We start from the raw sequence: 72,089 nt of genomic DNA on the forward strand, positions 1-72,089 counted from the left end.
CATGTCACTCTGAAGACTGCATAAATATAACATAGAATAGCAAATAAAAAAATTAACTAGTATCTTATAAAGTGTAATATTTGTAGTTAAGAGTAACAGTTCAAATGTATAGTTAGAAATAACATTAGTGGTTTTTGTCTCACATAAACACTCCATCAAGCCGAGTCGCTCATGATGCTGTTGTCATGTCAGTTCCATAGATTCTCACTGCTTTTCTTCACCTTCCCACTAATGAAAGACTAAGCAGCTGCTTTTCCATCACTGAAACAACACACTGTCTATTGCATGTGTGTGTGTGTCGCAGTGAGCGGTAAATTAGCATCTGCGAGTGCTGTCAAAGGCACTGTACAGTTCCGCTCGACCACACTAATTACTTTAATGGAATGTTTCCGTGGAGCTTTTGCCCTGATCCACACCTGACACTTGCAGTTCGGAAGAGCCGGAGCACCTTACACAACCAGACAAAACACTCACACAGTAGAAGCAGACAAATCTGAGAACAGAAGAGAATAGAAAAGAACAAAATAAAATAAAATATAATAAAATAAAATGGAACCAAATGGAATACAATAGAACAGAACAGAATACAATAGAACAGAACAGAATACAATAGAACAGAACTGAATAAAATAAAATAAAATAAAAATAGAACAGAATGGAATAAAATAGAACGGAAGAGAAAAGAATACCAAACAATACAATAGAACAGAACATCATAGAACGGAATAGAACAGAACAGAACAGAACAACAGAATAGAATAGAATAGAATAGAATAGAATAGAATAGAATAGAACAGAACAGAACAGAACAGAACAGAACAACAGAATAGAATAGAATAGAATAGAATAGAATAGAATAGAATAGAATAGAATAGAACAGAACAGAACAGAACAGCACAGAATAGAACAGAATAGAACAGAATAGAACAGAACAAAATGGAATAGAATAGAACAGAATAAAACAGAACAGAATAAAATAAAATAGAACAGAATGAAATAAAATATAATGGAACAGAACAGAATAGAATAGAACAGATGATAATAGAATAGAATAGAACAGAATACAACAGAAGAAAAAATTAAATAGAATAGAACCAAACAGAATATAACAGAATAAAACAAAAACAGAACAGAATAGAATTGAATAAAATAAAATAAATTAAAACAAAACAAAACTAAACTAAAATAGAACAGAATAGAATAAAATAAAATAGAACAGAACAGAATGGAACAGAACGGAACAGAACAGAAAAGAAGAAAACAAAATGAAAAAAAGAACAGAACGGAACAGAAGAGAACAGAATAGAATAGAACAGAAGAAAGCAGAACAGATCAGAATAGAACCAAACATAATATAATAGAACAGAATGGAATAGAACAGAATAGAATAGAATAGAATAGAATAGAATAGAATAGAATAGAATAGAACAGAAGAAAACAGAACAGAACCAAACATAATATAATAGAACAGAATGGAATAGAACAGAATATAGTAGAATAGAATAGGATAGGATAGAATAGAATAGAATAGAATAGAATAGAACAGAACAGAACAGAACAGAATAGAATAGAATAGAATAGAACAAAACAGAATAGAAGAGAAGAGAACAAAGCCAAACAGAACAAAACATAAGAGAATAGAAAATTAAAATAGAATAGAACAGAACAGCATAGAACGGAACAGAACAGGATAGAAAGAAATTAAATAGAATAAAATAGAAAAGAACAGAATAGAGAATAGAATGAAATAGCAATACAATATATATGCACAGAAGTAAATTTACCGTAATCATTTCAGTTGATTATTTAAAAAAAAAAAAGTTATTTATATTATATTTTGTTTGTTTGATTCTATTTTTCCACAGCGTGACAGTAAAACTACATATAAAAATGATCTTTTTGAAATAACAAAACAATTAGAAAATAAATGCTGGGAATGTTGGGAAATCTGACGTCACCTGTGAACTATTGACACATCCACTAATGTGTGTTTGGTGATTACTGGAACAATAATAAATCATCTCTTGCTGTGTTCAGAAACTTTTTTTATGATGCAACAAATTCTTACAAAACACTCACATTATGTAAAATTCAATCAGTGTTGCAGTAAAGCTGTAGAAACCTAATAGATGTTGATTTGAATGAGGATCAGCAGGTCCACCTGTTCTCAACTGAGGGAGAAATGAGAGTCCGGACTGAGGATGAGCACAACAGCAAATGCATCAAATCATGTCTGAATGTAGTGACATGTTATCCCTCACCTGCCCTTTAACACCGCCTCACTCAGAGTCTCCATGGAGATGAACTATTGTTAGGTGACTGGTGGATTTTAATGGCAAAGCAATCATTGACTATGGTGGAGCTTCTATACATTATCAGAGAAAGCAGAGGAGACCACTGCAGAGATGAAAAACATCCATCTGTCTGTCTATCTATCCATCCATTCCTCTCTATCTATCTATCTGTCAGTCCGTCCGTCCGTCCATCCATCTAAGTGACTGTCTGTCTGTCTATCTATCCATCCATCCATCCATCCATCCATCTATCCATCTATCCATCTATCTATCTATCTATCTATCTATCTATCTATCTATCTATCTATCACTCTATCCATCCATGTATCCATCCATCCATCTATCTATCTATCTATCTATCTATCTATCTATCTATCTATCTATCTATCTATCTATCTATCTATCTATCTATCTATCTATCCCTCTCTCCATCCATCCATCTATCATCTATCTATCTATCACTCTATCCATCCATCCATCCATCCATCTCTCACTCTATCCATCCATCCATTCATCCATCCATCTCACTCACTCAATCAATACATCCATCTACAGTATCACTATCAATCCATCCATCCATCTCACTCTATCCATCCATCCATCCATCTCACTCACTAACTCACTCCATCCATCCATCCATCCATCCATCCATCTCTTACTCACTCACTCACTCCATCCATCCATCCATCTCTCACTCTATCCATCCATCCATCCATCCATATATCTCTCACTCTATCCATCCGTCCATCCATCCATCCACCCACCCACCCACCCATCCATCTATCCATCCATGTATCCATCTATCTATCTATCTATCTATCTATCTATCTATCTATCTATCTATCTATCTATCTATCTATCTAGACATCAGTTTGTAAAATGCTGATTTTTCAGGTTTGAAGCAGGACTTTTGACTAACACAGCGCATCTCCTCCTTTGATTGTGAAACTAATTTCGCAAGAGTCTATTTTTTGTGTTGGTTTCTTGGAGTTACAGGTTTCATCCGTAATGTACTGTTTGCAGTGCAAGGTGGGCGTTCGCTTACGTGGACTCCTGACTGGGTGACCCGTTTAAAAGTGGGACAACAACTTATCAACATCCCTAAACCAAAACACATAATGTCCTCAGCATGTAAAACAGCACGTTTCTCAATAGATTTCCCATATGCAAAAGCGTGGGGGTTAGAATCTACATGTACAATATTTTTTCACTGATCTGAGTAAAATAGAATAGAATAAAATAGAATAGAGTAAAATAGAATAGAGTAGAATAGAGTAAAATAAAATAGAGTAGAATAGAGTAAAATAGAATAGAGTAGAATAAAGTAAAATAGAGTAAAATAGAATTGAGTAAAATAGAATAGAGTAGAATAAAGTAAAATAGAGTAAAATAGAATAGAGTAAAATAGAATAGAGAACATTAAAGTAAAATAGAGTAGAATAGAGTACAGTGGAATGGAATAGAGCAGAATAGAATAAAATAGAATAGAGTAGAATAGAATAGAGAAGAATATAATAGAATAGAGAAGAAAAGAAAAGAATAGAGTAAAATAGAGTGGAGTAAAACAGAATAGAGTAGAGTAGAATAGAGTAGAGTAGAATAGAGTAAAATAGAATAGAGTAAAATAGAATAAAGTAAAATAGAACAGAGTAAAATAGAACAGAGTAAAATAGAATAAAGTAGAATAGAGTAAAATAGAGTAAAATAGAACAGAGTAGAATAGAGTAAAATAGAATAGAATAAAGTAGAATAGAGTAAAATAGAGTAAAATAGAACAGAGTAGAATAGAGTAAAATAGAATAGAATAAAGTAGAATAGAGTAAAATAGAGTAAAATAGAACAGAGTAGAATAGAGTAAAATAGAATAGAATAAAATAGAACAGAGTAAAATAGAATAAAGTAGAATAGAGTAAAATAGAGTAAAATAGAACAGAGTAGAATAGAGTAAAATAGAATAGAATAAAATAGAACAGAGTAAAATAGAATAAAGTAGAATAGAGTAAAATAGAGTAAAATAGAACAGAGTAGAATAGAGTAAAATAGAATAGAATAAAATAGAACAGAGTAAAATAGAATAAAGTAGAATAGAGTAAAATAGAGTAAAATAGAACAGAGTAGAATAGAGTAAAATAGAATAGAATAAAATAGAACAGAATAGAGTAAAATAGAATAGAGTAAAATAGATTAAAATAGAATAAAGTAGAATAGAGTAAAATAGAGTAAAATAGAACAGAGTAGAATAGAGTAAAATAGAATAGAATAAAATAGAACAGAATAGAGTAAAATAGAATAGAGTAAAATAGAGTAAAATAGAATAAAGTAGAATAGAGTAAAATAGAGTAAAATAGAACAGAGTAGAATAGAGTAAAATAGAATAGAATAAAATAGAACAGAATAGAGTAAAATAGAATAGAGTAAAATAGAGTAGAATAGAGTAGAATAGAGTAAAATAGAGTAGAATAGAATAGAATAGAATAGAACAGAAAAAACACACAAATAATGTCCTTAGCATGTAAATCAGCATGTTTTTCCATATGGCTGTATCTATGCAAAAAAAGTATTATTTCAGAAATATGATGTGTGACACTTATATTGTAAAAACATTACCATGAAAAATATGCCTGAGAAATGTGCTTATATTTTTTATCTCTTTAACCCCTTAACCATCACCCCCACGTTGTGAACAACTTAAACGAATGCCAATTATCAACTCTGTGATGCAATTATTTAATATTGGCCTCAGTTTAAAGAAGACAGATGTCAGATTGTAGCTGAAGTGACAAAAAGATGTTCAAAAAGTTAAATAAAGCTAAAGTTATGTGCCTTTATGTTGATGAAAACAATAAATGTATACTTTAATATATTTCATAGATCAGTATTTTTACACAACCGGTTTACAAAACAGAAAAATCAAAGCTAAATATCTGAACAAATCATATTCCAAATTTGAAGTTGACATCTCAAAAAATTAGCTTGAAAATTAAAATTAATTTGGCTGCAGTACCAGACATGACCACCAGATGACCTCTAGTTTTCATTGGTGACCACACAAGAGCGCCCTGTATGTTTTGAGGAATTTAAACTATATTTTTTTATACTTCTGACAATATTTTTAGAGTATACATCAAATTCTAAAGTATGGACAGATTGGTGATATTTGATTTGAATTTAGCCTCTAAAAAACCTGTAAACACATCTATACATCTTTTACATGTGCATTGCTGTAGCAAAGTAATGTTTTATAACTCTGATGACAGTTAAAGGGTTACAGTACCTTACAGTGAGTATGAATATACCAATTAATCTGTCAAATTTACGGTTTGCAACATTATAATTAGCATTTCTTCTCTAAATTATTTTCCTCATTTAGGGAAATGTGACATTACTATTGTCAAGATTCCAGCGGCGTCAGGAATCTAATTACAGTTCGAATAATCATAAAGCAAATCTATATGTAAGTTTTAATATGTGTGTGGGCATATCACACAATCCACATCTCCAATCAAGAGCAAGTTATAAAACCAAAGGAAAACAAGGTTTTTGGACTAACAAGCTTGCGTTTGTTAATCAGTATCCATCATCATCTTTCAGTTCATTAAGCAAGAATGTGCTGGACTTCAGAGTGGTCTCACACAGTGATGGGAATGCATGGTTATGCCAAGGAACACCACGTCTAGTTTGCCAATGCGGGCTGAATACCAGCCAACATGAAGGACCACTGGGAACTTTTTTACAACCGATAACCCTACATATTAAATCAGGGACATGTTCTTCTGATTAATGAAATAACCCTTGAGTATTGCTCAAATTTATACCCTTTTGTTATGATTATTTGGTGTCATTATAATGGAAATCAATGAGGCAAAAACAGTCCCGAACATAATGACAGGGTTATTGTTGAGTTTTTAAAAAATCCTCAAAGCATTTTCACAAAATATGAGTCAAAATAAGATTTGTCACCAAATATCATTCCATTTGCTGAAACACTGAGAAAACTGTGGCCAAATTAATGAAAACATCCCCCAAAAAATCTCAAAGATTGTTGCTTCAGCTCTTTGAAATAGTCTGAACAAGCAGCAAAATATTTTTGAGTGAAGGCTATCTTTATCTAAATGATATTTTTCTCCAATGCATCCATTGCTATGAAGCCTGCATTTATCACTAGCCAAATTTTGCAGTGTGTGGTATGTGCTCCTATTGGCAGCATTAAAAAAACTACAAATGATCAGAAAGGGGTCTGGCTGCAGACTCGGTGCAGTGCAATCTGAGCTGCATCCAATGCTTTTTAATGGACTCACCCAACCCCACCCCTAACCCTACCCATCACAGTGATGTCACTCGGTCCATTTAAGTGCATTGTGTTTGACATTGCATCGCTAAGTGATGCAATCCCAGCTTGCATCATAAGATACTGTTCAATTATGAATGGAATTTATAGTTTAAGACAAAATTCGCGCTCCTGTGCTCCAGTGAAGCAGGTCAATTTTCAGAGTATTTCCTATTATATTTTTTTCTACTGGATAAAGATGTACTTCTTTTAGTTTGGCTGAAATTAAAAGCAGTTTTACATTTTATTTTATATATTTTAATCTTAATGTTATTAGCCTGCTGCGATTCCATTCCTTTTTCTATTGGGTTAGAAATTCCACCACTGTCTAATAACTTGCCTAATTAATCAAACTTGACCTAATTAACCAAGTTAGGCCTTAAAAATTAACTTTAAAGGATCATGAAACCCCCCTCTTTCAGTTCAAGTCTAACTCAGATTTTTTTTAAAAGATGCTCTGAGATGAGCGTGGAGCTGCGAGCAGAGGGAGGAGTGGGCGTGGCCGGCAGAGCAGGGGAAAAAGGGGAGCGAACAACTGTTGTCAGTCGGTTCACAAAATGAAACACAAACTGTGAGGAGACCAATGATTTTATAGTTTACAATGTTAAAATGCACAGAAATAAACAGTAAGTAATTTAATGCCCTGCTACATTTGTTAATCGTAATTTCATATACACACAACCACAATTTATATCATTATAAAGATAATCGTGTTTATATAAACACTATAAATGAGGACTTCTCTCCTCCTCAATCCCCGGGTCTGAATGCAGACCCAGTGGACAGCAGTGCAGCAGGTCTCTTGCCCTGTCTATTCCAACCATTAACCCTGCTGGTAATCTGGAAGATTTCAAACATGTGCGAACGCAGCAGCACAGATATAGATGATGTGTCTGAATTCTCCAATTCTCGTACCGCTCTCCTGACAAAAATGCTTGGTGCAAATCAACAGCATTGCAGGGAAAAACATGCAACAAACCCCGTGGATCATGGAAACAAAGAATAGGACCTGTGGTGTACACGGACGTGGTCTCACCCAGTCATTGGGTCTCACAGTTTGGCAGGTCTCGCTTGCCTTCGGAAAGCATGTGCTCTCATGAATAATTAAGAAGCAGGGTCTTCTCATAGGATAAGAAAACTCCGCTATGAATAATGAGTAACTGATGTGTCACCACTCCACTTGCAGATTTGCGCTATGTCACTGATTTTGATCCACCTTAAAAATTATTTTAAACCCGGAAGATGAAATAAGCGGGCAAAAGCTTAAATCATCCAGTTTTCCAAACAATTAAGGCTGACAGGTGCTAACGTTGTCTTAACTGACGCTCAACACACACAGATCTGTTTAAATCTAAAAAAAAAATAATAATAATAAAAAATTACAGGTGTCTTGAACCTTTAAGGCTGATAGAATCTCACTAAATACTGTCATTATGGCAAAGACATTTTCTTTATTTATAATTCTTGCTTCAATTTAGCAACTCTGCAGAACTGGTTCTGCACTGAAAAATGAATCTAAATCATACACTGTAAAACCCAGCAGCCAACTTTATCAAATGAAATGAGTGTAGTTAACTCAAAATGTACTGAAAGTTAATATTACTCCTTTGAAAAGATTTTACACTCAGTGTTAAAGATAATGAGTTAATTAAATACCTCATTACTTCAACCTAAATTGATTAAGTTCACAGTACTCATATAGATTAGTTTTTTAACTCAAACGGTTTGTAGCAATCGGTTTCCTCAAATGGTTTGAGATGCCTTAACTTATTGGGTTTTACAGTGTACAAGAAACTATAGTGTGGGATTTATGAATGAAACTAAACAATCACCCCAGGTTAAAAAAAAACTGCCCAGAACAACCAGATATCATGCCTACAGGCTTTTCTAACAAGCTAGTGAGATTTGCATGATCAAAAAAAAAAAAAAACACCAATGATACAACTGATCTAGATCACTATCTAACACTAACTATACTAACATCTAGATCCCGAAAAACATGTAAGTGAATGATCAGTTTCCCAGAAGCACCCAGACTGATGTGTTATTCTCAAGTGTATAATGATGAAGGAAACACAGCAAGTCTTCAGATAATGAAGCACTCCTACTGTGGTTTGAACCTGCTATACTTTTATGTTGTCAGATCTGATCATTATTAATAATTAAAACACAGCAGAAGGACATCTAATAGTTCATTTGTGTGTGGAAAGAAAACTAAAGAACTTTTGTTTTTGCCTTAACATAGAAATTAAATACTTATTAAACAATGCTGCTGAAACTTTAACGCAGGTTTGCTTTCACAAAATAACAATGTTAATGCTAATTTGACATTAAAAAACATTAAAATATTACAGAAAATTAAGATGCATGTTTCTTCATAAGCTGATGTTGAGTAGTTAATAGTTGCTGCTAAGTTTTGATGCATAAGAATATTTACAGACAAAATAACTGCCAGCTATATATATTTTTAGTTGTTAATATTTGAATAAATGAAATGCACAGATAAAAAGACCAGCGAACTGCCAGTGATCATGACTTTACAATAGGTCAAACAGAAAGCACTGGAAAAGGAAGCGATATGATTCGTGGAACTACTAGGTCAGTTCAGAAAGTTTGAGTAAATACACCTTCATGACTGCGGCAAAAAAAAGGTAGAAGACCTTTCAATTCCCCAACATTTCCTAAAAAGTCTGATCAGTCTTAAAGACCAACTCAATTTAGATCTGGAGCAAACTGCTCATCCTTCCTGTGGATATGAATCAGGTCAATCTTTGTTTAATGAGTGACGTTTCAGAGAAAATAAAAACAAGCATAGTGGAATAAGCAGAACTGAACAGAACCGGTATTAGATTCACGCACGGAAAACAAGCTCATGTACACAGACCTTGGTTTGTGAGTCCACAGATCAATGATCTTTATAGAGACTCACTTCAAAGCGTACAGACTGGAAAACAAACCCAGAGAGATAAACGTGACTTCCCAAAATACACCACACGTGGGAAACTTCTGGAATGATGATTGTGCTTAATTCAATGCGTTTTATTATGACAAAATGAACAAGAGACAGAACAACAGATATACTTTTAAAATCCTGGCTTGTTTCAATTATGTTTTTCTTAACCCAATGGTTTGTTTTGTTCGATTTTACCCAAATTTAGGTTGAAACAACCCAGCACTTTTTAAAGGGAAGACAGAGAGACTGACAGACAGATAGATGAACAGACAGACAGACTGGCAGACAGACAGATCTATCGATCAACAGACAGACAGACAGACAGACAGACAGACAGACAGACAGACAGACAGACAGACAGACAGACAGACAGACAGACAGACAGATAGATAGATAGATAGATAGATAGATAGATAGATAGATAGATAGATAAAACGACAGACAGATAGAACGACAGACAGATAGATAGATAGATAGATAGATAGATAGATAGACAGACAGACAGACAGACAGACAGACAGACAGACAGATAGATAGATAGATAGATAGATAGATAGATAGATAGATAGATAAAACGGCAGACAGACAGACAGAGAGACAGACAGACAGATAGACAGAGAGATAGATAGATAGATAGATAGATAGATAGATAGATAGATAGATAGATAGATAGATAGATAGATAGATAGATAGATAGATAGATAGATAGATAGATAGATAGATAGATAGATAGATAGATAGATAGATAGATTGATAGATAGATCGACAGACAGATCGACAGACAGATAGATAGATCGACAGACAGATAGACCGACAGACAGACAGACAGACACAGACAGATATAGATAGATAGATCGACAGAGACAGACAGACAGACAGACAGACAGACAGACAGACAGACAGACAGACAGACAGACAGACAGACAGACAGACAGACAGACAGATAGATAGATAGATAGATAGATAGATAGATAGATAGATAGATAGATAAAACGACAGACAGATAGATAGATAGATAGATAGATAGATAGATAGATAGATAGATAGATAGATAGATAGATAGATAGATAGATAGATAGATAGATAGATAGATAGATAGATAGATAGATAGATAGATAGATAGATAGATTGATAGACAGACAGACAGACAGACAGACAGACAGACAGACAGACAGACAGATAGATAGATAGATAGATAGATAGATAGATAGATAGATAGATAGATAGATAGATAGATAGATAGATAGATAGACAGACAGACAGACACAGACAGACAGACAGACCGATAGATAGATAGATAGATAGATAGATAAAACGGCAGACAGACAGACAGAGAGACAGACAGACAGACAGAGAGATAGATAGATAGATAGATAGATAGATAGATAGATAGATAGATAGATAGATAGATAGATAGATAGATAGATAGATAGATAGATAGATAGATAGATAGATAGATAGATAGATAGATAGATAGATAGATAGATAGATCGACAGACAGATAGATAGATCGACAGACAGATAGACCGACAGACAGACAGACAGACACAGACAGATATAGATAGATAGATCGACAGAGACAGACAGACAGACAGATCGACAGACAGATAGACCGACAGACAGACACAGACAGATATAGATAGATAGATCGACAGAGACAGACAGACAGACAGACATATCGACAGACAGATGGATAGACAGATGGCAGACAGACAGATGGATAAATGAACAGACAGATAGATACAGATGTTACAGGTTTTAAGTGTTTGTGTCCTGAAAGCTCTAAATAATAAACCTAAACACTGGTGTATGAGTGTCTGTATGAGTGAATTTTAAATAAATAACAAGTCAAGACAAGTGATTTGTTCCAGACCCCAAGAGACAGATTTATTACTCAAGAGAGATGGAGTTTCCTAATCTATAGATGAGAACATCTGGGGCAAAAAATGCAAGATTATTGTGCATGTCTAGGGAAATTTACCAGCCTTCATGGTTGCCAGACATCAGTGGCCAGACATTCAATGTTTTTAAAAATGCATGTTTAAACATGTCATGACGTTTTCATAGATAATATATAATTATTACACTTTAATTAGCAATTTACTGTTCTAAACATATTTCAGAATCAACGCCTTTACTTTTTAATATCAAGAAATATAAAACCCAGAGGCACAAATTAGAGAAATATTGAGCTAATGTGATTCTAGACTGACTCATGAAAGCAAACGCACACACACACACAAACTAACACACACACACACACACACACACACACACACACACACACATAAACTAACACACACAGTCTGACTCAGCTCTGAATCACTCAGACAGAAAGTGAGCGCTTTGATTCAGCGAGGGTCATGAGAGATGAGAGACAGAAACACTGAAAGTGACTCAGGCTAAAGACTGATCTGTGCCGCTGCCACGACCCTCTCATGAGCACATCTGAAGGGCAAACACACACACACAGACACTCACTTCGCATCCTTCACTGAAACACACCAGGAGACCACAGACAGGCCAAAGTCCAGCACTGATGCTTGTAACTGCATGAGAACAGCCATTTAAAGTCTGCATGAACTGGAAATTGCGACTAAATATTAAAATAGAAAACAGTGGGCGTGGCTTGTTTTTTCTGCTGCGAGCTGATTGGATGTAAAGTAGACATTTCATTCAGAGAGATGGGAAAATGGGTTTTAAAAGAGTTTTAAAAAGCATCCTAACAGACGGGGTGTCTGTTAGGATGCTCCGCTGCACATCATTTCTGTTTGTTGTCAAAACTGACAGCAGTAGGGGCGTGGTTAAGTATATTAGCCACACCCATTACCTCAGACAGACGTAATCTGAGAATTTAACTAAAAACAAACAGGAAGTGCATTTTTAGATTTCAATTCAAGATTATAAGGGCAAACATTTAGTTTTACTTAATGACATGCACAGATAAATTGTTCACCACAAAACTACCAAAGTGAGCTAACAAAATCAATATGGCTACTTTGGATTTTTATGTGTACTTTAAATCAGAAACACTCACTGTGCACTTTGTGAGACGGAGTAACCTTGTCTTAAAATTCACGCTAGTGAATGTCATGAAATTTGGTTTAGTGGAAAATATTTTAAATTGATGTAATTGATGTAAGATGATGTTGTCTTATCAAAAGTATCATTTACACAAGAGGATAGATAATGATTTATTTTAAATTTACAATACGTTATTGTACATTTCTGACATGATTTTTTGGAAATCATAACATTATTTTCCTAAAATAAAGCACAAGTAATGTGTTAAGAGAATACAGCAAATGTACAGCAATGAAAATGTGTGTTTAACTGAACACAACTGTATGCAAAATATTAAAAAATAGGGTAAATATAGTGTATATAATATAATATAATATTTTGTGAGGTTCAAATGTGCACAATATATATATATAATTTTCACCTGAATCTTTATTACTTAGCAGGGGATAATATTTCTAAGAGGACACTGCTGACCCCTGGTGATCGACATGCTCATTGCTTCATTATAACTGGAATGCATTTTATATTTACTGCTTGTCAAAACTCTGTGACACAAAAATCAGGCTGAAGCCTGAAACAAAATAGCTTTCACACCCGGTGCAAATGTTTTTCAAAATATATTACATGCAATTAACAAATGATCTGTAAAACCAGTTCTTTTTTTCAAGAGTTCACATTTAGCTTTCATTCTAACGTTAGATCTGTGCATTTTTAAAGTGACACCTGTTATTTAATTTAATCAAATGAAAAAATCTAAATAAGAGTTTAATTTATTGCTCTTTAATCAGAATGTGTAAGTTCTACAGTGAAAAAACGGCTGATGAGATTTGATAGCTTGATTCTATTTCATTATAATAGCTATCTTATAATAAGCTGAACTGTTTGCTAATGTATTTGCTGCTAACCCTACTGAAAAAAACAGCTTAAACCAGCCTAGGGTGGTTGCCTTGTTTTAGCTGGTCGACCAGCCTGGGTTTAGAGGGGTTTTGACCATTTCCAGGCTGGTTTAGCTGGAAAATGACCAGCTAAAACCAGCTTGACCAACCAAAACCAGCTATATCCATCTTAAATCGGGCTGGTCAACCTGGTTTTAGTTGTATTTAGCTAGTCCTTTTCCAGCCTGACCAGCTAAAACCAGGCTGGAAATGGCTGGAAACCAGCCTGGAAATGGCCAAAACCCCTCTAAAACCAGGCTGGTCAACCAGCTAAAACCAGCCAACCACCCTAGGCTGGTTTAAGCTGGATTTTTTAGCAGGGAATGTATACTATTTATTTTTTCTTTTGTAAATAATAATAATTAAGCATATTACGAACCATTTAACTGTTTATTTACAATGAAACAGCTCCAAATGAACATATTTAGTAATTTGGGGATTTTTTAAAAGAGGGGTGGGGTGGGGTCGGGGGAATCCCTTATTATGGTGGGCACATCCCAATGTTGACAGGTATGATCTTGCATTGTGACTATAGTGGACACACACATTGCGATATCTATGCTGAAATGATTTATTGTGCAGCCCTACTGCGAAGAACATTTTTCATACAATTTTTCCACCATAATGTAGCTAAAATTAGATTCAGACTGACCGAAAACTCCTTCAAACGAGTGTGAGAGATTGGGACTGCTGCTCCTCCATCAGATCTCTCCATCTCTCCAAACAACGGACGGATCCAGTGACGCCACAAGCTCTGAGTTTGTTCCTCCAGACACTTTCACACACCACCAAACATCTCTCTTCACAGCCTTCCTCCTCAGTTTCTCACGATCCGCCATCCACTCCCTCAACAACTGCAGCTTCCACAGCAAAAACTGACAGAAGGGTAAACAAACCAGACAAACTCCCAGAATGCTGAGTGTTGCCACTAGGGGGCGACCACCGAAATCAAGAATGCTGTATATGTAGGGTTGACCGGATCGGTTAGTGCCACCCATCAGCCAATACACAACAGCAAATATGATATAAAGGATTGCAGCCAGAACTGGGTAGATGAAGTGTGTGAGGTGTACGGGTGTAAAGGACAGAAGCAGATCTACAGCCGTCTGCACGCTGTTGATGAAGTGGATGTTGATGTTGAAGGCTGTGAGCGAGTGCTGACTCGAGGGGTGAATTATTGTCCAGTATAGAAAAGAGACGGATAATGAAAAGCAGCCCATCACTGAATGAAGGAGCCACTGGAGATTGAGAACAGTGTAGAGAGGGTAGGAGAGAGAAAGCAGAGCCTCACGCTCAGTACCGACACCTGCTGGAGAAAAAAAAAACACATCATCAAACACACGCATGGCTCCGATGTGAATGTTTTTATTCCCTGCTTATAAATTAGATGCTTTTATTCTGCAATTCAGTTGAATGCATGCTTGTGGAAATAAATTTATCAATTTCTAACATTTCAACTAGTTAATATCAGAATAAATGTGAATTAAATTCTTTTAAAATTTCTATTCATCAAAATAATCAATGTTTTCACAAAAATGTTTACTAAAACACATTTAAAAATGGTACAATAATAATAAAACACATCATTAAACACATGCATGGCCCAGAGGTGAATATATTTTCAGTCCTTCTATTAGTGATATTATAAACTGTGAAACTAAATTATAAATGTTATTAATGGATTCTATGGCATCATCGTGGCTCAGTGGGTAGCACGATCGCCTCACAGCAAGAAGGTCGCTGGTTCGAGCCCTTGCTGGGTCAGTTGGCATTTCTGTATGTAGTTTGCATGTTCTCCCCATGTTGGCGTGGGTTTCCTCCGGGTGCTCCGGTTTCCCCCACAGTCCAATGACATGCGCTATAGGTGAATGGGGTATATGCCAAGCTAGTGTTGTTCCCATGCTGATAAACTTCCGGTTATTGTGAGTTTTTTATTTTTATTTTATACGATTCCTTTTACAGTATTGATGTTGTATTGTAATTAAAATACAATCAGTTAAACAGACTTTGGCATTCATTCAGTTTCTCAAGCGTAAAATGAGACAAAAAGCTGTTTACTCGCACGCGGCTGTCAGAATCAGCAGGCTAGCGCAGAAGCTCCATTGAATATACTGGGGTGAAATAAATGCTCATATTATAAGGACATGGCAGGAAAATTTTAAATTTATGCAGTGCTTCTTGTACAATCTGAGACCCACTTTATATCAGATATCATTCAGCCTGTGGACGTAGCTGATTTTTAAAGAAAACAGACTTCAAACGGGCCGATTTTGCAATTGCAAACAGTTCACTGGAAGCGCTTAACCCAGGTTACTGACAAATTAAAAGTCCTATTAGCTGCTTCGGCATACACCCTATTGAATAAACTAAATTGGCCATAGTGTATGTGTGTGAAAGAGTGTGTATGGGTGTTTCCCAGTACTGGGTTTTGGCTGGAAGGGCATAAAACATATGCTGGATAAATTGGCGGTTTATTCCGCTATGGCGACCCCAGATTATTAAAAGGACTAAGCCTAAAGGAAAATGAATGAATAAATGGATTCTTCTATTCAAGCATTAAATTGATAAATTTATTACATTCTTGCAGAACAAAAGTATGCTTTTATAACATTTCAAACCATTTTAATTTTAGAACTCCGTTTCAAATAGATTCTCAGGAATTTTCTATTAATTAAAGAGCCCCTATTTTGCATTTTAAAAGGTCGTATTTTGGCAACATGCAGATATGCGTTCAAGGTCAAAAAACACTTTCATTGTCTTATAATATGCGTCTATTTTTACCTAATTATCCCAGCGACTCCCATATGAACCGTTCACAGTGTAGCCATGTTGAATTTAACTAAGCGGGATAAAAAATAGGTAACAATTTTAATTATACCTACATGTAATGATCTGGAGGAAGAAACTGGTCCATATGAACTGTAACAGTTACTGACACAGTCCGATACATAATGGTCTCTGCTGCTCCTTCCTCTAATACCAAACAGCCGATGAGTCCCATGCTGCAGAGTAGGTTATTGTATAAATCATCAGAAAAATGACAGGGACAAACACAGCACTAGGTTGGCTATACTTTGTTGTTGTTGTGAAAATGAACTTTAACCCTTTATACCCCACAGCCGAATCTCCATCTGTCAGTGATCGTCATCTTCGCGTCACGATCAGACCCGTGATCCTCGCGCCTCCGCTAGTGTGTGGAGAGAAAGCGCATTCACATTTTACTAGAACCAGCACTACATATTTGGTGATGTACCGTATTGATGTCGACGCGTTCAAGCAAAAGATCCGAACCCAACATGATTCATTCATTCGATTATGAGTCGACTTTTTCGCTAAAGAATCAATAGTTTTAAACACGGTGCACTTTCAGATTTAAACTTCAGCTGGATGTTTTCATTCACTTAGTGCTGTGTTACAAACTCCATAGAAGGTCATTTTCAAAAACCCATAATAGGGGCTCTTTAAATAAATGAGTTTTCATAAAATATGAAGCGGTAAAACTGCTTCACAAAGGAGTTCTAAATGGACCCTCTGTTAGAGTGCATCTCAGCTTCAATGATTTTCATGTTTGTTACCTCTTTACTAACATGCTTTATCATTAAAGCATTTGTTAATGGAATTAGGAACCTTATTGTAAAGTGGACACCAGGTGTATTCAATTGGCGGCCCGCGGGTCGAACCCGGCCCCTGACGCAATTTGTTTCATCCCTCCAAATAGTGTGACCAAGACAAAAAATAAATAAATTTAGTTGCGTTTAATTTAATTTAATTGCGTCTTTTCTGCATGCAAGTTTAAATTTTCCAATGGAGACGTGCGCGCACGGCTCACCAGCGGACGTCCAGGTGCTCACAGTAGAAATGATTTCACGCTGTAGTGGTGAGAGTTGTGCGTGGCTTTCAATGCAATGTAAACAAAAGATAGGTTAGACGAATTATTACAAATTATTAAAATGCTTATGTATGTATGAACGCAGATGATAACAACAGTTCATTTAAATTCATAGCTAATATAAAGCTTAAACTAACATTAGACAAATACTATTTTTATTTATTCGTATTTTTATTTTTTTATTCATTGTTATTTTATTTATTTTCATTGTAGAATGATCACTCATGTTTAAATCAAAAACTTTTTCATTTATTTTTAAGTCCAAAGAGAGAAATAGATTATTGATTGTTTTTTATTAATATTTTGTGCTGTATTTGGTTACTGAGCAGCAATAAACAACACTTTAAAATATTAAGTGAAGTTTCTCAAACTAATTTCGAGAGGAGCACGTGATATGATTGACTGCAGCTGGCCACTCATCTACATTCACTAGTTAGCCAATCAGATTAACCCTAACTCACTATAAGTAGCCTAGCTAGAACTACTCTCTTATCTTCATTTTCCGAAGAAACCCCCCATCCACCCCTTCTCCTCCTTTCCTCCTTTACCACGGGGAGCTCTCGAGAACCACCTGATCTCGTACTCTCCTTACATGCTGTATTGACCAGGCGGGAGCCCTGGGCTCACCTATTTCCGAGCTCAGGGTTCTCTCCCGGGACAACATGCCAAACCTGCTAACTTTTGTCAAACAATATCTAAGTGTGAACTCTTGAAATATATATTTCTTGTGATTTTCTAAACTAGCAGTGTTTTGAATTTAATAAAAGTATTATAATCATGATAATAGTGAAACCTTCTTTAGACTATAATCGTACAACCAAAATCTCTAATCGTTGCATCCCTATTTGTCACGCAGATTAAAACATAACACATGAATGTGTCTGAATGTAGAAGACGCCTACTTGAGCAATCCACTGATTTTGTTGTGCTTCGAAATACAACATTTGAATATGTTTGTAAAAAAAGCCACATTGTACAATGCAGTGATGTTATGTCGTTTCAAAATACAACAGATTAACGTTTTAATGTAGAAAAATAAAACACGGGTGTCTTAAGGAGCAAAAATACAGCATATGGGCTCTTATTTTGCTGTTGTGTCATCACTCATATTGCAAGTCATATCTCTCCGGCCCCTCATTTGGGATGCTTTTAATGAACTGGCCCCCATGACAAACTAATTGAATATCCCTGATGTACACTATTCTAACATTACCTAATGTTGTACTAACATTCATTAACTCTTTACTAACATGCCTTACCACTAACCCAACAATAACTAATGTTACTAACATCTGTGGGTTCATTAAAACAGTGATTATTGATATTCTTATTGTTAAATAGATGCGTTTTTCATTGTTAATTCCTGTTAACACATTACGTCACAGCGGAATGAACCGCCAACTATTCCGGCAAATGTTTTACACAGCGGATGCCCTTCCAGCAGCAACCCAGAACTGAAAATCTTTTTAATCATCAAAAAACTCAAAATCAAATATTAAGCTATGCTAATGCCATGACATTTAAATATTTTTAAAGGGATAGTTCACGCCAAAAAATGAAGTGAAAATTCTGTCATTTACCAACTGTAGACTTGTTCCAGTTTGAGTGTTTTGTTCTGTTGAACACAAAAGATATTGAGCAATGATTGAGAAACCCTTAACTAGGGATGTCCAGATCCGATCGCGTGATCGAAAATCGGGGTCGATCACGTGGTTTCAGACTCGATCGGAATCGGACGTTACCTCAAGATCAGGACTCAAATATATATGTATATTATATATATATTCTCATTATTTTATAACACATCTATAGTTATGCGCTGGCACAGAGTTAGACCGCTTTCTTGACTTTACACAGAAACAGCAACGTGTGCAGCATGACATCACTTTGTTGCAGAGACGCTATTGGTTAAATGCCAGCAAAGTAGAACATGGAAGCAGCTTGAAGCAGAAAGCGAGAGTATGTCTGCAGTCTGGAGGTTTTATAAAGTTGATGACGACAACATTGGCATAGCAAACTGTGAGATATGTAAACTTGAGATTGCCTGCGGGGTATTTTAAGTTGAGGTGCTGTTTGTTTTTATATTAGATTTTTATATATATTTACTCTTCAAAGTCCAAAAGTGAAGAATTTGTGGTAATAATTACTTGATTGTTGAATGTTAAAATAAGGTGAATTAAATAAAAAAAATAAGGAACATGCTGGTTCTATTTCTTTGTTCTTCTTTATTTATTTTTTTATGTGTTATTGAAGTATTTGATCGGGTTTCGGTCTCGATAGATACTCAAAATCAAATGACACGAACTCGGACTCGAGGGCAAAAAAACTGATCGGGACATCCCTACCCTTTACCACTGACTGCCACAGTATTTTATTTTATATTACAGATGTACATGGTTACCCATTTCCAACAGTCATCTAAATACCTTCCTTTGTAAGTAATTTGGGTGAACTATCCCTTTAAGTGTGACTGCCTGTTTTCCCTGTGTTTCTAAGATGCCACCAGTAATAGATATCTGTGATCAGCAATGCATTGTGCAGCAGTTTTACCTCTTTTCTTTCTGTGAGAGCAGCATCTGATCTCCAAGAAAGCCCAGGCCAGATTACAGAAAGCAAGCAGATAGTAGATCACCATCAGAGAGTAGGCGATATGGCTGAGAAAAATGAAGAATTTAGGAGTGTTGAAGAGAAGAGCCGTGTAGATAAACCAGCTGAGGGTGTAGACCAGCATAAAACATCTGTATACAAGCCACAACACTGGAGGAATATCCCACTAGAAACAAAAGCACAAATATCTTACTTTAATTTCACAAACATGCATGAGTTAGCATGATTGGATGCTTTAATGCTGCGCTAGCATGATAAATAATGTTTTTAGCATGTTTCTAGAATGTTTAGCATGTTACTAGGCTAACAAATTGTTATCACGGTCACAACAGGCAGCACATTATCCTGCTTATTACACAAATACTTGCTACAAATCTAAACAATTACATTACATTTACAATTATTCATTTAGCAGACCCTTTTAGCCAAAGCAACTTACAATTGAGGATAAATTCAGCGATTCAACAAGAGGTGGCAAAACAAAGTGCAAATTATACAAAGCTACTGTTTGTGCTCAGAGAATTTAATGCTAGAGTAAGGTTTATCTGTTTTTATGCTAAAATAATGTATTATTTTAGCATTTGGCTAACATGTTTTAGCATAGCTAATATCATGTTTCTGCCTTGTTCAACATACTGCTAGCTTAGCATATTGCAACAATGTTTCATGTAATAATGTGTTTTAGCTTCATGCCAGCATGAATTACCATGCTGTTAGCATATTTCTGGTATATTATTTTATCATTAGGATGACCTGCTATAGTGTAGCTTCTCATGTTTCTATAATGTTTACCATGCAACTAGCTTAGCACATTGTGACAATTTGTAATCATGTAATAATTTGTTTTACCATCATGACAGCATTAATTACCATACTTTTAGCATAATATTTTAGCATTTGGCTAACATGCTTTAACATAGCCGCTGTCATGTTTCTATCATGTTTAACATTGCCTATAGCTTAGGACATTGTGAGAATGTTTTATGTAATGTGCTCTAGCATCATGCCAGCTTGAATTACCATACTGTTACCATATTTCAACTATATTAATTTTGCATTTGGCTAACATGCTTTAGCGTAGCCGCTATGAAGTTTCTATAATGTTTGACATACTACTAGCTTTCAACATTGACACATTTTCATGTAATAATGTTTTACCATCATCATGAATTGCTGTACTGTTAGCATATTATTTTAGCATTTGGCTAACATGCTTTAACACAGATGCTATCATGTTTCTATAATGTTTAACATACTACTAGCTAGGCACATTGTGACAAAGTTTTATGTAATGTGTTTTAACATCATGTCAGCATGAATTGCTAGCATTTTTCTAGTTTATTAATTTAGCATTTGGCTGACATGGTTTAGCATAGCTGCTACCATGTTTCATTCAGTTAATATACTACTAGCTTAGCACATTGTGACAATGCTTCATGTAATAATGTGTTTTAGCATCATGATAGCAAAAATTACTATGCTGTGAACATATTTCTGGTAGCTATTATTTTAGCATTTGACTGACATGCTTTAGCGTAGCCACTATCGTGTTTCTATCATGTTTAATATTCTATTAGCTTAGCACATTGCTACAATGTTTCTTCTTACAAGTTTAACCCACAGTTAATGTGTTTTAGCATCCTGCTAACATAAACTAGGCATACATTTTCAAACATCTGTATTCATGCAAACCGTTTAATGCGGCATAGCGTCTTTACATTGAATTCTGTGCCTTAAAAAAATGTTTTAATATATTGCTAGGTTAACATGTTCCTATCACCCTGTTTCTATAACGTTTAACATATGGTTAACGCTTTAGCATCATGCTAGCATGTTTTTAACATTGCTAGTTGTAAATAATATGTTACTACTGTTTCCAACATTTGTTGACATTTATTTATAGGCTACTACCAAAAATTAGCATGCATGTTTCCAGATTTATAACATTTTACAGTGTGGTTTCCAATCATGTTGATCATTTGTTCCCAGCAAGTTTAACGTTATATATAAATGAATTAGTTTTTCAACACTGACTCACTCGTGGCTGAAGCAGAAGCTCTGGTTTTAAGGTGAAAAAGTGGAGTTTGTGAACAGTGAACTCCTCTTTCCATCTCTGTGAACAACCAGCAGCCATAACCATCAGCAACACCTACTCTCCTACTGTGAAAAACACACCAAACAATCAGTTAAAATCTTGTGATGATTTCATCTGCTTACTTGGAAGTCAGTTCACATTGTTGAGATCCACAAAAGCATTCTGTTCACACATTCTGTCTGTGCTAATTTGTATTTACAAGCCTTTCACTGCATTATAAGCCAGTCTTTCTGGTTTGAAGTAGCTCTCAAATTTTCAAACAATTCAGACTTGCCCTGTTGACTCATAAAAAAAAAAATTGCCCCCAATGTTTTAAGGCTTACGCATTCAACTACACATGCAAAGGAATAAATAGTCACATTTCTAACCAACCCTTGCAGTAACGTATCCAATGTCATCTGCTACAGGAACTCTGCATCTACCAGGAGCATTCATAAATGAAAAGCAGTGTTTTCCTACACCTTGACTTTTAATGCATCAGATGTGACCAGATGTGACGTGTCCAGAAGAGCGGGACAGACAGTGCGCTGCTTGTCTGGGAAACATCTAATGAAATAACCGAGCTGCAGACCATAATAATGAACACGTGAATCTCTCAAACGTACCTAAAAAGATTAATGCAGAACCTCGGAGATGTGACTTAATATCAAACCTGCCTTTTAAAAAAAGTCTAGTTGCAGTACTACGATACATTATGGTAACAGAAGATTTTTTTAAGCATTAACACCACACACATCATGCAAAGTTGGTAATTTCCCTAAGTATCACATTTCTTTCTTAATATCTTTTCTAACAGTCTATATCTATTACGAAATAATTGTTAATTCATTTTCCTTCAGCTTAGCTTCTTAATTCATCACGGGTTGCCACAGCGGAAGGAACCACCAACTATTCCAGCATATGTTTTACGCAGCGGATGCCCTTCCAGCTGCAACCCTGTACTGGGAAACATCCATACACACTCATTCACACACACATACACACTACGGCCTATGTAGTTTATTCAGTTCACCTATAGTGCATGTTTTTGGACTGTGGGGGAAACTGGAGCACCCAGATGAAACCCACACCAACATGGGGAGAACCCAGCTGGGACTCGAACCAGTGACCTTCTTGATGTGAGGCGACAGTGCTAACCACTGAGCCACCATGTCGACCGAAATGATTGTAAACTATTATAGCCTTATTATTATAAGTATTATTACTGGCTGAATAATTTGTTAATTGCTGATATACAGTGCATCCAGAAAGTATTCATTGCGCTTCACTTTTTCCACATTTTTTGTTACAGCCTTATTCCAAAATGCATTAAATTCATTTGTTTCCTCCAAATTCTTCACACAATACCCCATAATGACAATGTTAAAAAAGATTTTTTGAAATGGTTGCAAATGTATTCAAAATAAAAAAGATCAAAAATCACATGTACAGAAGTATTGACAGCCTTTGGCGTGAACCTCTAAATTGAGCTCAGGTACATTCTGTTTCCACTGATCATTCTTGAGATGTTTCAGCAGCTTAATTGGAGTTCACCTGTGGCAAATTCAGTTCATTTGGTATGATTTGAAAAGGCATACACCTGTCTATATAAGTTCCCAGGGTTGACAGCGCATGTTAAAGCACAAACCAATTATAAGGACAATGGAAATGACTGTAGACCTCCGAGACAGGATTGTCTCGAGGCACAAAGCTGGGGAAGGTTACAGAAAAATTTCTGCTGCTCTGAAAGTTCCAATGAGCACAGTGGCCTCCATCATCCGTAAGTGGAAAATGTTTGGAACCACCAGGACTCTTCCTAGAGCTGGCCGGCCATCTAAGCTGAGTGATTGGGGGAGAAGGGCCTTAGTCAGGGAGAAGATCAATAACCCGATGGTCACTCCGTCTGAGAACCAGCATTCTTCTGTGGAGAGAGAAGAACCTTACAGAAAGACAACCATCTGTGCAACAATCCACCAATCAGGCCTGTATGTTAGAGTGGCCAGACGGAAGTCACTCCCCGCCTGGAATTTGCCAAAAGGCATCTGAAAGACTCTTAGACCATAATGAACAAAAATGCTTGAAGAAAACCAAGCACTGCTCATCACCAGGCTAACACCATCCCTAGAGTGAAGCGTGGTGGTGGCAGCATCATGCTGTGGGGATGTTTTTCAGCAGCAGGAACTGGAAGACTAGTCAGGATAGAGGGAAAGATGATTGCAGCAATGTACAGAGACATCCTGAATGAAAACCTGCTTCAGAGTGCTCTTGACCTCAGACTGGGGCGACGGTTCATCTTCCAGCAGGACCATGACCCAAAGCACACTGCCAAAATATCAATGGAGTGGCTTCACAACAACTTGGTGAATGTCCTTGAGTGGCCCAGCCAGAGCCCAGACCTGAATCTTATTGAACATCTCTGGAGAGATCTGAAAATGGCTGTACACCGTCGCTTCCCACTCGACCCGATAGAGCTTGAGAGGTACTGCAAAGAGGAATAGGCAAAAACTCCCAAAGACAGGTGTGCCAAGCTTGTGGCATCATATTCAAAAAGACGAGGTTGTAATTGCTGCCAAAGGTGCATCAACAAAGTATTGAGCAAAGGCTGTGAATACTGATGTACAATTAATTTTTCAGCTTTTTTTAATAAATTTGCAACAATTTCAACATTTTAGTCATTATGGGGTATTGTGTGTAGAATTTTGAGGAAATCAATTAATTACTCCATTTTAGAATAAGGCTGTAACATAAAAAAATTGTGGAAAAAGAGAAGCGCTCTGAATACTTTCCGTATGACCTCTACTGATTTCTCTGCTTTACACAGAATGACAGAAACGTAAATACAGTGTTGCCATAGATTAGAGTCAACATTAGTAAATAAAGTACAGACAAAAGATGTGCAACAAAGGTCAGGCTCGGGAAATAACTAAAATATAAATAAACAATAATAATAACTAATATAATAACCAGCTTTAAGCTCAAACTGAAAGAAATAAAGAAAGAAAATTAATGATCAATCATACACTCACCGTTCACTTTATTAGGTCCACCTTACTAGTACCGGGTTGGATCCCCTTCTGCCTTCAGAACTGCCTTAATCCTCTGTGGCATAGATTTAACAAGCTACTGGAAATATTCCTCAGAGATTTTGGTCTATATTGACATGATAGCATCACGCAGTTGCTGCAGATTTGTCGGCTGCATTCATGATGTGAATCTCCCGTTCCACCACATCCCAAAGGTGCTCTGTTGGATTGAGCTCTGGTGACAGTGGAGGCCATTTGAGTACAGTGAACTCATTGTCATGTTCAAGAAACCAGTCTGAGATGATTCACGCTTTATGACATCGTGCGTTCTCCTGCTGGAAGTAGCCATCAGAAGATGTGTACACCGTGGTCATAAAGGGATGGACATGGTCAACAACAATACTCAGGTAGGCTGTGGTGTTGACACGATGCTCAATTGGTACTAATGAGCCCAAAGTGTCAAGAAAATATCCCCCACACCATTACACCACCACCAGCAGCCTGAACCGTTGATACAAGGCAGGATGGATCCATGCTTTCATGTTGTTGATGCCAAATTCTGACCCTACCATCCGAATGCCGCAGCAGAAATCGAGACTCATCAGACCAGGCAACATGTTTCCAATCTTCTATTGTCCAATTGTGGTGAGGCTGTGTGAATTGTAGCCCCAGTTAGCCTCTTCTGCATACCTCAGTTGTAACAAGTGGTTATTTGAGTTACTCTTGCCTTTCTATCAGCCCCAACCAGTCTGGCCATTCTCCACTGACCTCTGGCATCAACAAGGCATTTGTGCCCACAGAACTGCCGCTCACTGGATATTTTCTCTTTTTCAGACCATTCTCTGTAAACCCTAGAGATGGTTGTGCGTGAAAATCCCAGTAGATCAGCAGTTTCTGAAATTCTCAGACCAGCCCGCCTGGCACTAACAACCATGTCATGTTCAAAGTCACTTAAATCCCCTTTCTTCTCTATTCTCAATTTGAACTGCATCAGATCGTCTTAACCATAATGCATTGAGTAGCTGCCTTTTATTTGGCTGATTAGAAATTGCGTTAACGAGCAGTTGGACAGGTGTACCTAATAAAGTGGCCGGTGAGTGTACTTTTACGTTTTCAGTGTTACTAAGCATGTTTCTAGCATGAATTAACACATGGCTAGTATTTTTTTAAACAAGTTGTTAACGTGAATTAGCATGTCGTATTATCATTGATATCAAACTGTTTACTTTACTCTTATCAGTAAGTGGAAAGCTTTGCAGTGAAATAAATCAGAATTCCACATTTCCGTTGCAAATACTTACTGATCTCAGTGCTGTTTTCCTGTAAAAATTAGGAGACTAATGAGGATCTGCAAAAAGGCGACAAAAGCAAACGCATAAAATAGTTATATTACATAAATTATATCTTATACGGTTTAAACAAACTTCATCGACTGAAGTGTTTGGTTGCAGACTTACGCTCTCAGAGGCTTCATATTGTCATGTGACGTCAACAAAAACAATTCTTTAAAACAGTGTTACATTATCAGAGGTTACATCTGTTTTTTGCTGTGGTATTCTGATGCATTCCGCCGTGGTAACTAGTTTAGATTAGATATTATTCGCTTATTTTGACCATTCAAATACAGCACCAAAGCGGACAAAAGATGCGTTTTGTTTTGTGCACGCATGTTGCCATGTTCGCTCTTTTTAAGTGTGTAACTTCTTATTTAGGCTTCGCTCATATATCAGGTTAGGTTTGTTAGTTAAATTTCATTAGTGATCACATACGAATAGCGATGTTAGGTTATTGTTTCCTTTATAAAATAGCTTGAATTGAATGGATTCATAATGGAAGTGTTGTGTGCGTTTTTCATTAACACCTGGCAACACAAATGAGTCGAGTTAACATTCCCCGTTATTTACTGCTCCGCCAAATCACGCGTTGATAAAACCAAATTTATCATGAAATAAAAAAAAATCTTCATGCTAATCTATGATCAAATATATAAACATTTGTTCCTATAAATGGGCGACGAAGGGGCGCAGTAGGTAGTGCTGTTGCCTCACAGCAAGGAGGGTCGCTGGTTCGAGCCTCGGCTTGGTCTCGGCTGTAGGCTTTTCTGTGTGGAGTTTGCATGTTCGCGTGGGTTTCCTCCGGGTGCTCTGGTTTCCCCCACAGTCCAAAGACTTGGTACAGGTGAATTGGTAGGCTAAATTGTCCATAGTGTATGAGTGTGTATGGGTGAATGAGTGTGTATGGATGTTACCCAGAGATGGGTTGTGGCTGAAAGGGCAACCGCTGCATAAAACATATGCTGGATAAGTTGGCGGATCATTCCGCTGTGGTGACCCCGGATTAATAAAGGGACTAAGCGGAAAAGAAAATGAATGAATGTTACTTTAAATTGCTATTTTAATTTTTTTTATTACATTATGTTATTCCATCGATTACGGTGTTGTCTAACCAGATCTGAAAGAAATGGAATCTTATTTGTTATTCTGATTGAATTAGATTTACAGAATATAGCTGCTACTATACTTTTTTTGACCAGCAAATTACTAATGACAAGTCAAAACTGATACAGTTTAAATAACATTTATCCAATATATTACTAAGCACAAAAAACCCTCTCTCTCAATCTTGTTTGCATTGGTTGCATTTGTTATTTGCATTGACATAACAACTTTCTCCAGCCAGTCTATCAACAGACACATCACAGAGAAGTGTATTGTTGAAATAAAAAAACTTAAATTCCCTCGAACAAGGTGTTGTTCTTGCGATACATGCAGGAAAAGTCATGCCACAGGCAGCAAGTCAACAAAACCTGTTCAACAACCGCGGTCTTGTGCAAACACGCAGAAGTTTTATGAGCAGCCACAACTTTGGCAGACAGATATGATATGAGAATAAGTAGATGTTGTTCTGTACAGCAAACCTGGTATTTCCAGTAGTGAAAGGCGTTGCAGTGAAGAGAAACTGGTTGGTCTTTTCTACAGAACTTTCTCGCTTTCAGCTCATTACCTTATCAGGAATCCCAGACCTGTAAATATTTGGCATGCCCAACTAAACAACCAGCAGAAAGTATTGACATAACACTCATTGAATCTTATTCATGAAAAATTTTGTTAAGAATGAGCTAAATTTTCAGATTCACATGTTTTCAAAACAGTTTATATCCACACGCAAACATAGTTACCCACCAAATACTGTGAATGAACTTACAAAGGTTTTATGAAAGGAAGTCCATTATCTGAAAAAAAGCACTGGGTCATCTCAAGCTCAGGTCATCTCATTTATTTTCTTATGTACAAAACTGAGATCATATATAAACTTTACAGTCTGAGATCTATTTTTGGAAAAGCAAACAATCAAAATCAAAAAGGCATACTTCACATTTCTGGAGGACTCTGTACATACTCTGTACAACTCTGTTCATCAACAGTTTCTAATGTCAAAATAAATACAAACACTCCGCAGTGCAGAGGACGACAATCACCGCTCGCATGACGTCTTACTCATTTACTCGATTTCTGTAAAGCGTGCAAACATGGCTTTCCGGACGGCATCCTTGTAGGTGTCAGAAGCCGTGAGATTGTAGCTGCTTCCTTTAGTTCCCAAACCGGCACCTTTCGCTCTCAACTGAGCCTGCAGATGACATAAACATTCCTGTCAATAACAGCCTGATTATCTGTCTGCTGCTGAGCTGAGAGCAGAGGCTGGTGCAGACTAGTTGTTATTAGTCTGGTCATAAGGTTAAGTCAGTTTTGTAAAGCAGACTTGTGCAATATGAACTCAAAGTAGTAGTAGAAGATAATATAGACAATAATAAAAAATAATAACAATAATAATAATAATAATAATAATAATAATTATTATTATTATATTAAAAAATATTATGCACGTTTTTTATTAATAATAAGTTTGTCAAGACAAACTTTATGCTGGCTTGAGGAAGCTTAGCCTGAAGAAGCTTAGTCCAAGTAGTTCTACATTTTAAGTAGCTTAAATTTAGTTAAAAGTAGTTTTAAGTAGTTATAAGTTAAGTAGCTTTAAGTTCAAACATACTTTTAAGTTGAGTGATTTTAAGTTTCTAGACAGCTTAAAGTGAAAAAAGTTAAGGTTTAAAGTAGTTTAAAATTTGTTTTATGAAGTTCTGTTTTAAGTAGCTTAAAAGTTTATAAATATTTTTAAGGTTTAAGTAGTTCTAAGTTAAGCAGCTTAATGTTTGAAAGTAGTTTTAAGTTTCTAAGTAGCAAAAATTGTAAAAATTGTTTAGTTTTAAACTTTAAGCTACTTAATTTTAAGTAGTTTTGAGTGAAGTAGTTCTAAGTTAAGTAGCTTAGTTTAAAACCGTTTTAGTTCTAAGTTAAGCAGATCAATGTTTAAAAGTAGTTAAGTAGTTTTAAGTTTCTAAGTAGCTTAAAATGTAAAAATAGTTTTAAGTAAAATTAAGTAGTTCTAAGTTTTAAATAGCTTAAATTTTAAAAAATAGTTTTGAGTAGTTCTATATTTTAAGTAGCTTAAAGTAAAAAAAAATGTCAACAAGTTCTAGGATTAAAAAAGCAGCTTAAAGATTAAAAATAGTTCAAGCTTTATATATTTATAGCTTAAAGTTTAAAATGGTTTAAAGTTTTAAGTAGTTCTAAGTTTTATGTAGCTTAAAGTTTGAGTTAAGTTTAAAATTGTTTTAAGTTTCAAACAGATTTATAAGTTTGTCAACCAGAATGCAACAAATGCCAAAATTCAGGGTTCAAACTTTAAGCCAAATGTCAAATTCTCTAGCATTTGCCAGACTTTCATCGAAAAAAAAAAAAAAAAAAAAAAAAAAAAAACCTGAATTTCCGTGACATATCAATTTATTTTGTCATACTAGAGCTGCACAACTTAAGTCTCATTTACTTCCATTCATTTTTAGGCACACAAATCAAACTGTTATGCTGCTTGTATTGTCTTAACATTTTTAATGCAACGCACTCATCATAAAATCATAATAACTAGTTCTAAATCACAAATCTTTTAACCATTTAGTGACATGTTATTCCTGGATATTTGCCCATAGTGGCAAATGAATCAGAAGTCCAAATGTATTCAAAGAAATGAGAAAACGTCCATATTGCAAAAGAAAATAAGTAATAATGAAGAAAATATGCAGCTATTGTCTTGAGCACAGAGCAGACACAAAACAATCTAGTATTAACAGGTACAACCTCGTGACAGCATTTGAATTTAGTCATTTCTGATTACTAATAAAATCACAATAACAAATCTCACTGTAATAATCAATAAATATAAAAAGCCAAATTACAAATTGCATAATAAAATAAAATGACAGTGACAAATCACAAATTAAGTGCTAAATTTACGTCATAAGGACTTTCATAAAACAATCCAAGGAAACTGAATTTCTTATAAACGCAAGTAATGCACTCCATAAACTAAAATATACCATACAGTATTAGGTGCATTATATTACTATACATTGTTATGTGCATTATAAGAAAAGATGAGCACAGTTGATATTAAGTCAGACCCCCGGTAGAATAAAGAGACCGAGAAGGAGTGGAAAGAATAATCACGTCTCAATTCTAGAGGAAATTAATACTAATAACCTCATCAAACGGTGTTATCAAATACCAGTCTTACAGTGACAAACAGAATAATGAATAATACCTCAATCGGTGTTGTGATGCCCTGCTGGTTTCTACCCAGACCTTTGCCTTCCTTCCAGCCCATTGCCTGCAGCATCTTATTGCCGATATTATCACTGTTCAGGCCGTCCTTCGTGGGCTGCTCGTAACTTCTGCAGAATTGAGAAGCATCGTTATATTGACACAGCAATCATAAAGACACAGCTGACTGAATCAGAACTTGATAAAGCAAACACTTCAAACTTACACTACAGGTGTTGGTGCGGTGTATTTTCTTTTCTTGGGCACGGGGGGTTCAGGGATGCCGTATTTCTCTCTTCTTTCAGCGGCCCTGTCTCTGTACTTCATCTGTTCAGTGAGGTAAAGGGAACAAACACTTCAGTAACATTTATCAGGGTCAAATTTAAGACATTTCAAGACCATCAAGAAGGAAATTTTAGACTTATATAGGGCGCTAAACGCTAAGGATTTTTCAAAGACCCCAGCAGAAAAATAAAATAAATTAAATAAATAAATAAATATATATTTGCATATAAATATGTATTATTGCAAATAAATATATATTATCAAAAAACTAATTATAATTAATTATTTCTTGGCTACATATTCTGAATGTCAAAACAAGCAGACCCTAGTTCTAAACATACTATTTTTTTCAACATTACTCTTAAAAAAAAAAAAATAAATAAAAATACATTCATGTACAACGAATCGTTATAATATTAGTTATAAATAGAGATTTGCTAAATGTTTTGTATTACTGTTGATTGGATGTGTTGGATCGATTCAGTAGCTTTACATAAAGTAAAATTAAGACCCATTTAAAATGATTTATAATAAACAAGACAATATTTCAGTGAATTTAAGACTTTAAGACCCCACAGACACCCTAATTTATGACCCTGGACCAATCAAAATGATCAGTATTGAGAATATGAGATTCATGCTTAGTCTGAAGTAGGGTTGTCACGATCCTGTAATTCGGTACTGAAATGTTAAAAATGTCCATTTCCCGCTAACATTTGAGCTCTGTTGAGCACGTTCTTAAACCCCGCCATTCTTTAAGTTTAAAATTAGTTTTATGCAGTTCTGTTTTAAGTAGCCTAAAGTTCAAAAATATTTAAGCAGTTCCAAGGTAAGTAGCTTAAAGTGTATAAATATTTTTAAGGTTTAGGTAGTTCTAAGTACCTTAAATTTAGTTTAGTTTTAAGTAGTTCTAAGTTTTAAGAGGCTTAAAGTTTAAAAGTTTCTAAGTAGCTTAATTGTAAAAACAGTTTTGTTTTAAACTTAAACTACTTAACATTTAAAAGTAGTTTTGAGTTAAGTAGTTCTAAGCCGCTTAAAAGTAGTTATAAGTAGTTTTAAGTTTCTTAGTAGCTTAAATTGTAAAAATCGTTTAGTTTTAAACTTCAAGCTACTTAAAATTTGGAAGTAGATTTTAGTTCTGAGTTTTAGGTAGCTTAAGTTTAAAAATTGTTTAGTTTTAAGTTTCTAAATAGCTTAAAATGTAAAATAGTTAAGTTTTTAGTAGTTCTAAGTTTAAAATAGCTTATTTTTTTAAATAGTTCTAAGCTTTAAATAGCTTAAAATTTTTAAATAGTTAAGTTAGGTAGTTCAATATTTTAAGTAGATTAAAGCTCAAAAATTGTCAAGTAGTTCTAGGTTTCTAAGTAGCTCAAAGTTTAAAAACAGTTAAGTAGTTCAAAGTTTTATGTAGGTTAAAGTTCTAAAAAAAACAAAAACCTTAAGTTTTTTTTTCTGTAAAGCTGAAAGAAAGGTTGAAATATTTACAGCAATGTGAACATTACATATTATTCTTTCATGTTGGTCACTACGCAGATTGACTTGCATTTTAAGTTTGTGGCTCTGTATATACTGTACATGTTTGTTGTATTGTGTTTTTTCCTTGTTTGTTTATTTATTTATTTATTTTTTACATTTTTTAATGTAAAGCCTAACCAGGGACAAGGGCAGCAAATTAGCTTTATGCTGTATGTCCCATCGGTTGTCTTTGTATAACAATGTGAAGTGTATTGTCCCTGTTAGATAAACAAGCAAATAAAAAAAATAAAAACACCTTATTCATTCCCAATTAATTAATATCTTCACTAAATTTGTTCAAACATAACCAACAAGTTAATTAAAATTCAGTAACTGTAGGTGCTGCCAGTTGCGGAGTTAAGAATTTTATGGCAGAGTATCTCAATTCACAGTAAATGCATGAAGTAAAGTTGCTTTTAGAAGCTGATACACCATATCATGTCTAGCATGCATGTAAACAAACACTACTGCAGAGTGAAAGCAACAGCCGATGCATATCTAAATAATTAAAATCAATCATTTTGACCCATACAATTTATTTTGCCTAAAGCCAAAATCTGTGCATCATAAGACTAAAATGAATAGAATAAAATAGAGAGCGGCTGAAGATTCTCACCTCTGTCTCTTTTCTTTCCAGCTCCTCCAGTTCTGCTTCACTCAGTTTGGATCTCCTCATAACCTCCAAGTTTTGCTAAAAAAAAAACAACAACAACAAAATTGTGTAATTATTGAAGCATGCCAACAAATAAAAGCTTTCAGGGCATTTGAAGACTTGTACATTGTTTGCTTTGTACACTAACAGGAACTTAATTGTACAAATGGTTTGGTTCCCTTTCACAAGGCAACATTTCAAAGTGCACCACAATAGTGCATCTATATTTACACACTGTGTCAACCATAAAGCTGGATTGACAAGTTTTCTCCATGGCCTTATTATGGCTTTATCTGCAGCTGTCACGGCACAGGTATGTTACTGTCATTCCCATTTTATCTGCCGACTCATAATTAACTAAACATAAAATTGTATCTACCATGATTAATACAGCTCACATTGCACAGAGGAAGGCAATAACACAACATGGCTGCTTTGATGTAAAACATGTAGCACAGCAAATTAAAATACTGCTTTGTTTGTTGTTCAAAGCTTATTTTCAATCAATCAGACCAATAACATCACATTCAGAGCATCACAAACACAATTGTTTTGGTGTGAACTTGAGCAGAATTGCTATTAGGGCTTCTATTAAGACAATAAATAATCAATATCGCTATTTGATCATCTGCAATAGTCACATCGCATGTCGAGTCTGGATTATAATTTATCATTTTGCAAGTGTTTTCTGAAGAATGTCAAAGTATGAGGATTTAAAAAGCATTTAGGCACAAGAAATTGTACTGTTTGTAACCTTGAAAACTTAATAAAGAATATTTGTATTGTTTATACCAGTGTTTCCCAACATTGTTCCTGAAGGCACACCGTCAGTCCACATTTTGCACCTCTTCCTAATCAAACACACTTGAATCAACTCATCAGAACATTAGAAGAGACTCCAAAACCTAAAACGAATAAGTCAGATAAAGGGAGACATCCGAAATATGTATTGTTGGTGTGCCTCCAGGAACAGGGTTGGGAAACACTGGTTTATACAACAAAGACTGCAGTATTATTTTACATGTGATTATTCAATTACTGTATACCTGAATACAGTTAAGACTCCTAAAAAAAACGTTTATTTTTCATCTTTATTCAATGCATCTATGCTTGTAGATTGTTTATTATATTACAGATGCACTCCTGTACAGAATCATCCCAATCAATGTCAAATTATAAACTCATTCCAAATATTTAGGCAATCTAGTGAAATTGTGTGTATATCGCAATATATTACAGAATATAAAATAAAATAATATTATTAAAAATTAATTGCAAATGTTCGATTTTCCAAAATTGTGCAGCCATAATTGCTATGATCATATATACCTCAACAAGAAAATGCACTAGGCTTCGATGAGTTAGAAGTTAAATCAGGTTTGGAGTAACCTCAGCATTCAATGAAGGACAGCGGTATATATCTCATGAGTGTCAGTTATACTAATCGCGTGTTTGTTTTGCTACTTTTAATTTTCTGCTTGTCAGGAAAATAATTTTCGTCAGTCACCCAAGCGATAACTTTTGCAAGATTTACATTTACAGATTACTAATCGTAAAGTATTATTTCTTAGGAGAAGGTGTTTTGCATTAAAAGGTTTGCATTTATAGATTACTAGTCATAAGTATAACTTCTTAATTGAAAGTGTTCTGCTTTTAAAAGCAGTATATATACAGGAATCAGCGAGTGAAATTCAATACCTTTTTCAAGGCTCTTTCCATACATTGTAAAAGCTTATAACCACCATTCAACTGGAAACACTGGCGAGATTTTAACTTGCAGTATATTAACTAAATATTAATCCAAGAAATTAATCCAAAACTAAAACATTATTCGTAACCTGAATAAAAATCTATTAAATCTAGCTAATTCAGCAGGTTGGTGCCTATAGAACTGCAGAAACTATGGTGTTGCCCTACTGCAGTGAACAAAGCAGCATGATGTCAAATCTAGTAGGATTTAATAGATTTCATACACTACGCAGCATCCTGATATTCGCAGAATTCAGGCAGACTTTAGCAAACAAGCATACATTGCATAATCAAAAATTATATAAAATTTAATACCTTGCAAAATAGCATTTAAGACGTTTTAATACTTTTTAAGGGCCTTACATTTCTCTACATTGATTTATCAACTTAATACTTTTTAGGACCCCGCGGACACCCTGAAAAAGTCTATCCATCTTAAATTAGCATTTCCGAAGTAAAAGTGATCTGAACTTGTTGGGAAAAAGTATTACTTAAGGATAAGCACTTCGCATTTAAGCTATTTGTCATTTAGCATTAATTTCTAAAGCGTAAGTTTTGTGCATTTGGGTTACTTTCTGTTAAAGGAATTATTAGTTCACCTAGTGAAATAAAAATAGTTTTTGCATTTAAGACAAACTGCCAACACTTATTTGAAATTTGAGTTAATAAACAGAGTCAGAGGTAAGCATTTGTAAATAAGGAACAGTTAGCAGCTCTGGTTATGATTTGTTGCATCCGAAAATATAAGGTTACTTTAAAAGCAATACCAATGATTTCAAACTGACTGTAATTACCTTGTGTAGGTCTGAGAGCTGCTGATGGCGAATAAGAGCTTCTTTACTGGGAAACTGCCTCCGGCATAACAGACAAGCAAGCTTTTTCCAGTCCGTCAGCTTGTCCTCTCTGTCGTCTCCATCTATACACTCCTCTGGTTCACTGTCGCCACTGTACGCAGCCACCAGTCCCACCTGCAGAAAACACAGAGGTCGGAAATAAGCTAACATGCCATGAGAATATGATTTACTTTGAAAATGTACACAGTGTGTGCGGGACCTTTGATGAACAACACTCTTCTTCTGCCATTTTGGACGCTTCCGTTACAAGCCTCTCCAATGCTCCAGGCTGAAAAGAAAACACATTTAGAATTAATCTTATGTATTGACAATCCTTTATTATTATTAATTATTCATTGATAATCACCATCATCATCATCATCATCATCATAAGACAATGCAATGTTAGCCGTACCTTCTTCTCAAACAGTGTGAATCCTGCATCTGCCGCCGCCGCCTCTCTCCTCTCCTCCTGACTGATAGGCTGGAAGCTGCTCTTGAAGTTTTCTTTCTGTTTGTTCAGACTCTTGGCCCAGCGCTCCATGTCCTTCGCAATCTGATGCACAAAGAGGTAGACATTTCATTTTCATTGATTGAGTTTTTGATTTTCTGAGCATGCACATAGACAGCTTGTTAGTATATTGCTAAGATGCTGTAAATTAGGGGTGTCAAACTCAGTTTCTGGAGTTTCATATTTACATGCAGGTTTCAAACAAGCCTGAAGGTTGGAACTAAACTGTGCAGAGCTGCGACACTCCATGAACTGAGTTTGACACCTGTGCTGTAAATGGATGCCATGGAAAGCCGGTTTTAATGTGTTGCTACATTATGAACCTCATTTGTTGCTTATTTTGCTCATTACAAGTCTGTACAGGTAATTAGCCAAAATCTATATTTTTAATGGAGTGGTTTACTGCACTAACTCATTTACTTCTGCCCGTTTTCATTTCATTACATGGCTAAGGGTATAAATGACATCCTGTGGATATATGCAATACAGCCATTTAAATTAAGAACATGCTTACACTTATTTTATTATTAGTTGTTTACATGTTGTTCTTAATTTTTACACTTTGTCAAGGGCTTGTTTACATTTGTACCTGTATCATTGTACTAGTTAAAATGCTCTTAGGCGTTTAATTTTCTGATAGATAGAGAGATATATATATATATATATATATATATATATAATATGATATTAATACAGTTTTATAAGATAGTTTGAATGGCACTATTTGACAGTTTTCTAGGGAGTCTAACAGAATTCAGGTACAGAAAATAAATAATCGATGCATAATATGCATTCCTTTCATTGCTTTGTCTCATTTCTAGTCCAAACATTCTTAGATCAAGTAAAAATACAGTTTTGTTTTGAACATCAGAGGAAATATGCCAGAATTAAGAGTTTTTCCTTTAAATAAGTAAAATGATATGCCAGTGGGGTAATTAAAATAATTGTGTTTTCGCTCTGAAATGTAGATATTTGGACTACAAACTTTATTGCATAAATCATATAAATTCCATATAAATACAGGTATTAAATACAATTCTGTAGCTCGTGGTCAACTATAATTCAGGTTCCAAATTGCATATCTTGCGATGTGACAACTGTGGACGTACACGGTGATTTCGATGCTGAAACGATATATTGTGCAACCCTAATTTTTGGTATAAAATCAATTGTTTAGATTAGTCAAATAATTAATAAGTTAAAGTAGTCTTTATATAGTCATTAGTGGCAGCTTTATCTGCAATACATTTGTGATGACCCTAAGCTCAATATTTGGAAAGAATAAACCATACTGGAATGATTTGGATAATATAGTTGGGAGTGTACAAAAATATACAAGTAAATAGGCAAATATTTATTATTTATATACAAATATGAATATACAAGTAAACATAAAAAAGTCAAGTCAAAATTAATTTTAAAGTTTAACTACAAGGCGGGAAATCTTTTCATATGTCACAATCTAGACCTTTTTATTAAATGAAAATACAAAATTTATACAATAAAAATATACAACTGTAAAAGTATTATGTCAAACATCTTATTTGTTCCTAATCTATTAATATCTTGATAAAAAAAAATGTAAAATTTAATACCATCAAAAGATTTTAGATTAAAATTCAATACCTGCAAATGTGAGAATTTTACCATTTATTTACACGTGTAGCTCAAGATGTGGTTTTGTAGAGTATCTCAATTGCCCGTAAATGCATGAAGTTGCTTTTAGAAGCCGAAACACCATATCATGGGTAGCATGCATGTAAACAAACACTCACTCCTCCAGTGAAACCAGAGTAAAACAACAGCCAATGCATATCTATATAATTAAAATACATACAGCCTTTGCAATTTGATTGACCAGCATAATGAGCTTTTATTACCTGCTGAGCAGTTTTGCTTTTAGGTTTCTCTTTCTTCTCTTTGCCCTCTTTCTGAGGAGTGGAAGTGGAGGCAATGGCATTTTGAGCATTACCATCCACAGCGGGCAAATACGCCTGCTTCTCTCCATCCCAGTACAGATACTGCTGAGACTGAGAGTTGTAGTAGTACTAAAATATAGAAATAACAAAGCTTAGAACGTTCTACCAGCAATTGAATAATACAATTGTTGTATAAAAAAAAAAAAGTACTCATACTTGTGTGTTTGGGTCATAGTAGAGGCCAGTGCTGGGGTCGTAATAATACCCAGAAGACTCATCGTACTGATAGGATGAAGTGTCTGGGACATCTGAAAGCAACAGGAAAATGGCAAAAGAATCAGAAAAAGCCCCACAGTATGAGTTCTTGTGATAAATATGCGTGGATTTAATAATGGTATAATAAGAATAACAATGTATGTAATTTGTAATGTGTTTTGCTTAAACCTAAAGTTCTAAACATTAAATAAATATATAAATACAAGATAAGACAAAGTAATCTTACTGGCTTGATTTTCCTGAGAGGTAGATGTTGCTGTGGCTGTAGCAGAGACTGCAGAGGTTGCTGGGGCAGAAATGGTGGCAGTGGCTGTAATGGACTGGGCTTTGCCTTCAATCTTTGCCAAAAAATAAATTATTATTATGATGATGTCAAAATCAAACAGTGGTTCTCAATCTTTTGGATTCTCAGGGCCACTATAGCCGAAGACAACATTAAAAGATATTTCAGCTGCTTCTGATTTACACCGGGTTTCTGAAGGTTTCATCAAGTCAAATTTAAGACCATTCAGAATGAAATTGTAGACTTTTACAGAGTTAATCACTAATAGTTATTTCTAATGGCCAGGTATTATCGTGAAGAATCGCGTAATTATTTTTAGTATTCTTTCCCTGAATTCATAAGGGATTTAATGGGGAATTTGCTTTAACAATGTCTAACAGCTGTTATGAATTGCATCTCTTTGCAATAAAACACTAAATAAGGTTTTATTGAGATGTATTGTTGATCATTGGATGACTTGGACCGATTGAGTAGCTTTAGTTGGACAAAGCAAAATTTAGACCGGTTTAAAATGATTTAAGACCTACAACACATTATTTCAGTGAATTTAAGACTTTAAGGCCTAAAATTTTGTTTTAGAATAAGCGGACACCCTGCAAAGAGAAAATAGGAGAAGCAGCAGTGCACTGAAAACATGACATCAAAAGCAGGAAGACATCAGCCACTGATTGCTCAGAAATGTCCTATAGACGTTTTTAGAAAAACATTTTTGCATTTATGAAAAGACAAGGGTTTGTGGTAAATAAGCTGACAAAGCTTTTAAAATTGCACACCCAGCTTGCAAACGTGATTCTGAAACAGTCGTGTATATTTTTAGAAATGTTTCTACATGAGAATATTTGAAAAATGAGTGCAGTTTATACTGCATGACTATCTTGCTTTCATTTTATTGCCTCTCTGCATTTGAGGTACCAGCAATGCGGGGTCATGGAAGGGGTTAATAAAAGAGGTTTTGTGTTCACCTAGTTGTCATTCTACCACACAGTAATGTATATGGTTTTATTTTAAAGCTTTTTTCAATAGTTAAAATAATAAAAATAATGTAAAACATATTTCAATACTCTTATTTAGGCCGTTAAAACAGATTGAGAACAATTTTTTTATTACTAAATAATTAAATAAATAATAATAATACAGCAAAAACAGTTACCTGAGTAGCTTGCGGAGACTGATAGACTTGTGCACTCTGAGAGATCACCACTCCTGTAGCAGCAGGAACTACTTTCACCCCTGGAGCTGCTGTCAATCAAAACATTGGATTTTCACTTTCAATATGCTAACATAAATGCATGACATTTAAAACTTCCCATTGCAATCTAACAAACATCAGACTGCTAATGTTACCTCCAAGTATGCCATTAGCCTGTGATGGGTCTACAGCTCCAGCCTGCTGCTGATAGTACGCCTGATACTCCTAAAAACAACAAACCATCTTAACTTGGCTCAAACAAATTAATAACATACTGCACATGTTTGCGGATGTCACCAACTGACCTGTGAACAGGGCACATATCCCTCCTGTAGATAACTGTACTCTGATGCTGGCTCCACACTCTGCTGAGGCTGGTAAATAAAAAGTCATCAAATAAATCAGTCTTCAATGCTTGAATCTGCTTTAAAATGTCGCATGAAATTAAAATAAGGTTGCTTTAGAGGTTATTATCATCAGCATGTTAGTCCTAAGGATATCTACAAGCGAGTGTGCTCCAAAACAGTGAGAATTTGGCATTTAGAAGATCTAAACATTGAATGCTTGCAGTTCGTCACTTCTGCCTAAATGGATCATCGATTCATTTGACATCACCACATCAAATCTTCAGACCAATCAAATGCTCTCAAGAATCTGGCCCTGCCCCCTTCAAACACTTTTAAAGTGATGTGCTTAAGCTCAACCACTGCACTGGCAGAGTTTTGACAAACTAAATGCTATTGGCCGTTTTTTCAAAGAGAAGAAGCTATTCTATGTTGCACCCTGTGATAGATTGCATGGCTTGTTTCATATGCAAACAAGGATCTGCATCTGAAAAGTTGTGAACTAAATGGCCTACAGGAACTCAAGAGTTGTGACCCAACCAAACCACTTGGATAATCTCTGGGGCGGGGGGTCATATCCTTTGTTATAAAGTAGTGTCTCACAGACAGTACTTTAGGTTAAGTTACTTGATGACAGGTTAACACTGATGCCGAGGAACTGCACTATCCATTGTCTTCAATAAAGTCTTCTCCTCGTAAGAGCTTTGGTCAGCTTGCTTACTTTATGTATTCAAGTCATCTAATACATTGGCGAGCCACCCAAGAACAGTCAAGACAAATACTGCAAAATCTAACACAGGGTACATGCAGGAATCCGAAAGGAAATTTCAATACCTTTTTAAGACTTTCTAAGAATATTTTAAGACTACAGTATCAAACCTTTAACTTAATAAACAGTTGTAGTTAAATGAATGAAGCACAACCATGCAACAGAACTTAGATAAGCTCGGAAGAAACAAAGCTTGAAATAATAAATTACTTGGTTTGTTTTCAGTGACAGGTTTCAGCCTCTGATAAAACTCTTCTTTCTCCAACAAGGAGTATGCAAACTTGCTTTATCCCATTTTGCTGTCTGTTTTGCTCTATGGCAGGGCTTATCAATTAGTTAGTCATGGGGGCCAGTTCATGAAAAGCATGCCAAATGAGAGGCCGGAGAGATATGACTTGCAATATAAGTGATGACACAACAGCATACAAGAGCTCATATGTTGTATTTTTGCTCCTTAAGGCAGCCACGTTGTATTTTTCTACATTAAAATGTCAATATATTGTTTTCTGAAACTACATGATATCAGTTACACAATATCATCAATCATTACACAATAGTTTTTTTTAACAAATATTCAAATGTTGTATTTCAAAGCACAGCAAAAGCAGTGCATTGCTTAAGTAGACTTCTACATTCAGACACATTCATATGTTGTTTTGAATTGCATCACAATTATGGATGCAACAATTATAGATTTTGGTTGTACAATTATATAGTCTGAAGAATAATCATGGTTCATACATAATCATTTTAATAATATGCATTTGATGTTTTCTACTCTGGGTGTCTGAAAGGCGCAAGCACATCGCTCCGCTTGCGCACGCATATTGACATATATTCTAATATTGGAAATAACGGACTTGCGTGGAAAAGACGCAATATGTGATATAAGCTCGGAACTTTAAACTAGCACACAGGTGGCATAACTCTGTTTAGTTGCTGCAGTTTCGTTCTGTGCAACAGAAACCAGGCGTTGAGAAGCCTTTAAGCTTAAGTATCCAAATGTTTTCATCTGCTCGCGCCACGTGCTTAATGTCAGGTAACTCACGTTCTGCGTGCGCAGCCTGCAACTCCAGCTCGTGCTGTATTGAATAGACGAATGTCACTTCATAGCGGCCGTTTTTCGACTGAACTAAATTTATTTTTGATGTCTTGGTCACATTATTTGGAAGGCCGGAACAAATTGCCTTACGGGCAGCCAATTGAACAGCCCTGCTCTATGGTTTTGAAGGTCATGTGGACAGCGTCACATCACCTTTCCAAGTTTGTCGCAAATTACTTGACATCACCTGGACAGAGGAGCTTGGCTGGACACACCCGGTCCCAACTAATCGAGGAAAATAAATATATTCATGCTTTTTTGGAGTCAAACACCTGAATAAAAACTTGGACAATGCTTGAAAATTTAAGACCTCGTAAAAACGGGATTAAGACTTTTTAAAACCTTTTAAGGGCCTTTTTTCATAATTAATTTAGCAACTTTTAATACTTTTTAAGACCCAGCGGACACCCCGTAACACCTCATGTTTCAGTTTCTGAGTATGTCAAACATCAAACAAAAAAATATCCAATTTCAATGCACTATACATAACCTTTAACATTGAGGCATGGTTAAGCTGTTCATACCTGACTAGAGGACCACTGAGCAGCTGCAATGGCTGTGCTGGCAACTGAAAAAGCGCTAACACGGTTCCCATCTGGCAATAACAAATCCCTGAGAAAAGAAAAAATTTAATTTAATTAAAGTGAATTATTAAGCAAGCTGGAAAAAATGCCATGGAAAACTAGACAACAGCATGATGATATGAGTGACAGGTGCGTACTTTCGAGCACTTTTGGCATAGTCGACACCAATAGTCTTTCCATCCAGTTTGAGCGGAGGCTGTAGGCCCTGGAGGATAGTAAGCAGCTGTGACGCTTCCTGCAAAACACAAACATCAGCTGAAGGTGAATAAAAAAAGTCTGCAGGTTTATGGTTTTGCACTTGTTCAAGATCAGATTTGATATAAAATACATTTTAAGAGTTCACATTTAGCTGATGATTGTTTATAAAGCTTCTTTGGCATTCTGTCCTGAGAGAGCCCTGAGCTCATAAGATCCTCGTGCCTGGGGCTCCCTCCCGTTTGCAAGGCGAGAGGGGAGTTTGAGCTCAGGTAGATCTCGAGAACTCCCCTGCTGTAGCAGCTAATGAACAGATAGTGATTGCTCTTAAAATAAAACTACTTACTAGGAGCATGCCTACGGTGCCAATTTGGATAAGTCAAATAACTTAAGTTTCATGTTTTTGGACTGTGGGAGGAAACCGGGAAAAACCCATGTGAGCTCAGGGAGAACGTGTAAACTCTGCACAGAAATATCAGCTGGCTTGGTAAAGACTAGAACCAGAGATGCTCTTGCTTTGAGGCAGCAGTGCTAACCACAGGGCCACCATGCCATCCATCTATGAAAGGAGGAATCTTCAAAACGAAGATGGCTGTTATATGGAACTTGTGGTATTTATAGTGGCTTAGGAATCGTCTGATTGGTGAATCATAAAATGGATAATGCGGGACCAGCCGCAAGCAATCATAAGCATGTGATCCTCTTGAAATTAGTTTAGAAATAAACTTCACTTAGAGATAAGAACAAACGGGTACCAGAGGAGAAGCGAGTTGGACGAAGGCAAATCCTCTGTTTTGGCCTGTCTGTTTGTCTTTAATAAGGCGGATGTTGCCAGGCAAAAGGTTTGCAAAAGGAGCGAGAGCCCCCAGAATGGCTTCAACAGTAGAGAGAGGAGCGATGTTCCTCAAGATGATGGCTGGGAAAAAAAAAAGAAAATATAGTGTTATGCTCACTTCTGCACAATTGATAAACTGTTGCTGTTCCTCAATGCTTCATTAATTCACAGTAATCACTTAACTGGGCTTTTCAAATTTGAATATACATAAAATGTGAATGAGCATAGCATAATGGGCCTTCATTTTACTTGTATCATTTTATTTCTATAATAATTCTTTTCATCTGCATTGAAGACATTGTACTAACAGGATTCTTCGTAGGAAAATTAAATCAACGTGATCATGATCATTATCAGTCTAAACACTTTTAGACAGCTAACATTGGAGATGATATTCATTTGTTCATCCTTATAATTTATTAATGCAACCCAATTTGGTGGCGATGCTTTGTGGAAAAATCCTTACTATCGCCATAGTAATCTCCACTTGGCTGGGTTTCTGTGGTTCCTGTGGTGCTGCTGGATTCAGAATCTAAAAATAAACACAAGAACAAGTGCACTGAGCTTCTTTAAACACTGAAGCCAACAAACCGTATCATTAAAAGAGCCCCATATTATAATTCCTACAATCAAAACTCTACTCAATTTCACCATTGATTGGATATCATAAACTATTAATATACAGTGTACAGTGTTCATTATATTGGATGCCTTATCCAATACTACTTGGATAACTACTTTTAAATGTTTAATTACTCCTAAATGTAGCCATAATTTCATTTACCAGTTATAAATATATATATACACATTAGCGATTATGAGCAATAAAACAATTCTTCACTATTATATATTTGTAAACAAAACAGGGTAGATGATAACATCCCCACATTTTATTAGTTAAAAAAAATGCTCCATGGCCATGAGTGTGTTTGACTGGACCATCCGGATGGGTGCAGACAGCGGTTTCCTGCTCAGGAGCTACTTACCCGCTTTAGCTGCGCCACACCTGAAGCACTTCAGCCTCCTCCGGAAATTGTACAGGCCACACTGCAAGCAACCGGTCATAGTGTTTTAATTGACACTTCAGCTTTGGGGCACCAGGTAACAAGCACACTACAGTGGCTTGAACACTTACCGTGATGAGTGGACCATTTGAAAAACTGAGATGCCACAATTACACTACAAGCATAACTAACTTTTCTAAACAAAATTGTCTAGGGATGTTTCTGAGCGGATTTTTAAAAATTTACAAGTTTCTGTAATTATCCTCTAGATCATGGGTGCCCAATCCTGTTCCTGGAGATCTACCTTCCTGCAGAGTTTAGCTTCAACCTTGATCAAAGGCACATGGCTTTAATTACCAACTGCTCTCTCAGATCCTACTTAGGCCATGTCCATATGTACAAGGGTGCTTTTACAAACATGCTTTTATTTTTTCCTTTAAATCTCTATCCACATGAAAACACAAAAACTAATTGCGATGCATGTTAAGGGCATGCCAAACCAACAGGGGGCGATAATGACACTTATGCTGGGTTCTTAAGTGGGGAATTAAGTATTTGCAAAAGTACATTGCATACAAATCAATGCAAACATGAGAACAGAGGCGAATTACCATCCCACAGCCGAAATGACAAAATATGGATCGCGTTTGCCGTGAACGTGTAAAATTCTGCCTCATTTCATTGAACCCAGCCATGTTGGCTAATCAGAAAGAAGACACGCTGATGTCATGAGGCGAAAGTCTCCACCCGACCACACTGTACCCAGAGTTTTGGAAAATCTTCACCCTGGCCGAAGTTTTTAGAAAGTTTTCAGTCACCTGATGCCTTATGCATCAACGCTGTGTGCGGACAAAAACTTTGCGTACGCCAGATTTCACGCTCACGTTTGGATTTACTAACAACGTAATTAACGTCAAAATGTGCGTTGGTCCACACCAACTTCATGTCTGGTGTACGTGTATTTCTTGTGCGTGTTTGTATTATTTCCATTAGCGACTCCTAGAGGCAATTATGTTAAATTGCACACTACCAAGTATCGCACCAACAAAATATCCTGGCAACTGGCTCTTTCCAAAGGGAACTGGCAGACCGCTCGGGGTTAAGCCAGTCGTCTTTGAACTGTGTAATGCCACCTGTATGGGACGGGATCATCCGCATGTCAAGCAGGTATATAAGGTTTCCATATCATGCAGTTGACCAGTCAAACATTAAAGCATAATTTGCAGCGATCACCGGTTTTCCCAATGTAATCGAAGAGATCGACTGCTTGCACATTGCTATAAAGGCGCCATCTAAAGACGAATTTGCATCTGTGAATCGGAAACATTTCCATTCAATAAATTTGGAAATAATATGTGAGGCCTTGTTGGATTAGTTGTTTTTGATCAAAGTTGGAGCTGAACCAGGGTTTCTGCGGGTTTCAAGTAGTCGAATCTAAGACTTTAAGACCCTTTAAAGACCATTAAGAACAAAATTTAGACTTTAGGCAGGGTTAATGACTAAGGATTTTTTCGAATGGCCCGGTATTATTATTATTATAATATTAATCGTGTTTTATAATTATAATATTAATAATATTAATTATTATTATATATAAATCGTGTAAACGTTTTTTCCCTGATTAAAATTTAATTTAGGGAATGTGCAGTAAAAACGTCGAACAAGTGTTGTGAATTATATCTCTTTGCAATAAAAAAACTTAAACAATAAAAAATAAGGTTTTATTTACATGTATTGTTGGTCATTGGATGGATGCCAACCCAACTGAGTAGCTTTACTTTAGACAAAACAAAATTAAAACCTGTTTAAAATTAAGACCTACAACACAATATTTCAGTGAATTTAAGAGTTTTTAAGGCCTAAAATTTAGTTTTGGAAATTTAAGACGTTTTAAGACTTTTTAAGACCCAGCGGAAACCCTGTGAGCTCTGGAGGAAGGTAGATCTTCCGAGAACAGAATTGGGCACCCTGGCTCTAGATTCACCATTTTTTAAATGCATTATCAGCATTATTTACTATGTTCAGAGAAAGTGTTAAACTTCCTACAAAAATAAACATGTCCTATATACATACACAATGGTTAAAATTTGAAATACAATGTTTGAAGTTTCTCATGTTGACCACCAAAGCTATTTCATTGAACAAAGATATAGATATAGTAAAGATATAGTAAAACAGTAATTATAAAGCATAAATTTATTAGTTGAAAACTTAATATTTGTGTGCAAATCATGTTAACTTCATGTATTTTTATTACATTTCTAATATTAAATATTTCTATTTCTAAACAAAAACATTGATCATGAAACTGATAAAGAACCTTGGAATCCCATGTAACTTACTGAGTTGCAGAGCCAATCCTCAAACTTGTGACGGTTGTTACTGTAGTGCACGACAACAGGCTTGCCTTGAACGCACAGCAGTTTCTGGAAAAGGAAGAAAGAATTTGGTTATTTCCCCTCTTGTGACGTTTTCATCTTAGCCCAAGAACAACCACATTAGCCACGAGGGTTTAGGGTGAGGATCGCCCGGGAGGGTTTAACGTGTAAGATGGTGTGTGTTTGGGACCCGAGTGTCCGGATAGGGCCGGAACAGAGTGTAAAAAAGGCACTCCTTTCTTAAATGGGATGGGGGACTTGAGACGAAGCATTTACTTTCTCGGCACAAAACATCTTGCTACTATAATAAAAAAAACTTAATGCTGAGGTCCATTAACTGGGATGTTATATATAGCACCACACTTCACGACTACCTGAACAAACTAACATCACTTAAAAAAAACACACATTTTCATAAAATTGCATTTACAGTTTGTGGCTTAAAACCCATTTGAATTAATTAAATCACACCAGAGGTGTATTAATTATTTTCCCTCTTTAAAAAGATAAAATCAGCTGTGCTAACAAACAGTTAATAACATGAAGCCAGAGTGTCCATCAAATGGCTCTTCTAAGTTTTGGTCACAACACCTTGCCTTCAAAGACAGAGGATCTGGTCCATTTCAGTCCATATAATCTGCTGGGGCAGCAACTTTTGCATTTTTTTTCCTTTTCTACTGAAATTGCATTATCCCCCAGGGCAAAAGCTAGACTTGGTGATTAGGAAGCAACCTGATTGGTCTCCATCCATCGGGTAGCAGCTTGCAAGTGATAAAACTCCACGAAGGCGAAACCTCGGCTTATACCTAGAGAGGCATTCAGATATACAGACGGGAGGCGTGTTAGTTTAAATGGTTCAGTGGTACAACATTCAAACTCTGTCACAAACTGCTTCGTGACCTCCTTGACCCAGAGAGGCCAAAGAGATGTAGGGGGGTTGCCTGGAACTTTTTGACCATAGCAACAATGCCTTTGCATAATCTAGCTAATTGCACTTACTGTGCTAAAGCAGGGTGAAACAATAATCAAAGCAGACAGTCATAAACAAGTGGATAATCTTTGAGAAATATAACTGGCTTGGCTTATTTAACAAGTTTGCACTTAAAATATAGAAGCTACATGACTGCATGTAACTTCAATTGGCATGAATAAAGCTGTGCCAATTTCGAGACACTCAAAACCTTGTGAGAAACTTACCTTCAAGCTTGTATCTAAAGTGAAACATGTCCTAACTCACTAGTCTAAAAGTGTAAAGCTAGTCAGATAACATGTTGCTATGGCAAAAGGCATTTGAGGGGAAGCAGGTTGGCCCAGTGGACACAGGTTTGCTTGTTTGTTTGGAAGCGAAAGGATTCGCGGTACATCAATCTCACCTGTTCTCTTTTTCATCAGCCTCACGTCCATTGGCTTTGGCCCTTCCAGCAAGTCAATGGCTGCTCGAATCTGTGAATCAAAACGGAAAGTCAAATTTGTTAAGACCAAACCAGCTTCCATTTTAATTTCAGTGAAATTCAGGATAAAATATAAAGTTACTAACTATTCAGAGCTATTGACTATCAACATCACTTTGCATTTTTATTGACAAAGTGCAAACTTTGAGGGTGCAATCAAAACACTTTAATTTCACATACTAAATTATCTTATTAAGTATAGTTACTGCAGAAATGTTTTTGTTGTTGCTTTTTTTTTTAAAGTTATGCATGGTTCCTACTCTTTCATGTACACCAATATCAAAGACTTTCAAAATCCCTTATATTTAAAATCAAGCACCTTTGTAATTCAACCCCCCAGCATATATAGCACCATGAAAATCCTTCCTGTACTGAACATTTCACAATATATATATATATATATATATATATATATATATATATATATATATATATATATATATAAATGTCATAATGATGATGTTTTGAATGTCATTTGTAAAAAAGAAAAAAGTTGACCCTTTTAAACAACCGTTTAAAGTCATGTTTAAAGAACTTTAATACAATTAGTTCAATCCAGGCAATATTCAAATGCGGTTTCTAAAGTATTGATCAAATGCATTATTTGTCATAGTTCATGTATAAGATTAAAATTTTACTCTTTTTAAATTAAGAATTTCTAAGGGTTTTTTTGTTTTTGAAAGTAGCACAGTACAACTGTTGAAATAACACCATAAACTTTAAATTCAAGCACTTTCAAGGACCTGTATTTATTTGCAAGTACTTTCCATGCCTTGAATTCATGTCTAAAAATCAAGCACTTTCAAGAATTGTGGGAACCCTGATTATGAGTCAGGAATTTATAAAATAATAACTGTTAATTACACTGACTATTATATACTTTTGTGATAAAAACTAATACATTTGATTAATATATTAACTATTATTAATCAATAATACTTTTAATAATTAATATTACTATTATACTCACTGCAAAATTTGCATTATAAGGTGTTTTTAATCCAGTCTTGGAATACTTATTTAAAAAGTTAATATTATTGTTAAATCTACTGCAGAAAATGTTACAATTTAGAAATTGACAATATTTAATTGATTCAGGATGCAAAATATCACAATTATTCTTTACATTGTTTTTATAACGACCATTATTACTTATAGTAACTGAAGATTTTTCCATGAGAATATTTTATTAATTCCTGCCTAGTAATTATTTATTATATTAATTAACTCAGATAATTTTATCAGAAGTCACGTCTTTTTAAAAATATTTCCAGCCAGTGAATAAAAATTTTTTAAAAACATATCTCAATATTAAGGTTTGCCAATAATGTGGAAATGTAAACACACCATTTGAGTATTTGAGAGAGAGAGAAAAAAGTCTTACATCTGATTCTGATGTGTTCATGGGCAGACCCCGGAGCATGATGGTCTTGCTCTCCTTTTCATCAGCAGGATCTCCTCTGTAATCGTGCTCGGAGTAATCACCATCTGAATGATGTCCATCCTCAGATCCATCACTGCTGCGCCTCTTCCTCCCTCGCTATTACATAAGGTCAGAATTATTCTTTATTATGCCGTTGTCAAAGTCTGTTGTGTGAGACTGCTAACAGCAGCCAGAAGAAAGATCAAATTGACTGTCTTGCCCATAGACGATCTATTGCAAATGCCTTGGACAAGCAGTAATTTTTTTCGAAATTTGATGCAAGACGATATAAAACATACAGAAATATAAATAAACATTCATACTTTAAAAAAAAAAATCTAAATATTAAAAACTTAAGGATTTTAGATGCTGATGACTGTTAAACGCATCATAAGTCTTGTGAAAAGGGTCCATGAACACATACACACAGGTATTCTCACCTCAGGACTGTCTCTGCTCCAGTATCGATCGCCTCTGTCGCCTCTATCACCTCTATCGCCATCATAACGGTCACTGCGGCGGTCATCACTCCAGCGATGAGAGTCATATCCACGGTCATCCCGATCTCGTCGGTCCCTTCGGTCATCATCGCGAGACTGTTCAGAGCCATACCTGCCGCTGCGCTCCGTACGGCTAACCCTAGTCATGACAATATAACATAACAATAAGTGTTATTCAATAGTTTTAGGACAACAAATGTTGTGAACTAGTGTTATCACAATACTGGAATTCGGTACCAATCGATACTGTAATTTTAAAAATGCTCAATTCCCACTACCATTCAAGCGCTATCGAGCTAATTAAAGCCATGGCGAGTGTGGTGAACTGATAATCTTCGAGGCCAATCAGAGTCATTTATGTTGAGCACGTGAACACAACGGCATATCAGCGCTGTTTAAGAATGCGCTTAATGTTAGCAAGAAATGGGCGGTTTTTCAAATTTCAGTATCGTTTTGGTATCATAACAATCCTTTTTTGAATCACTTCAAATGTTTACTGCTGTATATCGTACAGACAAAATAAAAAGCCAACCGTTTTATAACTTGAACTATCATTTATTTTGTGGTAATACTTTTTTTTATGTGTTTGTGCACAATTTTACACAACATTACAGGGATGCAGACAGAAACATGAATAGCATCATGAGAAAATAAAATTTTTAGCAACATGTTTTTTATATATTGGTCAATATATAAACTATTAATTGAATGATTTTACATTAATGGTACTAATATATATATATATATATATATATATATATATATATATATATGAGCAATTCCAGCGTTATGGATGTGAAATTAGCAGTAAAAAAAAGTATATTTTCCAGAGCAACTAACCACAGAATTTTGGGATCAGAAAAATATCACTGTGTAAACATGTTTTGTACTTTAAATGAGGAAAATAAACAAACTTCATTTTTTTGGCAAGGTTGACATGCATGGAATTGCTCGTGTATGTGTTTGTATATATATATATATATATATATATATATATATATATATATATATATATATATATATATATATATATATGTGTGTGTGTGTATAAATATGTATGTCTGTGTGTGTGCAATTTCAGCGTTATGGATGTGTTATTTTGCAGTAAATCTGTAAACATGTTTTGTATTTTAAATGAGGGAAATAAACATGCGTTATGGATGTGACCAAAAAAGTCTGCGAGTGTACAATCTACAACATACTATATAACAACTTCAATGAATAATAAATCACTTACCGTTTATCTGCACCCATATTTATTTCCCAATATAAGGCCTGTTAAAATAATATAGGACATTAGTTTGTTGCATATTTCAATGGTTTTATGAAACAATTGTCTTGTGCAAACTATATTTACAATTGCAACTATTATAGTCATCATATTCACATACAGAATAAATAATAGCATGGTATATAAAGTACAATAATGTAAACATCAATTGGGATTACAGGAATGTTAGAAAGGGAATTAATATGTATGAGTACACATTTTACATCCCATATAAACCTGATACTTTATAGCCTTCTTGATTTTTTTACCCAGTTATTTTCCAAATTTAACATTCATTGGCTTGTAATCATTTTTGCAGGACTATCCTACATTAGCTTGTTAGAACCCTCTGCCAATTTCACCATTTGGTACTGTTTAACATTATGTAACACAGACCAGATTTACACAACTTCCCATACGAACTATTACATTTTTAAATAAAATTATGTTTTTCTGAGAAATCTGTAACGTGTAACAACATGTAACATTACGTACTCCTTTATGTAACATTAGGACATAATACATTTATGAACATTTACTGTTGACACCCTGTTTTATAGGCATATTCGTCTTGGCATATGCATATACACTGAATTATTTCAAAAACAACCTGGTACTGGAATGCATTTTACAAGGTGTTAACCAAACGTACTTTCCCAAGATACAGGTCGATATAATATAGTGTTAATGTTACATAAATCACTTTTCTGGACACACGTAATGTTTAATGAACACGTTTAATAACATGGGACAGTAGCACAACTGTACTTTTTTCCGTGTGGTCTCCATTTTCGTTCTGTTAGAAGTTCACTAAGCTACAGGAAGGCATCAAAATGGAGACCGCGTCGTCGGTTTGCAGTTTAAAAAGGCGCAAAAAACGCAGCAACATGACGAAAACTTACCAGATATATTTCAACGCAACGTTGAAATTAAATATTTCTCAACTACTGAGAAACGTAAGACAGCCAAAGGATTCCTTCTCGCCGAAAGACCACACTCTTCGTCAGATCATTCGATGTCATCTGCAGCTAAAATGGTCTACAAGCTTCTCCTTCCCAGAATCCACTGAAACGCTCGTGTTGTTACTGTTGCACGATGGGAAATGCAGTTTACTGCTGAATTTCTATTATAAACTATTGATTTGGATGTTATGTAAGTTACATGTTGTACTCATTACTGTACAGTAACATTAATTACATTATTTCGATACATTTAAAAATATTTTTTTCTTTTTAAATCTTGCTTATTATTCTGAAAAAATATATATTTGTATTCATTTGATTGTTATTATGCTTTCATTTTTTGAATCTAGGTTTGTTTATTTCTAATGCATTTATTTATTTATTTATTTTTTATTTTTTTATCCAATTGTTCGTTATTTTATTTCTAAATCTAGAAACTGTCTGAATAACTGAAAAAAACCTAAATGTTGTTTATTGTTTTATTGCATTTGAAATAACAAAAATATTACACTGCAAAACCCAACAGTCAACTTTATCCAATGAAATGAGTGTAGTTAATTCTACTCATTTGAAAAGAGTTTTGAACTCAGTGTTAAAGGTAATGAGTTAATTAAATACCTCATTACTTCAACTTAAATGGAGTAGATCAGTTTTTAAACTCAAATGGTTTGTAACAACAGGATTCCTCAATTGGTTTGAGTTGCCTTAACTTATTGGGTTTTACAGTACTCAGTTGGTTTGAGTTCTCTTCATTTATAGCATTTTACTGTGCTTAAACATTTACCCATATGTATTAAACTCACAGTATTCATTAGGATTGGTTTTTGAACTTAAATGGTTTGTTGTAATCGGTTTCCTCAAACGGTTTGAGTTACCTTAAGTTTTTGGGTGTTACTCTGTACTATTTACAACTGTAGGTCTATATTCAAAAATAATATTCATCCATTCATTTTCTTTTCGGCTTAGTTCCTTTATTAATCAGGTGGTTGCCACAGCGGAATGAACTGCCAACTTATCCAACATATGTTTTACGCAGCGGATGCCCTTCCAGGCACAACCCAACACTGGGAAACACCCATACACTCTTGCATTCACACACATACTACAGCCAATTTAGCTCACCCAATTTACCTGTACCCAATTTAATGAATCAATTATATCTGGTTCTAACATAATAATCTGAAGTCTGGTTCAAAATTTGTTTAAATTTTGGACATATTGTGTCAAAGGTTTTTACAGAGGTGATTTTTGGAATCTAAATCTCTCTGTAGTTCAGAAAAAACTGTGAAAGTGTGAACAGACATAATGTTAAAGTTTGCTGTAGCTAGTGCTCCTGAAGGGAAGATTTATGGCTCAGTGCAAGAGAGAGAAAATGACCTTCAAAAATATGTATTACAAGTTCAACACTGAACATTCTGTCAGCATTTATGCACAATTTCCTTGTTCCTCTCCTGTTTCAGTTTCTTTATTCTGTTGAACACTAGAAGATCTTTTGAAGAAAGCTGAAAACCTGTAACCATTGACTACTATAAAAACATGTACAATGGACGTCAATGGTTTCAGGGTTTCAGCTTTCTTCAAAAGATCTTCTTTAGTGCTTTAGTTCAGCCGAATAAGGATGATGATGATTTTTTTTATTTCATGCCATTTCAGCAACCAAGGTTATGTTCATGACAAGATAATTTCAGTAATAAATATACAATTAAAAACAACAAACAAATGAAAACATAAATTAAATAAGATTTTTACATGACAAAAAAATAATAAAAAAATGTTCCTGGTGTCACTGTTAAAATGTCTTTGAAAGTTCATTTAATAAAAATAAAGCCTTCTGGAATCATTAAAGAGCCCTTAATAAATAATTATTATGGGTTTTTAAAAATGACCTTCCATGTAGTGTGTAACTCAACTCTAAGTGAAGTGAAATATTTAGCTAAGGCTTAAATCTGAAAGTGCACCGTGTTTAAAACTATTGATTCATCTACAAAAGAGTCGACTCATCGTGTTTCAAATGAATCGTCTTGATAACGGGTCTTTAGCAGTGCCGGCGTGATGTGGATACAGAATGTAAGCCCCGCCCATTTGTAAAAAAAAAAATTGACTCCCCCCCCACCCGGCCCCACCCACAAACACAGTAGCAAAGAAGAAGAACACTGTAGCAGATGCCGATTGAATCATGTCGCAAAGACGTTGTGCTCAGCCGGACAGTATTGGTGTTAAGTGTTAGAGAAAGTAAGTGTTATTTTCCACACCCAAAGATGAAACTGTGAAGAGTCAATGGTTGTGGGTGGGGGGAGGGGGGAGGGGGGTGTTTGAAATTACAGATTTTTTTTGGGAGAAATAACAAAACGGGAGGGTGGCGGGAGATGGGTCTGAAATATGGGAGACTCCCGGGAAAAACAGGAGTGTTGGCAGGTATACTCACACATACACTATGTCCTCTGACTACTTCAGCATAGTTTATAAGTCGTGGTGGTCTTTCTGTCTTGCGCTGAACGCTGTCAACCAATCGCAACAGACAGTCATCGGTCCAATTAGGGCAGATATAGCTTTGTGCTAAGGAGGGGTTTGGGAACAAATGAATTGCTGAACGAATCATTTGGGAGTCACTGGGATAATTAGGTAAAAACAAATGCATATTCTAAGACAATGAAAGTGTATTTTGACCTTGCATCCCTATCAGCCTGTTGTTGGAGACCCCCAAAACCAAAATATGAGCCTTTTGAATGTATAATAGGGGCTCTTTAAAAGCAGTAGAATTTGTTTAATCGAATAAAGAAACTTACAAAGGTTTGAAACTACTTGTAAATAGTAAATAATTTTTCATTTTTGGGTGAATTATCCCTTTAAATCTATACAGACACAAACTGATAAGTTAGCATACAATAAAATAAACACTTCAGAGTGTTTATTAGAGATATTTATGAAGAGACAAACATCTAAAAATAAAAATGACAGATGCATAAAACAGTTTTGCCTGCAGTGCCTTCCCTTGTTTGTTGTTGCTTAGTTTTAGACTATTATCTACCCTTTATTATGAGGCATATACCCTATAATAAAACACATGCTTTTTATAAATGGGATTACGCAATTACCCTTCAAGCGAATTACACGTTATACCTGCCCTGAGAAACATCCAAAGGGAAAACAATCCTCGAAGGTGTGGTTTCACAAGAAATATTTAGGGGGTTTCGGATTCAAATAAAGGAATCGATTCGTTCGAGCTGCACAAATTAGCTGGTTAAGTTTAAATAAGTAAACTTTCGAAAACACAGTTTACATTGATTTTATTTAACATATAAAATTGCGTTGCTCACCACAACACTTTTAATTATATCACGTCAAATCCTGTGTATTTTGTTTTCCTGCGATGCGCGAATCGATTCGTTTGAATCACTGAGCCAATCTACAAAAAGATTCGAGACGCGAGTCGTACACCAGTCACCGCGACAACTATTGGAGAGTTTGGTGTACTTCGTGTACTTCGGGCGACTTTATAATTAAAGATGGGACACACGAGCACGGAGGCAGTCCTCTTCATGAGCACCATAAAGGAAGCAGACACTTGAAACTGTCGAGAGAGGAACACTTTGTGTTGCATAACATTGTGGTATTAAAATTCTGACATCAGTCCGCTGATGGTGAAGAGGAGGATGACCAAGAGAAGATGACAGGTGAGTTAAACTCGCATTATATGTTATTAAATCAACTTTATATGATATATATAGAAAAATACACAAAAAGTATAATAAGAGTAATCTTTTTTTAATAACGCATGACTTAGGCTACCATAAATATATTTCTGAAATGCAATAATAAAAAATAGAGTCATTAAAACGACGTATAAGGACAATATTTCTTATTTGTTTTTACATTAATTAATTTACTCTAAGATCTTGCGAATAATTTGATCTAAAAAAACCTAGACTTTAAACTTTACTCTGTGGTGATAAATTAATCTTGAAAGTGACTTCAAGTGTATGAATACTATTTCAATACTACATCAAAGTGTAAAACATGATGTAGTAGTAGCCTACTTTTAGTGCAAACCTGGCTAAAACCAGCCTCGCTGCAATCTTGAAAGTACATTCAAGTGTATGAATACTATTTCAATACCACATTAAAGTATAAAAACATGATGTAGTAGCCTACCTTTTGTAAACCTGGTTAAAACCAGCTACATTGCAATCTTGAAAGTACATTCAAGTGTATGAATACTATTTCAATACCACATTAAAGTATAAAAACATGATGTAGTAGCCTACCTTTTGTAAACCTGGTTAAAACCAGCTACATTGCAATCTTGAAAGTACATTCAAGTGTATGAATACTATTTCAATACCACATTAAAGTATAAAAACATGATGTAGTAGCCTATTTTTTAGTACAAACCTGTTTAAAACCAGCTACATTGCAATCTTGAAAGTACATTCAAGTGTATGAATACTATTTCAATACCACTTTAAAGTATAAAAACATCATGTAGTAGCCTACTTTTAGTACAAACCTGGTTAAAACCAGCTACATTGCAATCTTGAAAGTACATTCAAGTATATGAATACTATTTCAATACCACATTAAAGTTTAAGAACATGATGTAGTAGCCTACCTTTAGTAAACCTGGTTAAAAACAGCTACATTGCATTTCCAGTTCATCTACTAATTTTACAAAAGCTTAACCAAACCAGTCTAGCACCTGAAATTTGTTTTTAAAAAATCATATTAATAATTAACAATGGCTTGCATGCCTGTTTTGTGTTTTTCATCGAGTGTCTATTCACAGCTGTCATTTGAATATTCTTAGTGACCAACTGTTTTCATTTCACTCGCTGAATTTTCCTTTGCATATGTTTTGCATATGAACCACGGACGAGACTACTGGAAACAACAGACTTCTTGATAAAATAACGATGTTTGATTAAGTAGGAAAAAATAACATCATCACAATTTTAAACTTTATGAAATCCCCTTTTTTGTAGTTCTATACACACAGTTAATGCATTTTAATATTTCAATATTCAACCAAAAATTATATAAAATCTTACAAGACAATGGTTGCTATAAACACAGCTCAAGTAACTCTATACTGTAGGCTGTGTATTGAACTTCCATGGAAATTATTAATAAATATTTAACCTAAAAAGCCAAAGGGGGATTTGTAAACTTAAGAAACACACAGCTCTTTCCTGGTTTAGTCAGCTATTGTTGGTCAATGGCTTAACTACAGTAAATACTTAATTCCTAATGTTTTAATAAGTATTTTTCACACCACATAGGACTCACATTCATAAAAACGCAAACACATGCAAAAGAGTTTTTACTCAAATTTACTGCGTACAACAATTCAGGTTGTGTGACCTGCAAATTTGCATTCCCAAGAGTTGCTCGAGGACAACAACCTGGCCTCTTAGTAATAAAGTTTGCTGAATAATATAGAATTTAACATTTAGAATTGATTATCTGTGTTTCAGTAGCCAGCAAAACCAAATGCATTAATAATGCAGTATGCTTATAAAGTCTATGTGTCACGATAGGCTGTATGCATAGTGTTTTTCAGCCAGCTTCCGGTGAAAGTGTAATGGGAGCATTTTCAAACAGTATTCATACGGTTCCTTTTATAGCATCGATGTTGTAATGTAATTAAAATACATTCAGTTAATTAGACTTAAGGGGTGACACAGTGGCCCAGTGGTTAGCACTGTCGTCTCACAGCAAAAAGGTCGCTGGTTTGAGACCCGGCTGGGTCAGTTGACATTTCTGTGTGGAGTTTGCATGTTCTCCCCATGTTGCTGTAGGTTTCCTCCAGGGGCTCCGGTTTCCCCCACAGTCCAAACACAGCTGTAGAAAACATATGCTGGAATAGTTGGAGGTTCATTCCAATGGGGCGACCCCTGATGAGTAAAGGGACTAAACTAAAGGAAAATTAACTAATAAATAGATGGCTAGCGCCATCAGTAGCAGCAGGCTTGCACAGAAACTCCATGGAAAATACTAGGGTTAAATAAATTGTCATATTTTAAAGACATGGCGGGTAAAAAAATGGAATTTAATGCAGTGCTTCTTGTCCGATCTGAGACCCACTTTATAGACCATTTCAAGAACGTAAACGATAACAAATGCGATGCCATGACGTTGCATAGGTCTGGTCCCAAAGCATTTCTGGTGCTCCATTTTTAAATCCCAAACCTGTCAAAACAAAATGACTAGCGCATACTCTTTAAGTCTAGCTATAACAGAGCCGAAAAGATATTTACGAAAGCTAACAACTGATAATGGCGTGGAATTACCAGACCCCTTAAATCATACACTGAGGTGACAACTTTTCACCCAGAATATAATGGTTTATCATTATCTGGTTGATACCGAGTGCGTCTACACGAGAGAAGCCGTAAAAGCGTATCGTAGTGTGGATGCCTACCATTACTTCCTTAGCGGAAAGGTTGGAAACATGTTCATTTAATGTGGATGATGTTTAAATTGTGTTCGGCGAGGTTGGAGCAAGTCAAATGCTTTCAAAAATGTACTGTGCTTTAAGGCTGTGCGATTAATCATAATAAAATCGCAATCGCGATTTGACATGTTGCGATTAGGTAATAGAGCAAGAGGCTGCGATATGAAATATATAGAATTTAATTTCCCCCACCCAGTCTTACTAGCCAATTGAGTGGGCACACCTTTGTTCTGCCCAATCAGAATTGCGCAATCAACCTATGCGGAAAGCCCACAATAAAAAAAAACAAACAGGAAAGCGCGGACAAGTGGGATGATTGCGTCTGCCGCTTCAGAAGCATTGATTCAAATTCATATCAAAGAAAAACAGCCTGTCGGTAACATGGGAATTTTTTGGTTTCCAAGTCACAGACACCGATCAAAAACAGGTCATTTATAAGAGCTGTCACAGAATTGTTGCCACAGCACGAGGAAATACAACAACCAGCACCTAAAAAAGCACCACAGGCGGCTATATGAGGAGTGTCTTGCTAAAAAGTCAACTGAAAGTATTGCCAGTGACACTCAATCTAGTAGCAAGCAACAGCAAAGTACAATTCCAGAGTTGATTGCAACTGTTACACCATATGAAAAAACATCACAAAGACCGTATCTCACTACTGTTTGCTCTAGAGAAAAATTAGTGTTTAATTTCTGAATATTTATAAACAAATTTGAATAAAAGTTGAAGTTAATATCTTTTCAATTCATTTTTAATGAACACTCACTGCATTTTAGAAATCGAATTTGCAATATCTGTTAATAAAGTCGCAATTAGATATTTTCCCCAAATCGCACAGCTCTTAGTTTGTTGCTAAAGTGACGAGGAGGTTATTAGTGGTGATTGCACTTGCATGGCCGGGTAGGTCTGTATGTCTATGCAAAAAATAAATCACATTGCAAATTGAATTCTATTGTATTGCTGTGTTCCATCATACTTTATTGCATACATATTTAATTTATATGTTTTGATTTTGTGTGCGTGTGTGGTTAGGATAGGTGAAGTGTGTAGTCTTGTGTTGCTGCAATACTTGTTGCGGTGGACATCTTAATCGCCAAAAAATGCAATAATATTACTGTGTACAAATCATCAATAATCGCTGTTCATAACGTGCGCGCTACCTAACCAGAAACATACAAGAAACAAAAACGTCACTTCCATATGTGAACGAATAGCCATTGAAATGGTCTATATCAGTGGTTCTCAACCTTTTTATCACTGCAGACTGGTCAACACTTGACAATTCTACAGTGGACCGGGGGTGATGGGTTGTTCGTAGGTTGAAGGTTGCTAGGCGACCATCAACCATTTTCTCAGAGGAAGACAAGCTGACAAAACATTGCTGTCACTCTGATACAAGTTTTATTTTTGGAAAAAATGACAAAGCACTGCAGTGTTTGGGTGTTCTGTGTTTGTCTGAGATTATTAGTCTTACCAAAATGTGCATATTCCATACATGCTGGAGCTAATCGTCAGTTCTTGTCACGTGATTACGGTACGGTTGCACAGCCATGGTGAATTCACATGATTTGTTGACAAATGGGTTGTGGATCCATTCCTCGGCAGTTCCTCAAGACGTCTGTTTCTTACTCATTTTGCTGCTTGTGGGCTAAATTTGGGCGCTTAAGTGACTGAGATGTAACCGAGGAGAATATTGTGATTTTTTTTTAATAAAACACTTTGTCAGTGCCAATAGCCTGGTGGTACTGTGCGCTGACATATAGCACCGACATGCTCACGGCGACCCAAGTTCGATTACCGGCTTGAGGTTCTTTGCCAATCCTTCTGCTCCTAATGCTTTCCTGTCTGAAATCTCTACTGTCCTATATCATAATAAAGGTGAAAACCCTAAAAATTATTATAAAAATAAAAGACTTTTCAAAATAAAGGATCGTTCAGACTCAGATAATAAATAAAATGGAAATAATGTTTTTTTCGTGCAGCCCGGTACCAAATGATCGACGGACCGGTACCAGTTCGCAGACCAATGGTTGAGGACCACTGGTCCATATCATATATCAATCAGGCAGTAAGGATTACTGATTATTAAAGAAATCAGATCTTAAACATGGTGATTTTGTAACGGAAAGTTCACTGGAAGCTCTTGGGCTGGCTGACTGAAAATTAAAAGTCTGTGTGCATATACCCCATTGTTGATTTGTAATTGTTTATCTTTTTTTTTTTTGTTTCCAGCTGCTGCGTTCACACCAGAACTTACTCTGGGGCTCAACATCACCCAAAACCCTTGCAACAGAAGCCAGAACTGCGGGGAAAGCGAAGACTTCAAATATTTGGCGTACACCATTACATACAGCATCGTATTCCCGATTGGATTCATCAGCAACTCTGTGGCTCTGTATGTCTTCCTGTGTCTCACCCAGAAGAAGACGGCCAACACTGTGTTTATGATTAACTTGGCCATTTCAGATGTCGGCTTCTCATTGACGCTGCCCTTCCGCCTGGTCTACTACTTTAAGGGCGCTTTATGGGAATTCCCAGACTGGTTTTGCCGCTGGTGTGTGTTTTCCTTTTACCTCAACCTTTACACGAGCGTTTTGTTTCTTACAGGGCTCAGTGTGCTACGCTACCTAGCCGTGGTTCACCCTATGCGCAATAAGTCGCTGATCACTACACGGCGAGCTGTCATAGGATGTTTAGTGATCTGGATTTTTGTGGCGCTCTTGTCTACGCCGTTCCTCATGTCAGGTACTTTAAAACGGGATAACAAGACACGCTGCTTTGAACCTAGAAACAGCAACTCATGGAATCGCTTATTTATTTTGAACTATGTGGGGGTTTTGTTTGGATTCATCCTTCCGTTTATTACGATATTAGGCTGCTATGGAAGCATCATCTTCAAACTCATCAATGGACCACAAAGTAAAATAGGAAATCGAAAGAGAAAGACAAAAACTCGGCGAAGGGCCGTGTATTTGATTGCAGTTGTGCTGAGCACATTCCTGCTGTGTTTCCTACCATACCACGTCATCCGCACCGTCCATCTTCACGCCAAAGTCGTATGCAAGCCCTGCCAGGTCATCAAGTATCACCTACAAATCCTGGTCATCTCACTGTGCATGGCGGCGTCCAACAGTTGCTTCAATCCTCTACTCTACTACTTTGCAGGGGAAACTTTCCGGACATCCTTCCGTAGAGCGTCTTTACGAGGGACGGTCAGTTCGTTCGCTCAGAGTAGTTTTTACCAATCTTTTCGACGACGGAGCCAATCGGGCACCTTGCAGAGGACGAGGCACCAAAGCTTTACCTTCGCACGCAGATCCTCTTTTTGTCACGCTATAAAGGAAAAGACGCCTCACGATTGCATGTCTGAACAGAAATTCACACTGACTCAAGAAAAGCATTGAAGACGGCAGTGATTGGGAGTAGTGAAAGACTAATGCGGTGGAACAAATCAGAGCGTACGGATGCTTTTGTTGACTTGAATAAAAGCAACTCTACTCCATTTAAAACACTGAAATACGAAAGGACAAAATGGGTGCTGCTTCGATTATTTATGTATTCAGCAAAGACTTTTGCTCAAAGCAAGACTTGTTGAAATGGGGTATATGCACAGCTAGTAGCTGTGTCCAAAATTGCATACTTCCATACTATAAATTACGCTAAAAACAGTTTACGAGTTGAGTAGTATGTCTGAATTCATAGAATCGAATAACAGTATGCGAGAAGTACCCGGTTGACCTACTACTTCCGGTGAGATTCTGAAGTGCGCATCAGATGGATGCTACGCTATCCAATGATGCACCGCAGGAGAATTCATGAATGGGAGTAAAGCGACGCAGATGACGCTGGTAGGTCACCTGATAATAACAAAATGGCTGATGTAGTATGTCCGAGTTACATTCATACTACTGACATTCATACTGTTTAGAACAGGAGTGTCCAAACTCGGTCCTGGAGGGCCGGTGTCCTACATATTTTAGTTCCCAATTAAACACACCTGAACCAGCTAATCAAGCTCTTTCTATGTATACACAAAACTACCAGGCTGGTGTGTTGAAGGAAGTTGGAACTAAACTATGCAGGACACGGCCCTCCAGGACCGAGTTTGGGCACCCCTGGTATAGAACATACTTTTCTAATGGCCGAGTAGTATGTTTGCATTTAAATGCAGTACCTACTGAGTAGTAGGCGATTTCGGATGTAGCCAGTGTTTTTCACCCACCAATAAACTTCCGATAAAAGATTAGCATAGACTAACCATGTTCCGTTAACATTTTGCTATTCAGCAAACTCAAACGACCACCACTCCATCATTGAAAGCCAGATAAGCATGTTTGTGTGATCATTCTCTGGGTGAATACCCAGTGTACTTTCTAAATTTTGATTGATGTCTTTTGGACCAGTAGTTTTTGAGAAAAGATGGGAAAAGTATTGCCTACGCATGTTTATGGAAGACGATAGGTATTAACAGTTTTCCGTACATGACGGGGCGCATATAACTTCACAAAGCAAACTTAATGAATTTTCTCTGAAACATATGGTAGAAGGGTCTCTGTTGTGCTCGGGGGTGAAAGAGTGAGAATTAAAGATAACACAGATATATAGCTTGTCTATGTAAGTATTTATTCAGAGATTAGAGTCTGTATGGAACATCATTGTGTACGAAACATGGTTTGTCTACGTTAATATGACTATTTTCAATTTCACATAGTTCATTTTACAGCATCGATGTTGTAATGTCATCAAAAAATAATCAATTAAACAGACTTATTGCATTCATTTAGTTGTTCAAGTGCAAAACGAGATGAAAAGCTGTTTAAATGCAAGCACCATAATGAGCAGCAGGCGATCGCTAACACTCCATTGAAAATACTGTGGTAAAATAAATTGTCATAATTTAAAGTCATGGTGCAAAACAATGGAATTGAATGCAGTGCTTCTTGTACATTCTAAGACCCACTATATATTGTATATCAATCAGTCAGTGAAGATTATTGATGTTTAAAAAAAAACAGATCTTAAATATGGTGATTGTGTAATGGCATGACAGTTCACCGAAAGAGCCTGAGCTGGTTTACTGAAAATTAAAAATCTTGTGGATATACACCATTGCAGATTTATGCCCTATTTGGGATTATTTAAACCCATGATATTCGCATAGCAAGTACCACATGCTGTATTTTAAGCTACAGACATGCTGGGGTTAAATTCATCCAGGTACAATCAGTTTATTCTCATTAAAGAACCGTTCTGAAGTGCATTCCCAAATGAAAGTGTCAATAGACTGATTTCACGCAACCGCCATTTTTAAAAGTGAAATCGAGGCTGCAGTGGGAAGAAACCCGGAAGTATCATTGGAAGTTACATTGGAACGTTGTGTACTTGGCTGTATATCTTATCAGCGAAGAAAAAGTGACACAAATTTATCATTTCACCACCTTCCGAGTGACCCGAAGGTCCGTTCTGAATAAATGGTGAAAATAAAAAGGCATATCAGAGCTCATTTTCAGCTAAGTTAAGAGAAATGGCACTAGTTAGCTAACATTTTCTTTCCCAAACACACATTTTAGACACCTTTATCAAACTCGAGGACTGCAGTGTTTTATCGCTCACCAGGTTACATAGGCTGAAGCAGGAAAGCATTCCCACGGTGTTTAACTGATGCTATGAACTGAAGCCTATAGGAGGACACTTGAGCATATTACTCTTACAGAGATTGTGATGTTGTTTGATGCTAAATTGCTTTTTAATTGTTTAAATTAAACTTACTGAATGATATTAAAGTGATGTTTACACCATTTCTGCATTTTGAAATCTCGGTAACAGCTGGAGGTTTATAGTCCACAGCATGTTACTGCAATGTTTACAGTGCTGGCCCTATACTTCCGGGTTTCTTCCCACCGCAGCCTCGCTTTAGATCTTTAAAATGGCGGCCGCGTGAAATAAGCGTATGGGACTATATGCGGAATTCAGAAAGGCACGTTTTTAGTGACACTAGTGGCCATTCAGTGAACTGCAGCCAGCAAATCACTGCTTGTCACAGATGCAGGAGAATGAATGTCATTTAATGCCCTGATATACGCACCATTAACTTCTTTATCACGCTTTAATTACAAAAACAAATAACTAGTACCCGTTTGGAGCAATGCAGATGTCATCCACACTGCTGAAAGGCAACATTTAGATGAATATGTAAATTTGTGTTGCGCACTTTCCTCTCAGTAACAAAATAAACATGCCACAAACATGAGAAAACAGTAGTTAAGAAAGCAACCGATCATTAAAACGTGGCTCTTTAATTACCAGCATCACGTTAACAGATTACAATTTTTAAACAATTGATTAAATTGATATAACTGAGACAGATTGATATGGCTTCATAATTATTTTACATCAAAAAATATTTGTACATGGATCAGAGGATGGAAGAGAGGCTCTTGAGTGCGTCTTTTTGAAGTTCACAAAAAAAAAAAATCCCAAATGTGAATTGAGTGCGTTTCCATCAAGTTTTTAGAGTGGCTGACTGTAGTATTGGTAACCTAGCAACCAACAGAAAACATAGCAAGCATATTGTAGACAGCTGATACATGCTGAGATAGCTGTCATGCGGTTATAACTTTCGCTGTTATGCCATGGTCACACTAGAGTTTAAGCATGCGAAATTCTATCGTACGGTGAAAAGGGGCGGGGTTAAACAAGATGATTTGACATTGAAAAAAGCAAGAGATTGGTCCATATTTTACATTTTTGTTCAGAGAGATGTTTTGATCTTTGATTGGTCTCGTGCAGCCATGTGATGCGATTTCACAGATCATACTTCAAGCTTGATCTTTCCAATGCAACGAACTGCGAAACTGGTTGTCTGGTCTGTTGCATTCGCGTGCTTATAAATGGAAGTCTATGTGGCGAAAAGTGTAGTGTGACCGCGACTTTAGAGTTTATTTGGCAAATACATTTCCATCTCCCATTATCAGAATTAACACCTTTTTCGACTAAAACCACCTCAAGCGAATGTAAAAACATTTTTTGTGTGTGAATTAAGGGATGTTCATTTAAAATTTGCCATTTCTATCACTCGTTTCTCATGCAATATACTTAAAAATGTGCTTTAGAGTAAAGAATAACTCAGATATAGATTAGGCAGAAACCTAGGAAGTCATATCAGTGATGTCATCCGTTTATCCGGGGCCGGGTCGCAGGGGCAGCAGTCTTAGGAGAGAACTCCAGACTTCCCTCTCCCCAGACTCCTCCCAGGTAACAGAGCTCCTTACCCCAGGTGGAGGAGTTCAAGTATCTTGGAGTTTTGTTCACGAGTGAGGGAAGGATGGAGCGTGAGATTGACAGCCGGATCGGTGCAGCGGCAGCAGTAATGTGGTCCATGTACCGGTCCGTTGTGGCAAAGAAGGAGCTGAGTTGAAAGGCAAAGCTCTCGATTTACCGGTCAATCTATGTTCCTACTCTCACCTATGGTCATGAGCTTTGGGTCATGATTGAAAGGACAAAATCTCGGATACAAGTGACCGAAATGAGTTAAAAAAAAAAAAAACCTAGGAAGTCTTGTATTTAAAATTTTGTTATAAGCTGTTATTTCATTATGAGCTGTTTCAATTGGACAAAAATGTATTTATTTGATGAAAATTCTTCCACACAGTCGTTTTCAATAATCTAAAGAAACATTTTTACTGTAAAAGAAAGACATTTGTTCAATGGAAATGAAGTTAAATGTTCGTCTACAACCAAAACTGCCTTTGAAATCAATTAAACAAGAATACAATAGTCGCTATCCATGCCAGATAAAAAGAAAAAAAACAAGAAAAAAAAGACATAACTTACACATAGAACTTTAAAACTGTGAATCTCAGGTAAATAAATGAAAATAATACTAATATTATAGCTATATATATATATATATATATATATATATATATATATATATATATATATATATATAGTTTTACTGCCACTCTGTTTATTTATCAATAAACACAATATGTCCACTAGTGCTACAAACTAATAGTGACAACCGCCTTACATTATGCCCCCTTACGCTTTTTTCCAATAATTACGCCACTGTAACTTAAAATGATGAGTAAAATGATGATTAAGCACAAATTTAGAGTTAAAGCTAATGTCTATAAATACTATAAAATACATTACCCAAAATGAGCTATGATTTAATATATTTAATGCAATTATTACTATTTTAATAACAATTTTACAACCAGTAGATTTGTTAATCAGTATGCTTACTTTAACAAAACTATGTTGAATTGGTGGTTACCATGGATTAACAATAAAACCATTTCATTTGTAGGAAAGCCATGGATAGTTCTAATAAGGGTGAGATGGGTAAAGCATATTTGCACACAAACCATAAATACAGCTAAAACAAGATAAGACTAAATTAAATGAGAAACCCTAAATAAAGACATAAATGAACAACACAGAGGAACAGTGTAAACACAGTAAAACATGGTAATGGAAGTGTGCAGTCTCGGTGAATGTAAAGAGTCATATCTAGATGTTCAGTTTTATCATAAACCAGATTGTTGAGGTTTCTTATAGAACAGTGTTTCTCAACCATGTTTCTGGAGGACCACAAGTTCTGCACATTTTCTACACTGTAAAACCCAAAAACTTAATGCAACTCTAACCATTTAAGGAAACCGATTGCAACAAACCATTTAAGCTCAAAAACTAGTCCTAATGAGTACTGTAAACTTAATTCGAGTAAATGAAGCAACTTGAGCGCAGTAAAACCTGATAAATGAAGAAAACTTAAACCAACTGAGTACTGTAAAACCCAATAAGTTAAGGCAACTCAAACCGTTTGAGGAAACCGATTGCTGCAACCATTTGAGTTAAACTAATCTATATGAGTACTGTGAACTTACTCCATTTAAGTTGAAGTAATGAGATATTTAATTAACTCATTACCTTCAACACTGAGTTCTTTGTTTAAATGTGTAGAGTTAACTTTAAGTTCATTTTGAGTTAACTACACTCATTTCATTTGATAAAGTTGACTGTTGGGTTTTACAGTGTATGTCTCCACTACCAAACAATCCTGATCAGACCATCAGCTCATTAGCATAGACTGATAGACCTGTAGTGGGTGTGACAGACAAAGGAAACATCCAAATCCCTCCAGGAATGTAGTTGAGAGACTACTTGTAGAAGATATTTGATAGTAACTCTTTATTTTTATTTTTAAGGACGTTTCGTATGGAAATCTTTGAAATAGGGCACTGGAATAAAAAAAACTGCAGATGGAAATAAAAATAAATATCTTGAAATCGTTTAAATATTGCAGAATGTGTTCAGATGTCTGTTATTAAATGTCAGAGATTACAGACTGAACTCAAACCCATCATCATATGCTTGCAAGACTAATTTATCCAATCTATAATGTCTTAGAGGGGACATATTATGCCCCTGTTTTTAATAAGACTCTATATATAAAGTTTTAGCTAAAAAAACTTCATAAATAATGTTTTATAACTCTTTAAAACTGACCCTTTTAGGCTTTGATCCCAATTGTACCTTTATCGTGACTGTCGCTTTAAATTCAAATGGGGTTGTGCTCTTTCAAAAGAGGGTGGAGCTACAAATGCCTGTGTGTCAGCATAGTGGCAGATTAAAAAACAAAATTTACTTTTTATGCTAATGAGGGAGAGATGGTCACTAGTGGGCGGAGCTTTCCCCCTCTGATGACACGTACAAAGGGAGAATGTCCATTAAAGTGTTTCTCCAGACTGTTTTTATCAAAGTGTGATTATAAAAAATTAATAATTAATACACTTTATCATTAAAAGCTGGTTATAATCACAGACTTTTGCTACACAACTTAAGGCTGATTTATACTTGTGCGTCAAGTGCACGCGTATAGTCCGACGCAGCATTCGCATGGTCGCATACCACTCACGCGCATGCACAAGCTTTGTGATTGGTCGGCTTGGTTTCCGTGATGTGTTAGTGATGCTGAGAGCCGCGGGACAGCAGCGAGCTTCATGGAGCGAGTGCTTACTCAGTTAAAATACTTGGGTTAAAAATACCCCAATATATAACCCAACTACATGTTATTATAGCACCTTCCCAACTATGGGTTATTTTAACCCAATGCATTGGGTTATAAAATGTTATTTATTTTGAGTAAATGCTATTTTTTCCCATTCTGGTATTACTATTGCTACTATTACTAGTACTACTATTAATTTTATAATTATGGCTGTGTAAATAAATAACATACAGTTTACAAAAATATTGAATATGCTTTATTTCCACAATACATTTTAAGCTCCAGACCTTTAGCATGTTTATCCGTTTAATATAGATCGGCTATGAAGCGCGCGTTTGTATCATTAATAATTAATAGTGCTGGTGAAACAGATATAAAAAAATTTATTTAAAAAATAACAACATTATTGCGTTAGAGCTTAAAGAAACTTTATAACGCAAAAACAACATTACATATACATATTAATACAGCTTTTCTGTGTCAGTTAAATCAGTTGTTTAAAAATTTTAGCCCAACTGGCTGAGTTATTAAATAAATAACCCAATAAAGGTTAAAATGAGTCCAACAAAGCACCAAATATTTAACCCAACTGCTTGAGTTATTATTAAATAACCCAATAAAGGTTAAAAATAACCCAACAAAGCACCAAATATTTTTAACTCAACAATTGGGTTAAATAAATAAGGTTTTTTAGAGTGTAGAATTGTTTGGAGTCCAGTGAAGGAGCTCCAGATGGAAACTGGTTTCACTCAACGCAGAAGTATCTCCTAGCAAACAATTTTGTGTTTAATAGACGTCTTATAGACATCTAAACGTATACAGCTTGGCTAAAACAATGCTAAATTTAGACTGTCAGTGAAAATCTAATAGACATCCAAGAATAGACCAAAACTAGACTACTCATCAAATAGACAGATTAGACAAACTTTATATGTGTAGTCATTCATTTCTGTTTACTTGATGACTAGTCTAGGCGGTTCATTCCGCTGTTGGTGACCCCAGACTAATAAAGAAACGAAGCCGAAAAGAAAATGAATGAATGAATGAATGAATGAATGAATGAATGAATGACCAGTCTAGTTTTGGCCAATTCTTAGTCTTTTAGATTTTCGCTGACAACCCAAATTTAGCCTTGTTTTATCCAAGACGACTATGTTTAGATGTCTGTTAGACATCTATTAGACATCTTTTAGAAATAAAAGAAGCTTGCTGGGCAGCCTTTACAAAAGTGATTTTTGCATTTTAGATTCCCTTTAAGGAATATTAAAAGCTGACTTGGTGTCTGTTTATGAACTTTTCCAGACCAGAAATGGATCCATTTGAACAATAACGTCACAGATTTAGTGCAGATTCCAGTGTTTCTGTAGAAGTTTGCAATCTTTGAAATGTTTATCAGCACAATCAGAAATTATTAACTGTATCATTAGATCATACAAGTCCCGAAAAACACTTCCAAGACTTCAAAAGAAACTAGATCTGAGGAATTTCAGTGGAACTTTTGTTGCCTCTGCAGCCAATGTGATTAAAGACGGGAAGAATGTAATATAGACGACTTCTGCTTTAAGGTTTGTTTTTTCCCAGACTGCTTTTATATTCCAGGATAATAAGGTTCATCAGTCTTTTAACTGATGTGAACTATTCCATACATTTTAGCATTGTTGATTTGCAGACTATACTGTGTATTTATTTGATCATCCTCACTGGATAAGCCAGTATTACCTCTGTCCATTCATGAAGAGTTTTTGACATGTTTCATTTTTTATTACAGCTTTTATTGTTTGTTTCCGTTATAAAAACAGCTTGTAAAGTCCGTTTATGCAGCTCTGTGCAAGAAGGTCATATGTGAAGTTCGTTTCAATAAAATTAAAAGACAATATTTGTATTGTTTTATTATTGTGAGTATACCATGACTGAATCGGTTTGACAACCCATGCTAATAGAATAATAATTCATTGTGTATCTACACTACCTGACAAAAGTCTTGTCATCGATCCCAGTTGTAAGAGCAACAAATACTAACTTGACTTCTAGTTGATCATTTGGAAAAGTGGCAGAAGGTAGATTTTTCAGATGAATGATCTTTTGAACTGCATCCCAATCATCAATAATACTGCAGAAGACCTACTGGAACCCACATGGGCCCAAGATACTCATAGAAATCAGTCAAGTTTGGTGAAGGAAAAATCATGGTTTGGGGTTACATTCAGTATGGGGGCGTGCGAGAGATCTGCAGAGTGGATGGCAACATCAACAGCCTGAGGTATCAAGACATTTATGCAGTCCATTACATTACAAACCACAGGAGAGGGCAAATTCTTCAGCAGAATAGCGCTCCTTCTCATACTTGAGCCTGCTGCATGATTGGCCAGCCCAGTCACCAGACATGAACATTATTGAGCATGTCTGGGGTAAGATAAAAGAGGAGGCATTGAAGATGAATCCAAAGAATCTTGATGAACTCTGGGAGTCCTGCATGAACGCTTTCTTTGCCATTCCAGATGACTTTATTAATAAGTGATTTGAGTCTTTGCAGAGATGTATGGATGCAGTCCTCCAAGCTCATGATGGAGTCAGACACAATATTCATTCTGTTTCCACTGCACCATGATTTTATATTCTATACTGGACATTATTTCTGTTAAGTGACAAGACTTATGTTTAAGCAAAGTCAGACCTTTACTGTCCTAATGAAATCATTAAAAATCAAGGCATGATCATATTTTATTTTAGTGAAATAAGCATAATCTAGAGGCCTTTGCCTTTCATATAAACCACTTCTTATACCAAATGATCAACTAGAAGTCAAGTTATTAT

The 72,089-nt window shown here is 35.7% G+C and overlaps 3 protein-coding genes across 6 annotated transcripts; 1 reads left to right on the top strand and 2 right to left on the bottom strand.

Moving 5' to 3' along the window:
* Positions 1 to 14,080: 14,080 nt before the first annotated feature.
* On the bottom strand, positions 14,081 to 26,735 carry LOC130230235 (uncharacterized). 3 transcript variants are annotated; one of them, XM_056459187.1, is made up of 5 exons: positions 26,584 to 26,735; positions 26,428 to 26,474; positions 22,068 to 22,189; positions 19,973 to 20,195; positions 14,081 to 14,839 (listed from the first exon to the last, which is right to left on the bottom strand). In XM_056459187.1, exons 3-5 carry the CDS (start codon positions 22,167 to 22,169, stop codon positions 14,235 to 14,237), a joined length of 930 nt encoding a protein of 309 aa, XP_056315162.1. In that variant the 5' UTR covers positions 22,170 to 22,189; positions 26,428 to 26,474; positions 26,584 to 26,735; the 3' UTR covers positions 14,081 to 14,234. The 3 variants fall into 3 exon arrangements, with proteins under 3 accessions (XP_056315162.1, XP_056315160.1, XP_056315161.1); XM_056459185.1 differs by having other exon boundaries at positions 14,081 to 14,842; XM_056459186.1 differs by lacking the exons at positions 26,428 to 26,474; positions 26,584 to 26,735 and adding an exon at positions 25,130 to 26,412 and having other exon boundaries at positions 14,081 to 14,842.
* Positions 26,736 to 28,387: 1,652 nt separating this feature from the next.
* Positions 28,388 to 52,905, bottom strand: rbm5 (RNA binding motif protein 5). 2 transcript variants are annotated; one of them, XM_056460565.1, is made up of 25 exons: positions 52,747 to 52,905; positions 51,812 to 51,849; positions 50,515 to 50,713; positions 50,036 to 50,191; positions 48,574 to 48,643; positions 47,933 to 48,006; positions 47,165 to 47,248; positions 44,805 to 44,865; positions 44,285 to 44,350; positions 43,739 to 43,899; positions 42,926 to 43,023; positions 42,729 to 42,816; positions 40,295 to 40,363; positions 40,145 to 40,214; positions 39,951 to 40,036; positions 38,744 to 38,855; positions 38,458 to 38,549; positions 38,203 to 38,370; positions 36,227 to 36,367; positions 36,032 to 36,100; positions 35,773 to 35,946; positions 33,194 to 33,268; positions 31,004 to 31,104; positions 30,779 to 30,908; positions 28,388 to 28,753 (listed from the first exon to the last, which is right to left on the bottom strand). In XM_056460565.1, the coding sequence occupies exons 2-25, from the start codon at positions 51,826 to 51,828 to the stop codon at positions 28,628 to 28,630; spliced, it is 2,487 nt and encodes an 828-aa protein (XP_056316540.1). In that variant the 5' UTR covers positions 51,829 to 51,849; positions 52,747 to 52,905; the 3' UTR covers positions 28,388 to 28,627. The 2 variants fall into 2 exon arrangements, with proteins under 2 accessions (XP_056316540.1, XP_056316539.1); XM_056460564.1 differs by having other exon boundaries at positions 39,951 to 40,039.
* Positions 52,906 to 56,307: 3,402 nt separating this feature from the next.
* On the top strand, positions 56,308 to 67,113 carry cysltr3 (cysteinyl leukotriene receptor 3). The gene is made up of 2 exons (XM_056460566.1): positions 56,308 to 56,480; positions 61,490 to 67,113. The coding sequence occupies exons 1-2, from the start codon at positions 56,474 to 56,476 to the stop codon at positions 62,659 to 62,661; spliced, it is 1,179 nt and encodes a 392-aa protein (XP_056316541.1). The 5' UTR covers positions 56,308 to 56,473; the 3' UTR covers positions 62,662 to 67,113.
* The last annotated feature ends 4,976 nt before the right edge of the window (positions 67,114 to 72,089 follow it).

This window comes from Danio aesculapii, chromosome 6 (assembly GCF_903798145.1).
Source record: "Danio aesculapii chromosome 6, fDanAes4.1, whole genome shotgun sequence".
Classification (NCBI taxonomy): domain Eukaryota; kingdom Metazoa; phylum Chordata; class Actinopteri; order Cypriniformes; family Danionidae; genus Danio; species Danio aesculapii.

What these genes read in the sequence shown, in the direction of transcription:
- rbm5 (XM_056460564.1), bottom strand. An exon ending in GATGGATGGAGACCAATCAG is followed by an intron (nt 47,249 to 47,932) that starts GTTGCTTCCTAA and finishes TTCCTTTTCCAG; the next exon opens with AAACTGCTGTGCGTTCAAGG. An exon ending in TCACACTGTTTGAGAAGAAG is followed by an intron (nt 36,101 to 36,226) that starts GTACGGCTAACA and finishes TTTTCTTTTCAG; the next exon opens with CCTGGAGCATTGGAGAGGCT.
- LOC130230235 (XM_056459185.1), bottom strand. Translation starts at nt 22,169, where the DNA reads ATGGTTATGGCTGCTGGTTGTTCACAGAGATGGAAAGAGGAGTTCACT. An exon ending in AGCTTCTGCTTCAGCCACGA is followed by an intron (nt 20,196 to 22,067) that starts GTGAGTCAGTGT and finishes TTTTGTTTCTAG; the next exon opens with TGGGATATTCCTCCAGTGTT. An exon ending in CTCTCACAGAAAGAAAAGAG is followed by an intron (nt 14,843 to 19,972) that starts GTAAAACTGCTG and finishes TTTTTTCTCCAG; the next exon opens with CAGGTGTCGGTACTGAGCGT.